The sequence below is a fragment of the Bufo gargarizans genome, chromosome 1 (assembly GCF_014858855.1).
Source record: "Bufo gargarizans isolate SCDJY-AF-19 chromosome 1, ASM1485885v1, whole genome shotgun sequence".
In the NCBI taxonomy this organism is placed as follows: domain Eukaryota; kingdom Metazoa; phylum Chordata; class Amphibia; order Anura; family Bufonidae; genus Bufo; species Bufo gargarizans.
Genome location: NC_058080.1, coordinates 360,754,233 through 360,826,321, shown reverse-complemented (window position 1 = coordinate 360,826,321; position 72,089 = coordinate 360,754,233). Strand labels below are relative to the sequence as shown.

At 45.8% G+C, this 72,089-nt stretch overlaps 2 protein-coding genes across 2 annotated transcripts in view; one reads left to right on the top strand and one right to left on the bottom strand.

Annotated features, from left to right (window-relative positions):
* The window catches only part of REEP6 (receptor accessory protein 6), a 10,296-nt gene extending 6,002 nt beyond the window's left edge, over positions 1–4,294 (bottom strand). Inside the window, exons 1-2 of the mRNA XM_044283445.1 lie at positions 4,132–4,294; positions 3,497–3,590 (exon numbers count right to left, since the gene is read on the bottom strand). Of these exons, the coding sequence (XP_044139380.1) occupies positions 3,497–3,590; positions 4,132–4,246 (209 nt within the window). The 5' untranslated portion in view covers positions 4,247–4,294. The remainder of the gene's footprint in view (positions 1–3,496; positions 3,591–4,131) is intronic.
* Positions 4,295–18,460: 14,166 nt separating this feature from the next.
* Positions 18,461–57,642, top strand: PCSK4 (proprotein convertase subtilisin/kexin type 4). The gene is made up of 16 exons (XM_044278934.1): positions 18,461–18,622; positions 23,606–23,710; positions 29,369–29,464; positions 30,523–30,651; positions 30,762–30,838; positions 35,122–35,210; positions 35,294–35,466; positions 37,318–37,530; positions 39,897–39,997; positions 40,081–40,184; positions 40,269–40,386; positions 40,488–40,667; positions 40,749–40,873; positions 54,945–55,064; positions 55,827–56,090; positions 57,629–57,642. The coding sequence occupies exons 1-16, from the start codon at positions 18,461–18,463 to the stop codon at positions 57,640–57,642; spliced, it is 2,070 nt and encodes a 689-aa protein (XP_044134869.1).
* Positions 57,643–72,089: the final 14,447 nt, after the last annotated feature.

Here is a 72,089-nt window from a genome sequence, read left to right as displayed (position 1 = left end):
GCGCTCATCACATGGCCCGTCACATGATCCATCACCATGGTAATAGATCATGTGATGGACCATGTGATGAGCGCAGTGACATCACCACAGGTCCTTTACCCAGGTCCTGAAGAAAGAAGACAGAAAGAGATGCCGGCTGCGCGAACAAGTAGATTTAGGCGAGTTAAATTATTTTTAATTTTTTTTTAACCCCTCCAGCCCTATTGTACTATGCATTTTGTATTCAGAATGCTATTATTTTCCCTTATAACCATGTTATAAAGGGAAAATAATACAATCTACAGAACACCAAACATGCCGATTTTTCTCACGCGCGTGCAAAACGCATTACAATGTTTTGCACTTGCACGGAAAAATTGCGCATATTCCCGCAACACACCCACATCTTATCCGGGCAAATAACATGACGCCCGTGTGAAAGAGCCCTTACACAGAGAATGCCATCAACCACTGATATCACCTCTCCCGTGTACAACTACCAGTGACTGACAGCTATGTTATGTATACACACTTAGGCTTCTTGCACACAAACTTTTTTTTTTTCCATTTACATTCTGTTTTTTGCATTACGTATATGGAACTATTCATTTCAATGGTACTCCGTATGCATTCCGTTTCCGTATTTCCGTTCAAAGATAGAACATGTCCTATTATTGTCCACATAATGGACAAGGATAGTACTGTTCTATCAGGGGCCAGCTGTTCCGTTCCGCAAAAAACGGAATGCACACGGACGTCATCCGTATTTTTTGTAGATTCGTTTTTTGAGACCACAAAATACTGAAAAAGCCATACGGTCGTGTGCAAGAGGCCTTACACAGAGAATGCTATCAATCACTGATAACACCTCCCCCAGTGACTGACAGCTATGCATGTATACACACTGACAGAGAATGTTATCACTGATAACAAGGCCTCCGTGTACAACTATCAGTGACTGACAGCTATGTATGTATACACACTTACACAGAGAATGCTATCAATCACTGATAACAGCTCCCTCAGTGACTGACAGCTATGCATGTATACACACTGACAGAGAATGTTATCACTGATAACAAGGCCTCCGTGTACAACTATCAGTGACTGACAGCTATCTATGTATACACACTGACAGAGAATGTTATCACTGATAACAAGGCCTCCGTGTACAACTATCAGTGACTGACAGCTATGTATGTATACACACTGACAGAGAATGTTATCACTGATAACAAGGCCTCCGTGTACAACTATCAGTGACTGACAGCTATCTATGTATACACACTGACAGAGAATGTTATCACTGATAACAAGGCCTCCGTGTACAACTATCAGTGACTGACAGCTATGTATGTATACACACTTACACAGAGAATGCTATCAATCACTGATAACACCTCCCTCAGTGACTGACAGCTATGCATGTATACACACTGACAGAGAATGTTATCACTGATAACAAGGCCTCCGTGTACAACTATCAGTGACTGACAGCTATGTATGTATACACACTTACACAGAGAATGCTATCAATCACTGATAACACCTCCCTCAGTGACTGACAGCTATGCATGTATACACACTGACAGAGAATGTTATCACTGATAACAAGGCCTCCGTGTACAACTATCAGTGACTGACAGCTATGTATGTATACACACTTACACAGAGAATGCTATCACTGATAACAGCTCCCTCAGTGACTGACAGCTATGCATGTATACACACTGACAGAGAATGTTATCACTGATAACAAGGCCTCCGTGTACAACTATCAGTGACTGACAGCTATCTATGTATACACACTGACAGAGAATGTTATCACTGATATCACCTCCCCTGTGTACAACTATCAGTGACTGACAGCTATGTATGTATACACACTGAAAGAGAATGTTATCAATCACTGATAACACCTCCCTCAGTGACTGACAGCTATGTATGTATGCACACTGACAGAGAATGTTATCACTGATAACAAGGCCTCCGTGTACAGATATCAGTGACTGACAGCTATCTATGTATACACACTTACACAGAGAATGTTCAGGCCCCCCAGAGCGTTTCGCTTGGGGGACACATGGGGCAATGACACCATGAATTTTTGTATTTTGGGATGGTTTATTTCTGGAGTTAAAGGGGTTGGCCACTTTCTGGTTGCTGTTGAAAGGAGTGTTTGTAAGATGGCTATATGGCCCTAACTAATATGTTTTCATGATTTTCTGAGTCATTTTCTAAATTTCATATGGTATGGTTCCTTGCTGACCAAGTCTTTTGAGCTATCCACATAGAGATCCTGTACAAAAAATGGCCGCTGATGGAGGGTCATGTGACCAGGCAAAAATAACTTCAGACACATAACTCAGCCTTCTCCATTCAAATACACTGCACCTGCATTATTGGGAGTTTAGCGCAGTGTGTTAGAATAGCGGAGATGTCACATGACTCCATCAGCGGCCAATCCCTGCGCTTCCCATCTATTTCAATGGGACAGAGTGTGCCGCTCAGCCCCACAGAAGTGAATGGAGCACTGGCCACCCTCCATTTATTCCTATGAAATACAGCTGAACAGCACACTCGGCTATTTTCAGAAGTCCAATTGAAATGAATAGGAAGCGCACCACACAAGCGCGGCCACCGCTCCTTTCACTTCTATGGGGCTGACTGAAATAGCTGAGCCAGCTGTCGGTTATTTTCTGCACTCCCATAGGGGTGGAGGGTGTGTGCCCTCCAGCACTTTATGGGCACAGGTGCCAGAGGTGGGAGCCACAACTATCATCCTAGCGATATGCCCCCAATGTCAGAGATGGGAATACCCCTTTAAAGAAACAGTGGTGGGTCAGCCACTTGGCCATTTCAGTAACTCTGCCTACCCTGGCCAGCGCTTACTGCGATTTTCCCCATGCAAGGGCAAGATGGAACAACAACTTTACAGGGTTTGTCTGGGCTTTTTCTATTGATGACCTATCCTCAGGATAGGCCAATCTGATATTGATGACCCATCAGCCGTAGGAGGAGACGGTCTCTCTTCTCTCCTCCTGCTCTGCTGCTATGTCCATGGAACACCAGCAGCGGCGAGCAGGAAGAGAGAAGGCACGTGCCGTCTCCTCATACAGTGATTGGCGGGGGTCCGACACCTGAGGATAGGTCACGAATAGAAAAAGCCTGGACAACCCCTTTAAGTGTACAGCCATCTCCCTAACACTCCTTTGATACAGACAGATCAATAGTGAGAGGGTGATAAGACTCCTCTGAGAACATTCCCCCACACATTAGAATACTGGACGACACTTGACGCCACCAGATAGAAGGATCGGCAAGCTGGAATTCACCGCTTTGAGCCACTGTTCCTGCAGGGGATCTGACAGCGGATCATCCTCTCTCCATACAGAAGTCATGCTCAGATCCACCAAGTTTACGGGGTTAAATGAGCGTCTCAGGAGAGTTGCCGGCCAAAGACTCCGAAGCATCGGTGACCACCGATTCTCCCAGATGAAAAGTCGCTAATACTTACGATCTGTACGCAGGGTACACAAAGCCAATTAAATTGCAGACCAAAGAAGCCCCATAGCCAAACACCAGGTACAAGCCCAGAGAGCAGATGGAGCCTGCGGAGACAGAAGCGCGCAGGGTTAGAGGCAATTCACACTACTGGACAGAAAGGCAGCTTTTTATACAGCAGGCTCAGCGGGCAAAATGTGATATTTATCTCCATGTAATATCCACAGGCGTTCAGAAGAATTAGCGCATTAATGAGGCAGTAATCCTCCTGTACCGGGGCCACATGATTAGTGTCACCAGACAGGACGCCGCCCCTCCCCCACCTCAGCAATGCTTATCAGTGTAATACTGCAGGGCAGTATTTTATATATATATATATATTTTTTTTTTTAGTGTGTGTGTGTGTGTGTGTGTGTGTGTGTGTGTGTGTGTGTGTGTGTGTATATATAAATAAAACGTGTGAGATATATATATATATATATACACACACACATAGATCACACCTACAATACATATATCATACACTATTAAGGTATGTGTGTGATCTAGATAGATTATTTATTTTCTAATTACGCAAATGAATATGCCATGCTCAGGTGCATTTACACCACAGGCTGTCCATGACCGAAGTCCCCGTATAGCGCCTACCGCTGGCCAGGTAATACTTCTTGACGCCGGTCTTCTCCTCCGCTTTCCCCAGCAGTCTGGATACTATATTATCCCCATTCAAGTAGTTGGTGAAGCGTTCCCGCAGAGACGGCATGGCGACTCTACCGACCCCGGCTAACTGCTCGACTAGGTGATGTCTGGCTTCAGGCTACGGGCGTCATGTGACCATTAGCCAATCCATCGAGGGGGCGTGTCCACGGCGTGCAGGTGCAGGGTGGCTCCTGGCACTATTCTAGTCGGCGGGGCAGCCGGAGTTCCCAACCAGCTCTTAAAGGGCCACTAACCCTAGGAAGGGAGCTGAGACGACAGGGGTGCCGATTTCCTGTATGCCTTGCTTGTGTCCCATGATAATCCAGCACCCTCAGACCGCCCTTGTCTATGCACAGACCAGTCCTTCTGAGCCTTGCACTAGGATATTTGGATGGACACCACATACTACTACTCCCTGACTGCCATACTCTCCTGCCCACACTGAAATGCAGAAAAGGAAAGAGAACAAAATCACCAAGTGGCGCCTAGCTGCGACCAAAATATGTAACCCTTAGTATAAAATATATATAAGGGAATACAAAATACTGGGAATGACAGACCCCTTCCTCAGGGGCAGTGAAGGTATTACACATATACAGAGTATTTTATGAAGCTTCTGTATATGTTTAATACCTTCCCTGCTCCTGAGGAAGGGGTCTGTCATTCCCCGAAACGCGTTGAGCTTACCTGACTGATTTATTAAAGGAATATACCAGAAGTACAGAGTGTTGGACTGCTGTATCTTCCAGCAATTCTACAAGAGGGCCAGGCGAGGGAGGTGGTTGTTTTGGGCGTCTTGAGCTTTATCCCATCACACCCCTCCCTGGTGAAGTGAGTGTGGTGTATATCACCTTTTTATACGTATTTTTGAATACCTTTTAGCGTTTCCCCATATGATACTATCTACCAGATGTCAGATGGTCTAATCATATGGATATTGAATACTAATGGTTCTCCTTTTAATTGGTAAGGGGTACTCACTTACTTCCGGTCCTTATTAATAAGTGTACAAAGCCACAGATCCCCCACAACACAGCGTCCTCCACAGATCCCCCACAATACAGCGTCCTCCACAGATTCCCCACAACACAGCGTCCTCCACAGATCCCCCACAACACAGCGTCCTCCACAGATCCCCCATAACTATGTCATACCCAGCCGCGTCAGCGGCTCATATGGGAAATTCCAAGCAAATAGACCTCTAGCCCAATTCCTTTAAAATATTGCATCGCATATCGTTATCGCAATTTTTAGGGCCCTAATCGCAATCTCACAAAATTCCCATATCGTGCAGCCCTACTGTATTGTCACTATATAGCACTTCTGCTTATAGTTTATCACCTACGGCTGCCCTGCTCTTTCTTAGCTTCCTACCTGTCATTTTCATCTGTACCCAGGATATTTTTCTATCCGTCATACACTTCTCTCTACCTTGGCCTCTACCCCTGGCGCCCTGCGTGTGTATCCTACATCTCCTTTCACAGGAGTACAGTATTAACCCTGTCCTTTTCTTTTCTAACCTCCACTCTGAAATGGTCAGGTTTCCAAGGCAACCATCCAATCAGTGGCGTAACTAGAAATCACTGGGTCCCACAGAAAATTTTTGAACGGCCCCTGTGCAACCTCCACTCCTATGGCTAGTCAAGATTGCGCTCTCAGACGAGGCCCACAAGCCGCTCTGTCCGTTTCCTACAGTGTCACGGTATATAATGTCCTTGTATAATACTGTTTAGGTGGCCCTAACAACAATCTCTTTTAGGGGCCCCTTCTGAGTTTGAGCCCCATGGCAGCTGCTTCCCCTATAGCTACGCCCCTTCATCCAATATCTAGCAAGTCTGGTGTACAGTTCCTCTTCTACAAAACCAATGCTCACTGGGCGGTTGGAGTGGAGAATGCAGTTGCATCTCTCCACTCCCAGTGTCAAATGGGACAGATAATATGCCTGGACAACCCCTTTAACCCTTAGGATACAGGAGTTTTTTTCATTTTTGTGTTTTAATTTTTCTTCCCTATCTTCCTCGAGATATAATTTTTTTTATTTTTCCGTTCACGTATCCATATGAGGGCTTATTTTTGGGGGGTCAAGTTGTACTTTCTAATGCCACCATTTAATATGGCATACAATGTAGTGGGAAAAAGGAAAAAAAAATCTAATAGGGTGGAATTGTTATTTTTTTTAATTCCTCCACAGTTTTATGGGTTTTGTTCCTACAGATTTCTGTTTGTGGCAAAACTGACCTGTGCTCTTCATTCTCTGGGTCAGTACAATCACAACGATACCACATTATGTATATGGTTTCTATGTCTAAATAGTGTAAAAATAAATTAAAACTTAAAATTATTATTTTTTTTATATCACCATATTCTTATATCACCATATTCTGACCCCCATCATTTTCTACTGAGCTGTGTGGGGGCTCATTTTTTTATGGGACAATCTGTAGTTTTTACTGATACCATTTTGGAGTGTGTGTAAATTTTTTATCAAATTTTATTATATTTGTTTGGGTAAGAAAAGCGATGAAAAAATTGTGAATCGGCCATTTTGACCTTTTTTTCCATTACGCCATTCGCGTATTGGGAAAATATCTTAATATTTTAATAGTACAGGCGTTTTTGGATGCAGTGATGCCCATGATGTTTATATTTTATGTTATTTATGTATTTTTTTCTTTATTCCACAGAAAGGGGAGTGATTTAACCGCCTCCGGACCGCCTAACGCAGGATCGCGTTCTGGAGGCGGCAGCGCTGCGCACAATCACGCATGTACGCGTCATCTCGCGAGGATCGGAAGGTAAGCGAGTGGATCTCCATCCTGCCAGCGGCGATCGTTCGCTGGCAGGCTGGAGATGCGATTTTTTTTAACCCTTAACAGGTATATTAGACGCTGTTTTGATAACAGCGTCTAATATACCTGCTACCTGGTCCTCTGGTGGTCCCTTTTGTTTGGATCGACCACCAGAGGACACAGGCAACTGTGTAAAGTAGCACCAAACACCACTACATTACACTACACCCACCCTGTCACTTATTAACCCCTTATGAACCCCTGATCACCCCATATAGACTCCCTGATCACCCCCCTGTCATTGATTACCCCCCTGTAAGGCTCCATTCAGACGTCCGTATGATTTATACGGCTCCACGGATACATGGATCGGATCCGCAAAACACATACGGACGTCTGAATGGAGCCTTACAGGGGGGTGATCAATGACAGGGGGGTGATCACCTCATATACACTCCCTGATCACCCCCTGTCATTGATCACCCCCTGTCATTGATCACCCCCCTGTAAGGCTCCATTCAGACGTCCGTATGATTTTTACGGATACATGGATCGGATCCGCAAAACACATACGGACGTCTGAATGGAGCCTTACAGGGGGATGATCAATGACAGGGGGGTGATCACCTCATATACACTCCCTGATCACCCCCTGTCATTGATCACCCCCCCTGTAAGGCTCCATTCAGATGTCCGTATGTGTTTTACGGATCCACGCATCCATGGATCGGATCCGCAAAACACATACGGACGTCTGAATGGAGCCTTACAGGGGGGTGATCAATGACAGGGGGGTGATCACCCATATAGACTCCCTGACCACCCCCCTGTCATTGATCACCTCCCTGTAAGGCTCCATTCAGACGTCCGTATGATTTTTACGGATCCACGGATACATGGATCGGATCCGCAAAAAACATACGGACGTCTGAATGGAGCCTTACAGGCGGGTGATCAATGACAGGGGGGTGATCACCTCATATACACTCCCTGATCACCCCCCTGTCATTGATCACCCCCCTGTAAGGCTCCATTCAGACGTCCGTATGATTTTTACGAATCCACGGATACATGGATCGGATCCGCAAAACACATACGGACGTCTGAATGGAGCCTTACAGGGGGGTGATCAATTACAGGGGGGTGATCACCCCATATACACTCCCTGATCACCCCCTGTCATTGATCACCCCCCTGTAAGGCTCCATTCAGAGGTCCGTATGATTTTTACGAATCCACGGATACATGGATCGGATCCGCAAAACACATACGGACGTCTGAATGGAGCCTTACAGGGGGGTGATCAATTACAGGGGGGTGATCACCCCATATACACTCCCTGATCACCCCCTGTCATTGATCACCCCCCTGTAAGGCTCCATTCAGACGTCCGTATGTGTTTTGCGGACCCAATCCATGTATCCGTGGATCCGTAAAAATCATACGGACGTCTGAATGGAGCCTTACAGGGGGGTTATCAATGACAGGGGGGTGATCAATAACAGGGGGGTGATCAGGGAGTCTATATGGGTGATCACCCCCCTGTCATTGATCACCCCCCTGTAAGGCTCCATTCAGACATTTTTTTGGCCCAAGTTAGCAGAAATTTTTTTTTTTTTTTTCTTACAAAGTCTCATATTCCACTAACTTGTGTCAAAAAATAAAATCTCACATGAACTCACCATACCCCTCACGGAATCCAAATGCGTAACATTTTTTAGACATTTATATTCCAGACTTCTTCTCACGCTTTAGGGCCCCTAAAATGCCAGGGCAGTATAAATACCCCACATGTGACCCCATTTCGGAAAGAAGACACCCCAAGGTATTCCGTGAGGGGCATATTGAGTCCATGAAAGATTGACATTTTTGTCCCAAGTTAGCGGAAAGGGAGACTTTGTGAGAAAATACAAAAAAATATCAATTTCCGCTAACTTGTGCCAAAAAAAATAATAATTCTAGGAACTCGCCATGCCCCTCATTGAATACCTTGGGGTGTCTTCTTTCCAAAATGGGGTCACATGTGGGGTATTTATACTGCCCTGGCATTTTAGGGGCCCGAAAGCGTGAGAAGAAGTCTGGGATCCAAATGTCTAAAAATGCCCTCCTAAAAGGAATTTGGGCCGCTTTGCCCACCTAGGCTGCAAAAAAGTGTCACACATGTGGTATCGCTGTACTCAGGAGAAGTTGGGCAATGTGTTTTGGGGTGTCATTTTACATATACCCATGCTGGGTGAGAGAAATATCTTGGTCAAATGCCAACTTTGTATAAAAATTGGGAAAACACATTCCCCAACTTCTCCTGAGTACGGCGATACCAGATGTGTGACACTTTTGTGCCGCCTAGGTGGGCAAAGGGGCACACATTCCAAAGAGCACCTTTTGGATTTCACCATTTTTTACAGATTTTGATTTCAAACTACTTCTCACGCATCTGGGCCCCTAAAATGCCAGGGCAGTATAACTACCCCACAAGAGACCCCATTTTGGAAAGAATACACCCCAAGGTATTTTGTGATGGGCATAGTGAGTTCATGGAAGTTTTTATTTTTTGTCACAAGTTAGTGGAATATGAGACCTTGTAAAAAAACAAAAATGAAAAAAAAGAAATCATCATTTTTCGCTAACTTGTGACAAAAAATAAAAAGTTCTATGAACTCACTATGCTCATCAGTGAATACCTTAGGGTGTCTACTTTCCGAAATGGGGTCATTTGTGGGGTGTTTGTACTGTCTGGGCATTGTAGAACCTCAGGAAACATGACAGGTGCTCAGAAAGTCAGAGCTGCTTCAAAAAGCGGAAATTCAAATTTTTGTACCATAGTTTGTAAACGCTATAACTTTTACCCAAACCATTTTTTTTTACCCAAACATTTTTTTATATCAAAGACATATAGAACAATAAATTTAGCGAAAAATTTATATATGGATGTCGTTTTTTTTGCAAAACTTTACAACTGGAAGTGAAAAATGTCATTTTTTTGCAAAAAAATTGTTACATTTCGATTAATAACAAAAACAAGTAAAAATGTCAGCAGCAATGAAATACCACAAAATGAAAGCTCTATTAGTGAGAAGAAAAGGAGGTAGAATTCATTTGGGTGGTAAGTTGCATGACCGAGCAATAAACGGTGAAAGTAGTGTAGTGCAGAAGTGTAAAAAGTGGCCTGGTCATTAAGGGTGTTTCAGCTAGGGGGGTTGAAGTGGTTAAACTTTTATATTATTTAATTTTTTTTTACATTTGTTTTTAAAGGGAACCTGTCACCCAAAAATCGTCTATCAAGCTGTTTACAGTACCTTATAGTGCTGTGTCCTCGTTTCTTGATGCACTTTTTGTTCGTTTTGCCGCCTGTCTGCTCATTCAGAAATCGTAGTTATATTCAGCTGCTGCCCCGTGCTTCAAGTCAGGCTTGAAGTCACGGGGGCAGCGGCCTCGGCGTCTTCCATGGCCCTCTCCCCGCCCCCTGCCTCTGTGACTGACACCCGAACATCCGAATCCGGGACCGCGCTCAACGGCCGCATGCGCAGTAAAGGGCGGCAGGAGCGCGGTCCCGGCTGCCACGCGTACTACGCGCCGTCTTACTTTCGCCGCACTGCGCATGCGCCCGACATCCTGTATCAAACGCGCCCGCGCCCGGCATCTGGGCGCGGGCGCGTTTGATACAGGATGTCGGGCGCATGCGCAGTGCGGCGAAAGTAAGACGGCGCGTAGTACGCGTGGCAGCCGGGACCGCGCTCCTGCCGCCCTTTACTGCGCATGCGGCCGTTGAGCGCGGTCCCGGATTCGGATGTTCGGGTGTCAGTCACAGAGGCAGGGGGCGGGGAGAGGGCCATGGAAGACGCCGAGGCCGCTGCCCCCGTGACTTCAAGCCTGACTTGAAGCACGGGGCAGCAGCTGAATATAACTACGATTTCTGAATGAGCAGACATGCGGCAAAACGAACAAAAAGTGCATCAAGAAACGAGGACACAGCACTATAAGGTACTGTAAACAGCTTGATAGACGATTTTTGGGTGACAGGTTCCCTTTAACTTTTTTATGGTTTTGTAGCTCGTGTTTGAGGCTACAAAATTCTGTTTTTTTTATTTATTCCATACGATTATATATCCATATTGGTATTGCTCATTTCTTATGTTGGCCTGCCACCTGCTGGCCAAAATAAGAATTGCAGCTTCAATACCCTGAGTCTCTTCAGAGAGACCCAGCGTATTGAAATCAATTACCGACATCCTCATTGGCTGCCAACAGATGCCGGTAAGAAGTCCGGAAGTGCAAGCTATTCTAAAATCCACCCAATGGCATTAAATGCCGTAAAATAAAATAAAATATCCTGTACTCCCCTGGGCTTACTCATGCTGGTTGTATAGAAGGCAGCTGCAGCTGCAGTGACCTGCAGGTATACAGTGTGTGCCCACTGCAGCCATCACTTCATCAGGCCCAGTCCAAGTCCTGATGAACTGGACATTCCACTAGTGTGGACACCAATTAAAGCCTTTCTGATTACTGATGTGAAAGCCTTATTTCTACTGTTGTCTAAAGCAGCGCAGATTCCAAAACAGGATTTTCTTCATTTGATGTCCTCACAGGTTATATGATGGGCCCCACTGACTTAGGCCTCATGCACAAGGCCGTTGTGCGACCGTTCCATGCATTGGGGACTGCAATTTGTGGTCCCCAATGCACGGGCAACATCTGTGCGGAGGCTGGGATGGATCGAAACCCCATTCAACTTGAATGGGTCCGTGATCCGTCCGCACCGCAAAAAAATAGAACATGTTCTATATTTTTGCGGTGCAGAGGCACAGACAGAAACACCACGGAAGCACTCCGTAGTGGTTCTGTGGGGGTCCGTGCTTCCGTGGGGTTCCGAGCCTTCCTTCTGCACCGCAGCTCCGTATTGCGGACCCATTCAAGTCAATGGGTCCACATCCGTAATGCGGGCTGCAATACAGCCACAGTTGTGTGCATGAGGCCTTCTAATGAGGTGCATTGGGTTCCTCCACAGTAGCCACCATTTTGCCTGAAAAACAGCTCTGCATGCCTCCTCAGTAAAAGTATCCACCTCCAACTATACCTATCTCTGCATACCAGTTGCTTCCCTCATTTCTTCTACTGGTTGGTTCATCTGACCAAGCAGTTATCTGGTGGAGAACTTGACAGGGTGATAATGGAGCAGTGTCTCAAGGCAAAAATGTGAGTGGTCTTTTGGAAGTGTGTGACTTATATGAGGGCACAATTAAAAAGGTCATAAGTATCTGATAAGTGGGGGTCCAACACCCAGGGCCCCCGCCGATCAGCTGTTTGAGAATGCTCCTGTGAGCACCACTGCCTTCTCTCAGCTCACCAAGCACAGTGCCACATTGTATAGCAGCTGTGCTTGGTATTGCAGATCAAGCCCATTCACTTGAATAGGGCTGAGCTGCACCTAGGCCATGTCACTGATGAACGCAACAGCACTGGCCGAGGGAAAGCTGCAAAAAGGCTGCAGAACTTACAGGAGCACCGGTGCTGATCGGCAGACCCCCACTGATCAGATACTGATGATCTTTTAAGATAGGTCATCAGTTAAAAAGACTTGTAAAACCCCTTTAAATATATTCAGATCCCCTATTTTAATACAAGACCCCAGACCAGGCCTCAATATTAATATCAAACTCCAGCTTCCTCCAACATTTTGACATATTAACCCTTATCCACCCACTGGCTTACTATTATATTGTGACAGGCAGCTAGTTGCAGCAAATTTACCTGATACAATAGTATCTCATGGCACAGGCACTGGAGTTATGCCCATACCATCTGCAGTAAAAGCCGGGCGTACAGGCGGGGTCCCACTGCAAATGCTAGCGCCAGTCCTGGCCATTTAGCTACTTTGTGCACCTAGACGGAACTGTGCATCAGAGGTTCATGAAAAGTGTATAAAGTGGGTGCTAGCTGTGTAATATGGCTGACCGGGATCACAGCATCTGAGAGATTAGTGAGAGGGACTGTCTCTGACCTCCAACCCCCCTCCCTCCCTCATGATGCAATTGTTGGGTGGCAATTGTTCTGAACCCAAAATGTTACCAATAAAAACTAAAGCTTGCCCCTTAAAATACCAAGCTTTCACACAGCAGTTTTTTTCCAAAGGTTTTTATTTTTTCTTTAAATACATTTCTGAGATCAATAGTGTACTTTCAGTGGAGGCAGACAACACTTAGCTGAAGGGAGCTGTCTGTCAATCCCATCTTCTGCTGGTCCAGATACTCCTTCTTCTACTCCTCATCAGTCATTCCGTCAGCAATCAATCACCAAAGTGATTGCCAAGAGACAGCAGTATGCGTGCACACATCCAACGGTGCAGAAGCTGAATGTGCTCCTGTCCAAGTTGCTGGTGCTGCAGCCCCTCCCTTTCCAAGTGGTGGAAGTCCCTCCCTTTCCAAGTGGTGGACTCTGCACCTTTCAAAGAACTGGTGGCTTGTGCCAAGCCAAGGTGGAGAGTCCCAAGCCTTCATTTCTTTGCCAAAAAGGTAGTACCAGCCCCCCACACACACACATGTAGAACAGAAGTTGGGCCAGTCCTTGAGCCTGTCGGTGTCTGCCAAAGTGCATGGCAGCGCCGACGTGTGGAGCTATAACTACGGTCAGGGACAATACATGTCCTTTACAGCCCACTTGGTGAATGTGGTTCCTGCACAGTCACACCAGCAACTTGGCCAGGTCACACCGCTTCCGCCTCCACGTTATCACGCCGTTGGTCCTGCGACAATGTCCGCCTCTGCCTCCTCATCCTCCACCGAGTCCTCATCCTCCACTGCAGGGACAAGTCTCACAGTGCCCCTCCAGCATACCACATGTGCAGGGCTCGGCGGCGTCACGCTGTTCTGCACCTGGTTTACCTTGGCGAACAGAGTAACACAGGGGAGGAACTGCTCCGTGTGATGCATCAAGAAATCGAATCCTGCCGTTCTCCGCAACAACTGAAAATCTGAACCATGCTGACCGACAACGGGAAGAACATGGTGTCGTCGGCGCTGCGTCAAGGAAGGCTGAGCCCTGCATGGCACACGTGTTCAATCTGGTTGTCAAGTGGTTCCTGAAGTCTTCCACCCATCTGCAAGACATCCTAAAAATGGCCAGGAAACTTTGCATGCACTTCAGCCAATCGTACACCGCAAAACACACCCTCCTTGAGTCACACAGGGGAGGAACTGGTCCGTGTGATGCATCAAGAAATCGAATCCTGCCATCGAATCCCGTCGGATATGCAACGTTTCCACCAGTTGGAATTCCACCCTCCATATGTTGCACCGACTATACTAACAGAGAAAGGCCATCAACGATTTCTTGATGATGCAATCAGATAGGAGCACTCCACTGTGTAACTTCGATGTCAGCCGGTGGCAGCTCATGCGTGACACCTGCCATTTGCTCAGGCCCTTTGAGGAGGCCACGTTATTTGTCAGTCGCCAGGACTACGGGATGAACAACGTCATTCCACTGCTTCATGTACTGCAACAGATGCTGGTAACAATGGCTGGTCAGGGGACAGGAGACGTGGCTCCTCGATCTCACGGCCAAATGAGCCTTGTGGGGGCTGAACTGGAGGAGGAGGACATTGGAGCACCGGCAATGTGTAGCCAAATGGGTGGTTTTTCTACTCAGCTGACAGGACAGGAGGAGCAGGAGCAGCCAGAGGGGCTACAAGGGGCGATGAGGAAGACGAGACAGAGGACCCGGACACACCGTGGCAGTATGCAGTGGAGATGGAGGCAGGGAGTCCCTCCGAGTCACTTTCACAAATGGCACGATGCATGCTCACTTGCTTGCGTAGTGACAGCCGAATTGTAACCATTCGGTAGAGGGATAACTGCTGGCTCTCCACCTTGTTGGACTTTGCTACCGGTCCAGAATGGGGGCCTTTTTTACACCCACCGAGAGGGAGGACAAACTGAACTACTACAGAGACATCCTATGTAGTCAGTTGGCCGCTGCCTATCTGCGCCATCGTCCATCCTCTCGCAGGTCTGACCAGGGGGGCCCGCTGCGCTCACGTTCCACTGCCATGGCTGCTGGGGAGGGGTGGGGTGACAGGAGCAGTACCAGCTCCATCAGCAGCAGCCTGAGTCTAAAGTTGCTGATGAGTAGCTTTCTTCACCCGCATAATGAAGAAACAACTCACCAGCAGCAGCAGCAGCTAGGCGTAGAGCAGAACCTGAACAAGCAGGTGGTGGCATACTTGGACTGCCACCCCACATTGAAGATCCTCTGGACTACTGGGTAGCCAAACTGGATTTGTGGCCACAACTAGCAGAGTTTGCCCTGCAAAAGCTGCCCAGCCAGTAGTGTGGCATCAGAGCAGGTGTTTAGTGCGGTGGGGACCATAGTTACCCCGAAGAGAACTTGCCTGTTAATCCAAAATGTGGAGAGACTCTTCTTTGTCAAGATGAATCAGGAGTGGATCAGCCAGGATTTCCAAACACCAATTCCTGATGCATTAGACTAGATAATCTATGGTGCCACACCAACACTTTGATACAAGAGACCATTTTCTTCTGCCTACCTGCCTCAGCTACTACTTTGATGCTGCAACCGCCGGATGCCAAGTGCTCCTTATTTCCCCCACCTTCGTCAGCGGGTACTGGTATTGCCACCCACCGCCCCACTCTGTTACCGGGTCACTTTGTGGTCTTCTGATGCAGCTGCTGCTGCCATCTCCAAGCTATGTCACCTTGCCAGGCGTACGGAGTACCTTCCGTTTTTTTTGCAGATTTCTTTAAAAGGATGGTTCCGTATATGGTCCGTATACGGAACGCGAAAAACAAAAACAAAAAACGTTTGTGCGCAAGAGGCCTAAGGCCTCCTGCACATGAACATGTGCTGCCCGTTGCCGTATTGCGGACCGCATTTGCGAATCTGCGATACATGGGAACCGTTCGGTGTGCATTCCGCATCACGGATGCTGACCTATTCGCTTCAATGGGTCCGCAAATCCGGAGATGCCGAATGGTTAGGAACGGAAGCACGGAACGGAACTCTACGGAAGCACTACGAACTTCCGTCCTATCTTTAAAGTTAATGGGTCCGCGATCCGCTGAGGCTGCCCCATGGTCGATGTTCGTGCATTGTGGCCCGCAGCATGTTCCTCCAGCATGTTGCATTGCGATACCATTGACTTTACATCTGTCATTATAAAAACAGTTGCGTGACAAATGTTACTGTGTAGCTGTAACCCAACTGATTTTGAAAATGCGTTCTAGGGATCGACTGATTATCGGAAGTACCGATATTATCGGTCGATATTCAGGATTTTGTACATTATCGGTATCTAACCTTGCAGATATACCGATAATGTGTATAAAGCGAATACTAGTGAGCGCTTCCATTATGGAAGCGTGCACTAGTATGCATCTGGTGCCGGGAGCGGGGAAGAAGTGCAGCAAGCGCTTCCGATACTCACCCTCCCTGGTCTTCTTTGATGGGGCCCGCGCTTCACTGTCCTGACCCTGTACAGCGTCAGGACGTAGGGGAGCGAGACGCCGGACCCAGAGATGAAGAGGAGCGGCAGATCTAAGGTCTGATAGGGGTTAATAAAGTCAGTGAGGAGGGGGGATGGTGTGGAAATTGGCATTTGGCACTAGTATATTATAAATGTAAATTATAAATGGACTACCAACTAAAGGCTTTATTAATTTATCATTTACATTTATAATATACTAGTGCCAAATGCAAATTTCCACCACCTCAGTGACTACCTCAGTGACTACCAACTAATATAATATATATTATGAGATATAAAATATCGGTATAAATTATCGGCTATCAGCCTGAAAGTTCACAGATTATCGGTATCGGCTCTAAAAAATCAATATTGGTCGATCCCTAATGCGTTCATATGACTTTTTTCGCGCTGTTTTGCGTTTTCTGTTTTTGTGTTTTCCATGTGTAATCTGTGCCCAAAAATGCCTCTAAAAAGCCTCCCATTAATTTTAATGGGAGTCCGAACTTCCCATGCTGAAAAAAAATAGCGTGGAAAAAAGAAGTAGCATGCTCTATCTTGGAGTGGAATCTGCGCTGATTCTCCCATTGAAATGAACGGGAAGCTGAAAAAATAGAAAAACAGCGTAGAAAAACAACATGGATTTCACACCGATTGTTTTAGCACATTTTCAAAATTCGTCATGTGAACAACCCCTTAGGGTCAGGGAACACGGATGACCTCCCTTTGCCCACTCCATTTACTGACTCCAGAGGGAGGACATCCTTTTGTGCACTACATTTACTGACTCCAGAAGGGGACCTCATTTTTCCCACTACATTTACTGACTCCAGAAGGGGGACCTCATTTTGCCCACTACATTTACTGACTCCACAAAGAAGGGCCTCGTTTTGCCCACTCCATTTACAGAGTCCAGAGGGAAGACCTCCTTTTACTTTGTGCATTTACTGACTCCAGAAGGAGAACCTCCTTTTGCCCACTCCATTTACTGACCAGAAGGAGGACCTCCCTTTGCCCACTCCATTTACTGACTCCAGAGGGAGGACCTCCTTTCACTTAGTGGATTTACTGACTCCAGAGGGAGGACCTCCTTTTGCCCACTCCATTTACTGACCAGAAGGAGGACTTTCTTCTGCCACCTCCATTTACTGACTCCAGAGGGAGGACCTCCTTCTGCCCCTCCATTTACTGACTCCAGAAGGAGGACTTCCTTCTGCCCCCTCCATTTACTGACTCCAGAGGGAGGACCTCCTTCTGCCCCTCCATTTACTGACTCCAGAAGGAGGACTTCCTTCTGCCCTCTCCATTTACTAACTCCAGAGGGAGGACCTCCTTCTGCCCTCTCCATTTACTGACTCCAGAGGGAGGACCTCCTTCTGCCCCCTCCATTTACTGACTCCACAAGGAGGACCTTCTTCTGCCTCCTCCATTTACTGACTTCAGAGGGAGGACCTTCTTCTGCCCCCTCCATTTACTGACTCCAGAGGGAGGACCTCCTTCTGCCCCCTCCATTTACTGACTCCACAAGGAGGACCTTCTTCTGCCCCCTCCATTTACTGACTCCAGAGGGAGGACCTCCTTCTGCCCTCTCCATTTACTGACTCCAGAGGGAGGACCTCCTTCTGCCCCCTCCAGTTACTGACTCCAGAGGGAGGACCTCCTTCTGCCTCCTCCATTTACTGACTCCACAAGGAGGACCTTCTTCTGCCCCCTCCATTTACTGACTCCAGAGGGAGGACCTCCTTCTGCCCCCTCCAGTTACTGACCAGAGGGAGGACTTCCTTCTGCCCCCTCCAGTTACTGACCAGAGGGAGGACCTCCTTCTGCCCCCTCCATTCTAGCAGACTGTGGATTATAACCCATATCTCAGGCTAGGAGGAGGAGCCGGCCATTGCAGTATTAGAACCTGTACTAGCGAGGAGTCTGGGAATACCCAGAAGCCCTTGAGTACCGCTTGACCTCGCAGCAGACGGCTCCTCGCTGTCGTTAGATAACCGTGTTCCGGTAAAACATGCTCAGTACCGGAGGGGGCGCCGCACTGGCCCTCTGCTTCTGGCTGCCCTGTGTGCTGGCACTGCGGGTGTACACGAACAGCTGGGCCGTGGAGGTGCCGGCGGGTCCCGAGGAGGCGGAGAGGATAGCCAGGAAGTTTGGCTTCGTCAATATGGGGCAGGTGATCCGAGCAGGAAAGCGGCCGTTTCCAGGCGGAGGAGTGTGTAGCTTGTGCTGGCTCACAGCAGGAGACGAGGCAGCTGCCTGTGGCCGCCCATGAAGTAGCTTTCATGGAAAAATGGCCGCTGGGATGTAATTGATTTCTATGGGCAAGATTTTCAATTCCCCAATCCTCCACTTGTGAACCTGGTGCCCCAAGTAGTGGGAATGTGTGAATGGCCCAGTCTGATGGCATCGAGATGACTTGGGATGGTTTGACGTTGGCACACAATAGTATATGATTGCTAGGGGTCCGACCAGTGGGACCCCAACAGTCATGAGAACAGGGGTCCTCAGTCCATTCATAGAGGGGCACAGAAACCCCATTCTCGGGATCAGTGGTTGGACCCCAGCGATCATACATTTATCACCCACCCTGCTCATGGGTCCATGGCTGCTGCAATGTGGTCTACTAGGTTTATATCTCCGATACAATAATTTGACAGAGGAACAGACTACCGGAGTTACCGTATGCAGCATAGCCAGGCAACGCTGCACACCGCCGGATCTTCATTGACTCTAATGGGATCGGGCTCCTTTCTGGCACAATTGCCTGCTTCCCGCTGTATGTCTGGCAGAAGGCAGTCCGGTCACATTCTAGTCAAAGGGGACCTGGCAGTATTTGACTACGCCAGATACGGTAAACTTAGCGGAGATGTGAACGTAGCCTTAGCGTCATGACACTTCTAGCTGGTGACCGTCCACTATATCCCTGATAACCAAATGGCACCAATGTCCGAGCACCCCAGAAACTAAAGCCTAGACGAGCTTCGGATTAATACTCCGTACAATATTACACTGTATAAGCTCCGATGAGCCGAAGTCGGTTATTCGCGCGTGACTTCTTTGAATAACTTCAGTAGCTGATTTTTAAAATGTGTTAATCTAAACTCTGCTTAATTTCTGACTGGTACTTCAGAACCGAAGCTGAGTTCGGTTTCAATTTTGAAAGTGATTATATTTTTTTTTTCACTTTCTAATAAGGCCTCTTTCACACGAGCATGACGGATTAGGTCCGGATGCCTTTGGTGAAAATCGCACCATTTTTCAAGCAAGTTCAGTCAGTTTTGTCTGCAATTGCGTTCAGTTTTTTTCCGCGCGGGTGCAATGCGTTTTGATGCGTTTTTCACGCGCGTGATAAAAAACTGAAGGTTTACAAACAACATCTCTTAGCAACCATCAGTGAAAAACGCATTGCACTTGCTTGCGGATGCAATGCGTTTTTCACGCAGCCCCATTCACTTCTATGGGGCCAGGGCTGTGTGAAAAACGCAGAATATAGAACATGCTGCGATTTTGACGCAATGCAGAATTGATGCTTGAAAAAAACGCTCATGTGCACAGACCCATTAAAATGAATGGGTCCGGATTCAGTGCGGGTGCTATGCGTTCACGTTACGCATTGCACCCGCGCGGAAAACTCGCTTGTGTGAAAATCAACTACTGAAGTTATTCAACAAAGTCACGCACGACTCCGTGAATAACTAACCGTCTCATTGGAGCCAATACATTCTAATACTGTACGGCGATGGATCTCCGTACAGTATTATTCCGAAGTTATGAATGAAGCGACTTCGGATGTAACATACAAAGCTAGCTTCACTCATCACTACTCAGAGCTTCATGAACGGCACCACATACGTCTATGGATACCCCATTACAGCTTTGTAACAAAGGAGTCACGTGTCCACAGTTTTGTTTGGGTCAATAAACCTGCAGTCTGTCCAGGACACCGTCTCCAGAATCTGGCCTTACGTGTTTTTTTTTTTTTTTTTTTAGGGATTTCAATTTTGATGGCCTATCCCCAGGATAGGTCATAAGTATGTGATTGGTGAGGGTCCAATTTCTGTCACCCCCCACAAATGATCTGTTTGAAGAGACTGTAGTGCTCCTGTAAGGCCCCTTTCAGACGAGCAAGTTTACCGCGCCCATTCATTTCTATGGGGCTGTGTACATGAGCGTTGTTTTTCATGCATCACTTGTGTTTTGCTTGAAAATCACAGCATGTTCTATATTCTGCGTTTTTCACGCAGCCCTGGCCCATAGAAGTGAATGGGGCTTCAGTAAAATACGCATTGCATCCGCAAGCAAGTACAGATGCGGTGCGTATTTCACTAATGGTTGCTAAAAGATGTTGTTTGTAAACCTTCAGTTTTTTTATCATGTGCGTGAAAAACGCATCAATGCGCATAGCACCCGCGTAGAAAAAAGCTGAACGCAATCGCAGACAAAACTGACTGAACTTGCTTGCGAAATGGTGCGAGTTTCACTGAACGCATCCGGAGCCAATCCGTATCGTTCATGTGCAAGAGGCCTAAGTTCCACAGCCTCTTCCTAGGCTAGTGACGTCACATTCGTCAGTCACATGGCCTATTTACGGCTCAGTCCCATTTATGGTAAGTGGACTGCAATACCAAGCACAACCACTATACAATTGATGGCACTGTACTTGGTATGTGTCACAACTAGAGATGGGTGAATTTTAACGGATCCGTTTTGCAGCCCATAGACTTCTATTATGACAGAATATTTAACGGAATACCTCTAAAGGCATTCCGTCATAGAACTGCGTTATGGTCCGTGGTAACGGAATCCATAACGCAATTCTGCTTTTACCACCAAACGAAGTGTGAACGAATTTCATAAGCGGAAATTCACTCACCTCTAGTCACAACCTATTCACATAGCTGATGTCCGACCCCACTGATCAGATATTGATGGTGTATCCTCAGGATAGGTCATCAATATCAAACCCCCTTTAATGGTGTGTATGTTGTGTCCATCCTAAGGGTTTGTCACGAGAGGAGTCCCATAGCTGCGCATTAGGGATGAGCGAATCGACTTTGGATGGTTCGGGAAATGGTTTTTACAGTATAAATCTATTATTATTATTTGAAGTCCCACGAGATTTTGCGAAGTAATAACTTCGGCTCATTGGAGCCAATACATTCTAATACTGTACGGAGCTCCTGCTCCATGTTTCATCCGAAGTCGATTCGCTCATCCCTATTGCCCATGTAAAAAATTCAAAACTGCGTATACCTATATTTTATTTATTATTATATACCGAAGGCTTCTGTAGAGTAACGCAGTCTGTTGTGTTCGGAGTGCAAAAGGACATTCTTTAGGCCCTGAATCGCCTTTCGGTCCATTTAATGGATGTGTCAGTAAACATACCTGCACTTTTAGGCCTCATGCACACGGCCGAGAGCGGACCTTGGAAACCCGGCCGGGATTCCTCCTGACAGCACGAGCGCACGGCGTCATTGGTTGCTATGACGCCGTGCACTTCATGCAGCCGCTGCTGTACAGTAATACACTAGTATAGTGTATTACTGTACATGACTACTGCATGAAGCGCACGGTGTCATAGCAACCATTGACGCCGTGCGCTCGTGCTGTCAGGAGGAATCCCGGCCGGGTTTCCACAGTCCGCTCTCGGCCGTGGAACACGGCTGTGTGCATGAGGCCTAACTCTGAGAAAAGTCTCGTACGTGGGGCGCACTGTGAACGGCACAGGCAGCACAGCAATGCCAATAACAAAGCTCCGTACTCGCTGGTAAGGTAATGCTGATTTGTCGTATAGGCTGGGCTGCCGGACCAGTCACCACACCACTCTGAGACTGCTGTGAAGGTGATGCATATGCGATGGTGCCACTGTCTTCACCAGTACTGCCAGTAGAGTGGTGGAATGAGCAGCCTCATGAAATAGGTGCTGTGGGCAGTGCGGGCACTAGTGGATCTATGAGACCCTGGGTGGCACAGGCTAGGGTTAATAAGCCCCTGGGTGGGGTGACCAGGTCTGAGTTGAAAGCAGAGCAGAAACTGGTCAGTTATAGCCAAATAATTTAAAGGGGTTGTCTGGGATTGGGGACATTGCTGTAATAGTACTAGAGTGGCATACATACATACATACATACATACATACATGTCCTACCTTTGCCACATATTTATGAAGCCCCATTTTCATATAGGAAATTTTTAGCCGGAAGGGACTGTTTTCTTATACTCGGTGACGTACCGGGTCCCTTGCAGGCGAGTGAAGCCTCTTCTGTCTGCTCAGGGAGACCGGGAGTAAAACGGCTAGGGTAGCGCTAAAGGCCGCCTATCTGAGCCGGTGACGTCACCGAACACACTCCGCCCGGCAGTGCGTTATTATAAACAAAGGAAAGCATCGGAGCATGAACTGCTCCGATGCTCATGTCAGGGGGGCTGCCGGGGTGAAAGTGGAGGTTTGTCCGAGTTCAGCTCTGAACCCGAACAACCCCTTTTAAAAAAACAAACAAAACTTAATACTGATGAGCTTTTCCTAGGCCTGTGACGATACGTTCATTGTGGCCTTGGAGCAACTAGAAGTGAATGGTGCTGACCGGAGCACCAGTGCCTTCTCAAACAGCTGATCGGCGGGGGTGCTGTGTGTCGGACCCTCATTGATTAGATACTGATGACCTATCCTAATAAGGCCTCTTTCACATGAACGTGTGTGCTCCGTGGCCATATTGCGGATCTGCAATACACGGGCGCCGCTCCGCGGGCATTCCGTATGACAGATGCGGACCCGTTGACTTGAATGGGTCCGGAAATCCGGAGATGCGGAATGGTGTGGAACGGAACCCTACGGAAGCACTACTAAGGGCTTCCGTGGGGTTTTGTCCCGTACTTCCGGTCCACAAAAAAATAGAACATGTGCTATCTTTTTGCGGATCGCGGACCCATTAAAGTGAATGCTGCGGCTGCCCCACGGTGGCTGTTCGTGCATTGCAGGCTGCAGCGTGGCCCCGGGGTGCACACGTTCGTGTGCAAGAGGCCTAAGAGTTCTGTAAACCCCATTCACGTACTTTTTTGCAGATGTATGGTGCAAAGAGCACCATGGGTGGCCTAATATGGATTGTGGTTGTTCAGTAGACATTAGATACGTTCTCTTGTTGCTGTCTTTTTCATACAGGTTATACGTGGCAGTCATTTCTATCATTTGCAACATCGAGGAGTGCAAAGAAAATCGCTAAGTCCTCACTGGGGTAGACAAGTCTGGCTTAAAAAGGAACCTCAGGTAATTTACTTCAGTGTTTGACACCGTGAACTGTCCACCTTCAGACGTTCTTGCTAGAGAGAGTGTGCTTCGTAACCATTCCTCTTTTCTCGTTCTAGTGATTGATGGGGTCTGATACTCCCACAGATCAAAACCTTATATGTTGCTATGATGTATCAATTTTTTTTTTTTTTTCAAAGTTCAGTGGCACTTTAAAGGGATTCTGTCACCTCGTTTTAGCCTATAGAGATGCGGACATGCACGGCTAGAACGCCGCCAGCATGTCCGCAATGTTCCTGTCCTATAGCTCTGTGTGCTTTTATTGTGTTTAAAAAATGATTTAATAGATATGTAAATGAGCCTGTTAAGGTGCCCAAGGGGCTGTACTAACCTTCTTGGGGCCCAGCCACGGCCCCCGTGAAGGAGCCCAGCACTGCCTGCGTCCTCCGGATCTCCTCCTAGCTCACAGTTAGATTGCTGTAATCTCACAATGCGCGAGCTCGCGCATGCACAGTGCCGGTATAGTGTTCCTTCCCTGTGCTGGCATCATCCTCAGGGAAAGAACTGCGCATGCGTGAGCTCGCGCATCGTGAGATTGCGGCAATCTAACTGTGAGCAAGGAGGAGAATCGGAGGGTGCAGGCGGTGCTGGGCTCCAAGAAGGTTAGTACAACCCCTTGGGCACCTTACCACGCTCATTTACATATCTATTAAATCATTTTTTAAACACAATAAAAGCACACAGCCATATAGGACAGATATATTGCGGACATGCTAGCGGCGATCTAGCCGTGCATGTCCGCATCTCTATAGGCTAAATAGAGGTGACAGAATCCCTTTAAATAATATCCTTGTCCTAAAGGGAACCTGTCGCCCTGTAATCTGCAGGCAGCATGGTACAGAGCAGGAAGAGCTGAGCAGATTCCTATATAGTTCTGTAGGAAAAGATTCCGTATAACTATAACTCTCTGCTCTTTATATTTAGGAGTCCTGTGGGTGGTGACTGATGGCTAACTCTACATGTCAATCAGTGAGCAGGACCGCCCACATGACAAAATAATAAGAGAAGAGAATTAATATGTTCCTACTACGCAACATTGTAGTATCTTTAGTGCAGGATGCAAACAGATACCAAAAATGAAACTACTGTGCCACAAACAATGGACAGGAGAGAAGCTGTGACAAATTTGTGTGTAATGCATGAGTTTTGCCATGGATTTAATGTGGATTTTTCTCTGGAAATGCAGTGAAATCCATATCTGCACCTTGTAGCTGTACTCTTAAAGGGGTAGTCCTCTTATTCTGTATTGATGAGCTATCCTCAGTCCAACTCCCCGTTCCCCTGCCGATCAGCTGTATGGAGAGAATGCAGCACATGTATGAGCGCTGTGTTCTCCCTGTTCACCTCTCACCATGGACATTGTAGTGCTGAGCAGTGTAATTACAGATCCTCCGTCCCATTCTCCTCAGTAGGACGGCTCTGTCCTATTCACCTCAGCGCTGTGTTCTCCCTGTTCACCTCTCACCATGGACATTGTAGTGCTGAGCAGTGTAATTACAGATCCTCCGTCCCATTCTCCTCAGTAGGACGGCTCTGTCCTGTTCACCTGAGCGCTGTGTTCTCCCTGTTCACCTCTCACCATGGACATTGTAGTGCTGAGCAGTGTAATTACAGATCCTCCGTCCCATTCTCCTCAGTAGGACGGCTCTGTCCTGTTCACCTGAGCGCTGCGTTCTCACTGTTCACCTCTCACCATGGACATTGTAGTGCTGAGCAGTGTAATTACTGATCCTCCGTCCCATTCTCCTCAGTGGGACGGCTCTGTCCTGTTCACCTGAGCGCTGTGTTCTCCCTGTTCACCTCTCACCATGGTGTAGTGCTGAGCAGTGTAATTACTGATCCTCCGTCCCATTCTCCTCAGTAGGACGGCTCTGTCCTGTTCACCTGAGCGCTGCGTTCTCACTGTTCACCTCTCACCATGGACATTGTAGTGCTGAGCAGTGTAATTACTGATCCTCCGTCCCATTCTCCTCAGTAGGACGGCTCTGTCCTATTCACCTCAGCGCTGTGTTCTCCCTGTTCACCTCTCACCATGGACATTGTAGTGCTGAGCAGTGTAATTACAGATCCTCCGTCCCATTCTCCTCAGTAGGACGGCTCTGTCCTATTCACCTCAGCGCTGTGTTCTCCCTGTTCACCTCTCACCATGGACATTGTAGTGCTGAGCAGTGTAATTACTGATCCTCCGTCCCATTCTCCTCAGTGGGACGGCTCTGTCCTGTTCACCTGAGCGCTGCGTTCTCACTGTTCACCTCTCACCATGGACATTGTAGTGCTGAGCAGTGTAATTACAGATCCTCCGTCCCATTCTCCTCAGTAGGACTGCTCTGTCCTGTTCACCTGAGCGCTGTGTTCTCCCTGTTTACCTGCTCACCATGGACATTGTAGTGCTGAGCAGTGTAATTACAGATCCTCCGTCCTATTCTCCTCAGTGGGACGGCTCTGTCCTGTTCACCTGAGCGCTGTGTTCTCCCTGTTCACCTCTCACCATGGACATTGTAGTGCTGAGCAGTGTAATTACTGATCCTCCGTCCCATTCTCCTCAGTGGGACGGCTCTGTCCTGTTCACCTGAGCGCTGCGTTCTCACTGTTAACCTCTCACCGTGGACATTGTAGTGCTGAGCAGTGTAATTACTGATCCTCCGTCCCATTCTCCTCAGTAGGACGGCTCTGTCCTATTCACCTCAGCGCTGTGTTCTCTCTGTTCACCTCTCACCATGGACATTGTAGTGCTGAGCAGTGTAATTACAGATCCTCCGTCCCATTCTCCTCAGTAGGACGGCTCTGTCCTATTCACCTCAGCGCTGTGTTCTCCCTGTTCACCTCTCACCATGGACATTGTAGTGCTGAGCAGTGTAATTACAGATCCTCCGTCCCATTCTCCTCAGTAGGACGGCTCTGTCCTATTCACCTCAGCGCTGTGTTCTCCCTGTTCACCTCTCACCATGGACATTGTAGTGCTGAGCAGTGTAATTACTGATCCTCCGTCCCATTCTCCTCAGTAGGACGGCTCTGTCCTATTCACCTCAGCGCTGTGTTCTCCCTGTTCACCTCTCACCATGGACATTGTAGTGCTGAGCAGTGTAATTACAGATCCTCCGTCCCATTCTCCTCAGTAGGACGGCTCTGTCCTATTCACCTCAGCGCTGTGTTCTCCCTGTTCACCTCTCACCATGGACATTGTAGTGCTGAGCAGTGTAATTACTGATCCTCCGTCCCATTCTCCTCAGTGGGACGGCTCTGTCCTGTTCACCTGAGCGCTGCGTTCTCACTGTTCACCTCTCACCATGGACATTGTAGTGCTGAGCAGTGTAATTACAGATCCTCCGTCCCATTCTCCTCAGTAGGACTGCTCTGTCCTGTTCACCTGAGCGCTGTGTTCTCCCTGTTCACCTCTCACCATGGACATTGTAGTGCTGAGCAGTGTAATTACTGATCCTCCGTCCCATTCTCCTCAGTGGGACGGCTCTGTCCTGTTCACCTGAGCGCTGCGTTCTCACTGTTAACCTCTCACCGTGGACATTGTAGTGCTGAGCAGTGTAATTACTGATCCTCCGTCCCATTCTCCTCAGTAGGACGGCTCTGTCCTATTCACCTCAGCGCTGTGTTCTCTCTGTTCACCTCTCACCATGGACATTGTAGTGCTGAGCAGTGTAATTACAGATCCTCCGTCCCATTCTCCTCAGTAGGACGGCTCTGTCCTATTCACCTCAGCGCTGTGTTCTCCCTGTTCACCTCTCACCATGGACATTGTAGTGCTGAGCAGTGTAATTACAGATCCTCCGTCCCATTCTCCTCAGTAGGACGGCTCTGTCCTATTCACCTCAGCGCTGTGTTCTCCCTGTTCACCTCTCACCATGGACATTGTAGTGCTGAGCAGTGTAATTACTGATCCTCCGTCCCATTCTCCTCAGTGGGACGGCTCTGTCCTGTTCACCTGAGCGCTGCGTTCTCACTGTTCACCTCTCACCATGGACATTGTAGTGCTGAGCAGTGTAATTACAGATCCTCCGTCCCATTCTCCTCAGTAGGACTGCTCTGTCCTGTTCACCTGAGCGCTGTGTTCTCCCTGTTTACCTGCTCACCATGGACATTGTAGTGCTGAGCAGTGTAATTACAGATCCTCCGTCCCATTCTCCTCAGTAGGACGGCTCTGTCCTGTTCACCTGAGCGCTGTGTTCTCCCTGTTCACCTCTCACCATGGACATTGTAGTGCTGAGCAGTGTAATTACAGATCCTCCGTCCTATTCTCCTCAGTGGGACGGCTCTGTCCTGTTCACCTGAGCGCTGTGTTCTCCCTGTTCACCTCTCACCATGGACATTGTAGTGCTGAGCAGTGTAATTACTGATCCTCCGTCCCATTCTCCTCAGTAGGACTGCTCTGTCCTGTTCACCTGAGCGCTGTGTTCTCCCTGTTTACCTGCTCACCATGGACATTGTAGTGCTGAGCAGTGTAATTACTGATCCTCCGTCCCATTCTCCTCAGTAGGACGGCTCTGTCCTGTTCACCTGAGCGCTGTGTTCTCCCTGTTCACCTCTCACCAGGGGCATAGCTAAAGGCTCATGGGCCCTGGTACAAGAGTTCAGCTTGGGCCCCCCTTCCCTCGGTACTTTGTGGCAAGGGACAGGGAAACACATAGCCTTCATACCACCTGAGGCAAAAATTGAAACTGCAGGTCCCCCCCCCCCCCCCCCCCCCAAATTCTTGACCTAACCCCTTCCCTTCAGCCAGAGGTGTAACTTGACCATTATGTACTTTCTATGATTCCAGTGTCCTCTTATATGGCACAAGGGTCTTTGGGCCCCTCAGGCTCCTGGGCCCGGTAGCGACTGCTACCTCTGCACCCCCTATAGCTACGCCCCTGCCTCTCACCATGGACATTGTAGTGCTGAGCAGCGTAATTACAGATCCTCCGTCCTATTCTCCTCAGTAGGACGGCTCTGTCCTATTCACCTCAGCGCTGTGTTCTCCCTGTTCACCTCTCACCATGGACATTGTAGTGCTGAGCAGTGTAATTACAGATCCTCCGTCCCATTCTCCTCAGTAGGACGGCTCTGTCCTATTCACCTCAGCGCTGTGTTCTCCCTGTTCACCTCTCACCATGGACATTGTAGTGCTGAGCAGTGTAATTACTGATCCTCCGTCCCATTCTCCTCAGTGGGACGGCTCTGTCCTGTTCACCTGAGCGCTGTGTGCTCCCTGTTCACCTCTCACCATGGACATTGTAGTGCTGAGCAGTGTAATTACAGATCCTCCGTCCCATTCTCCTCAGTGGGACGGCTCTGTCCTATTCACCTCAGCGCTGTGTTCTCTTCATACAGCTGGTCGTCGAGTTCTGGCCCTCACTGATCTGATATTGAAGACCAATCTATCAGCAGGGATCAACCCTATTAAACGAAGCCTACTGCCTAGTTGAGTTGATCCTGCTGATTCAATCACTTATTTATGGATCATTTGAATCGGCATGGTCAACACCACCAGGCGTTATTGGGTTGATCTAGCTGACAGATGCTCTTTAACACAAATAAGTTCTTACATTTTAGCTTGTTTGGTGCTTAAGTTCCAGTCATGACCCGGTTATTCAGCTGCAATTTAGCATGTTTTCCTGTAATCGCCAGGTACGTTGGTTTGAGCAGCAGACTGTAAAGAAGAGGACTAAAAGACAGATCAGCATGGTGCCCACAGACCCCTTTTTCCGTAAGCAGTGGTATATGGTGAGTACATCCCTTCTAGGTGCAGTCATGTTCTTACTTTCCATGCCTTTCTACTGTATTCCACTACCCTGTACCTTACCTCTGACTTGTCCTTTTAGCTTCCTTTTGGGCTTCTTCCTTCACCCTTCTCACTTGATAATTGTACTCCTGGCAAGAATAATGCAGGATAAATACAGGGGTAGATCTATCCACAGCATTTAGGGGTGTTTATGTAGCTATTTTTGGGGGGATATTTTTCTGCAGCCATATGTTTGCTGTTAGTTTATAGCAGGAATCGGCAACCTTCGGCACTCCAGCTACTGTGAAACTACAACTCCCAGCATGCAAACTTGCTCAGCTGTTTTAGTACCTCCCACAGAAGTGAAAGGAGGATTCTGGGAGTTGTAGTTTCAGATCAGCTGCTGGAGGTTGCTGATCCCTGGTTAATAGGAACATTGAATAAAGCTAGACTCGTAAGGGCATATTTAGAAGTCCTAACACATAGACCATGTAAACTTGCCTAAAACTCCACACACACTTCATTTAAACCTACTGTAAATGTGATGGAAATGATTTCGGTAATGTACTGTTATTCTTTAGTTTCTTTTTTCTAGGTTAAATAGGCGCCTGAAGTTTAGGTGCCTTTTACTCTTTAAAATCTGTACTCTTGTGCACTGAACTATTGCTTACTGCAGTTTCTGGCGGAAATGGTAGTAAATCTCTCAGGCTGTGGGAGGCCACGCCTCTCCTGCTAAGCCCATCCCACGGTTCTCGCCACAAAAATGGCGACAGAATCAGTCATAAGTTATGGTGCAAATATGACATAATAGTGACATTGCATTTTTACCCCTAAAGCTGGCCATACACATTATACGTTTGTTGGTCACGTGCTTGGCCGTCACACTGTGTGTGAGGAGCTTCAGACTCTTCCTCCAATAATTGATGTCAAATCTGCCCCACATATCAAAGCAATATGCAAAGTGCTGAGAACCTGTGGTCCAGTAGATGCAGGTAGTTCTACATTAATAGAAGCTGTACATATTTAGAAATGCTATCCTCTTCTTTGGACTTCTCTCCAGAACAATGATGTTAGCCCAGACCTGAATGTACTGTCTGCATGGGGTCATGGCTTCACTGGACACGGAGTGGTGGTGACTGTCCTGGATGACGGCATTGAAAAAGATCATCCTGACCTGGAAGAGAATTATGTGAGACATGTTTTCATACGTTTCTGATACTAAACATTCCTTTTAGGAATATCCTGGTTCACCGAGACTTTAAAACTGCACTTGTAACCTGTTTTTGTTACTGTCTTCAGGATCCTTTGGCAAGCTATGATTTTAATAATGATGACCCTGATCCACAGCCCCGATATAATCCATCTGATGAAAATCGGTAAGCAGCTGTATAGCAGACATTTATGGGGTATGTTACAGCTAGGCCTGCACAATATATCTCCAAAGCAATCGCAATAAATCGCCATATCGCAATCGCCAATTGGCCGACCCAAAAATGTTGCAATTGTATTACCATATTTTTCGCTTTATAGGGCTACTTTCACTCTTGCGTTCAGAGCGGTTTCGTCTGAGACGGATCCGCTCATATAATGCAGACGGTGGCTCGGTTCAGTACGGATCCGTCTGCATTATAATGTTAAAAAATTTCTAAGTGTGAAAGTAGCCTCAAACGGATCCGTCCAGACTTTTAATGTAAAGTCAATGGGGGACGGATCCGTTTGAAGATTGAGCCATAGTGTGTCACCTTCAAACGGATCCGTCCCCATTGACTTACATTGTAAGCCTGGACGGATCCGCACGCCTCCACACGGCCAGGCGGACACCCGAACGCTGCAAGCAGCGTTCAGGTGTCCGCCTCCTGAGCGGAGGCTGAACGCTGCCAGACTGATTCATTCTGAGCGGATCCGCGTCCACTCAGAATGCATTAGGGCAGTACTGATGCGTTCGGGGCCGCTTGTGAGCCCCTTCAAACGGAGCTCACAAGCGGACACCCGAACGCTAGTGTGAAAGTAGCCTAAGACAAACTTTTTTTGGGGGGAATGGCAGTGTGTCTTATAAAGCGATGGTTGACTTTTTACGTGGTTGACACGGATGTATCGCCGGCCGCTATGCTGCACAGCGTGGCCGGCGATACATGAGTTACAGTGCGGAGACGGAGGAGGGGCTGGAGGCAAGTCGTTATTTTAATGGGCAAATGTTCTTCTATTTATTCTATTTTATTTATCTGTTCTGTGCAGTGCTATTAAGAAAATGGCAAGTTTTGTATTTTGTAATTTAGCAGTAATGAAAATGTTATTTAATTTAGTAAAAGATGTTTTATTTTGAAAAACACTGTGCATTTCAGTTCTTATTTCAGCATTATCAGTCATTTGTGTGTGCGCTTTTGCCTTGAAAATCCAAGCAAATAGACCTCTAGCACAATTCCCTTTAAAATATTGCATCCCGTATCGTTATCGCAATTTTTAGGGCCCTAATCGCAATCGCACAAAATTCCCATATCGTGCAGCCCTAGTTACAGCATGTATTCTCTAATTTTCTTTAAGACCAATATGTTGTCATCTGAGGAGAGTCTGATGGTAGACGAAATAATGAACAACATACATCATCATAACTCATGTCCAAAAAAGAGGCCTTGTCACTCATAGTGACTATTTGAGTTCACGTTTACATTATTAGTTTTTCCCTTTCAAATATATTGCCTTTATTTAATACATTATATGAAATATTAAGTTACTTGCCAGTTTAGACTTTCTGATAGAAGCGTTCTGGCATTTTTTTCGTTATGCATGACTTGATAAGATTCATGTACTGATTCAAGCATTACTTACACCAGTACCACGTTTTGATGATTTTCCTGGTGGAGAAACATCTTGAGACCATCTTCTTCTGTACCTCACCATTATGGAAGCTCCCCCCTTGCATCATGACACTGCTTCATGCCGCCCAGTGTGAAGAGTGCTGACTATCAAAAGATATACAGTAGGCAGATTAAAGTGGGTCACTTTGGGAGATTATTCTTACAACAGAGAGACTAGGAGCTGGTCCCTGTGATATCACCTGACCCAACAGAAGAAACCGAATGCAGAAATTTTCAGCCAGAAAAAAATACGAAACAAAGTTAATACCGACATCGCTAAATATATTGTTATAATGGGTATCTCGTAGAAGAATACAATTTGTAACTGGAGTGTCTCTTTAACCTCCATTTGTATAAATGGTATGGATACATCTGGCTTCCACTTGGGAACTAGGTTGAATCTTTATGACCACTAAGGCTCACTTCACACTTGTGCTAGAAGCTCCATCTTGCGATCAGAACTTAGGACACTCTGATGCGCCTCATTGTAAGTGGATTGGGTACATCAAGCGGTCCTGCATAGCATTGTGTCTTCTGTTTTGAACGAAAGCCACAGTGCAGGTTTGAACATAGCCTGTGAGAACAAATCTGTACCACATGTTCTGCATATACAATATATGGAAACTAAATATTTTTGCATGTCGTAATATGAAGCACATAAAAATTATTTTAAAGGGGTTTTCCAAAAATTAAATATTGATGACCTGTCCTCAGGATAGGTCATAAATATCTGACTAGTGAAGGTCTGATTCCTGGCACACCCGCCTGTCGGCTGTTTGAAGGGGTTGTAGGGTTTGTGACCTTTTCATACTACACCAAGAGCAGCAATGTTCATTTTCTAATGCCAGTGCTTGCTATTGCTGTTTAATCTCATTCACTTGAATAGGACGGAGCTGTACAAGGGCCATATGACCAATACACAGGACATCACAAGCCTAGGAATAGGCCACAGCGCACAAGTGAAACAGCCTATAGTCGGGGGTGTCAGGAGTCAGACCCCCACTGATTAGATATTGATGACCTATCCTGCGGATAGGCCAAAAGTAAGGGAAATCCCCTTTTAAGACTATATGGTCCCCATTTATTAAAGGACCAATAAACCTTGAAAAACATGAAAGAAAAGCATAACATGCAGACTGAAGTTTGTCTATAGTAATCTGTTGTCACCGGTGTAGGTACACAGTGTTGTCACCCAGCTTTTCCAGGAGCCAAAGTTGGTCTAGCTATATGAAAGCAGACAGTCTGGAAAAGCTGGGTAAGAACCTCTACAGAGATGTAATGGAGACCACACTTGGTACTTTCTGTATGCACTATGGGGGTCATTTATGAAACTAGTATAAAGCAGAACTGGCTTAGTTGCCCATAGCAACCAATCAGATTCCACTGTTCATTTTGGAAAGCTCCTTTGGAAAATGGAAGGTGGAATCTGACTGGTTGCTATGGGCAACTAAGCCAGTTCTACTTTACACCAGTTTGATAAATGACCCCTATATCCATAAATATAATATCAGAACAACCATGATGATATACTATATATGTAGTTTGATCTCCAGCATACCTCCACATGCTACCCAGCTTTTCAAAGCTGCTGAAAGGGAAATCTGCGGGAAGTTATCAGTGCAGGCTAGGCAGATTAGCTATTTATCTGTCTAGAAAGGTTGAGTGACTTTAATATTAATAATAATCTGTATATAGCACCAACATATTCTGCAGCGCTTTACAATTCAAAGGGTACATCACAGAATTATAAACTAATCCACGATCAGTCTGCCTGAAAAGATGTGTTTTTAAGGCATGTACAAAGCTATGGAAGTTGGGAATTAGGGTCCATTCACACGTCCTGTTTTTTTTCATCCTGAAAAACGGTCCGTTTTTTGCGGATCCGTTGTTCCTGAAAATGTTTCCGTATGTCATCCGTATGTCATCCATTTTTGCGGATCCGCAAAAAACGGAAACATGTATACATTTCAATAATCAAATAAAGTTGTTTGGATTTCTTTGAAAAAAAAATGAAAAAAAATAAATAAAAATTTGTTATGTGTTTCCAGGAACGGAATCCGCAAAAAACGGATGACATACGGAATGACATCCGAATGTCATCCGTTTTTTGCGGATCCATTGACTTTGTATTGTACCAGGATCCGATTTTTCAGGACAAGAATAGGACATGTTTTATATTTAAACGGACATGCGGAACGGAACAACGGAAACGGACAGCACACATTGTGCTGTCCGATTTTTTTTTTTCCAGGACCCATTGAAAATGAATGGGTCCAGATCTGGTCCTGATCTGTTCCTGAAAAAACGGAACAGATCAGGAAAGAAAAAACGGACGTGTGAATGGACCCTTAATCTGATTTCCCGGAGTAGTGCATTCCAGAGAGTAGGTGCAGCTCGAGAGAAGCCTTGAAGACAGGAGTGAGAGATACGAATTGTGGAAGTTGTTAATCTTAGATCATTGGCAGAATGAAGAGCACGCGTAGGTAGACAGAACTGAGGGACCATGCCCCCTCCTGGTAAACTACACCCACTTATCTCAGTGTTTTTTAAAACTGACAAGTGCCAAGAAAAGTCACAAAAATGGTGAGTTCCATCATCTGTGACCTTTTTATTTTACACTAGTTGTCTTGTGTAAACTGATGAATAAATCTGCCCCAAAGAGTTTTCTCTTCTGGACAACCCATTTTCCAAGTGAGGAACTATAGGTGATCATCACTGGGGAGAGCCGCAAGGAAGTTGTATTTCATGTTTGCATTATCAATTCTTTGTGACGGGTTTGTTTGTGTTTTTTACTCTGATTCCAGCCATGGAACGCGCTGTGCTGGCGAAGTGGCTGCGGTTGCGAATAATGACATCTGTGGTGTTGGCATAGCACACAATGCACGGATAGGAGGTAATGTATTTGAGACTTGCCCCTGAAAGGACAGTCTTTACTTTGCGTGGCCAGCAATGTTCCTAATGCATCCTTTTCCATAGGGGTACGGATGCTTGATGGATTGATTACTGATGTTATAGAAGCTCGGTCATTAAGTCTGAATTCACAGTACATACATATCTACAGTGCCAGCTGGGGACCAGAAGATGACGGGAAAAATGTGGATGGACCAGGCATACTGGCCATGGAGGCTTTTTATAAGGGAATTGTGAATGTAATGAATCCTTTCGCTAACAGTTTACTTGTACTTGCTTACTGCCATTTTTTTTTATTTTTTTTTATTTTTTTTTATTATGTCTTATTTCAAGCAAACCATCATAAAGATTGTATGAGCTCTCGTTTCTGTATTATTAATGTGCACTGAATTTTCACATTGGACAATTGCTTTAAATGTAATTGTAGCATAACAGTGAATGTGGAAATTAAATTTTTTGCATGTCACTTGAATTGTTACCATCACTTGCCTAAAGGATTATTCACATCTGCAAATCGAATTTGTTCCAAGTCAGCCATCTGGGACAGCTAGAGGCCGACCCTGCTGCTTAAAAGACCCTCTGCCCCTTGACATCTCATGTGGCCCTGTGTGTGTCACGCTTGTGCTGTTTCCCCGAGTATCACCACACAGAGGATCTGCTGCTGCTACCTATGCAGTACAGAAACTAGTCGCGCATGCGCTGCTGATGTCTGGGTACACCTGGAAGTGGAGGTAGTGGTGGCTTTGAGCAGAGGAGTGCTTCCAGGTGTACCCAGATGTCGGCTACGCATGTGCAGTCGATATCTGTGATGCTCAGGTAGCAGCAGCAGATCCTCCATGTTTGCATTGATGCTCTGGGCAACGGCGCATGGCCGAGACGTCTGGCCCTGTCAATCAAGGTGAAGGGGGGGGGGAAGATTGTTGAGCAGTGGGACCAGCCTCTTGCTGCTCTAGAAGGCTGGTTTTGAACAATTTGAATTAATTTGCGAATCTCTAATGCTGGTGGTTTAAGGGTCCATTCACACGTCCGTTGTTTCTTTCCTGATCTGTTCCGTTTTTTGCGGAACAGATCTGGACCAGATCTGTACCCATTCATTTTCAATGGGTCCTGAAAAAAAAATCGGACATTGTGCTGTCCGATTTATATATTTTTTTTTTTCAGGACCCATTGAAAAGGAATGGGTACAGATCTGGTCCAGATCTGTTCCGCAAAAAACGGAACAGATCAGGAAAGAAACAAGGGACGTGTGAATGGACCCTAATGCTGTATTACACAGCCCGATGTGGCAGACGATTGCCAGGAGGGAAGCGTTTCCTCCTGGCCATCACCTGTTCGCTAGCGGAGGAGACTGCTGCTATTGCATGCAGCAATCTCCTCTACAGCATGGGGAGGAGCGATCGCTCTGCCATCGCTCGTCCACATGCTGCACAGTGGTTTGCCGGAGGCAGATCGTAATTAGACAGCACAATCTGCCTCCTGTTAATTTTTTAACATGTCAAAAGATTTGGATATGCCCAATGATGGAGCTCGTAGTATTACACTGCCAGATGATTGCTAACGTTCATTAGCGATTATCTGCTGAAAAATCGGGCATTGTAATACAGGCTTTAGCGTCTCCAAACTGAGTGACAGTTTCCCTTTTTAAATGAAGTTTTTGAGTTTTCGTTAAAATTTTTCCAAATGATTGGGAACCTCATAAAAATAAATTTTAAAAACTGGGGTTTCAGCCAACATTGCTCTAATGTGTGTGGGGGCCTATAAAGAAGAAAAAAAAAACATAAATTATTTATTTAAAAAAAAGTGGATGTTTTCTGTACTTTTCTAATTGGACCAAAGACAGCAATGGGTATTTCTAGGTAAGAAATGGCATTAGAAAATATTGATATAGATAGATGTACACCCAGGGCAATGCCGAGTATATATGCTACTAATAAGATAACAAAACTCTGTAACCTTTTTGCAAGATCACTCAACCGTAATGTCTGAAATTCTTTAAAAGGTAATACATGTGTATTTCATTTTAGATTTAGTTTCTTAACAGCCTATATAAATATCTACAGCTTCTGCCTTGGTGCTTTCTTTCACTCTAGGGACGTGGTGGTCTTGGCTCAATTTTTGTTTGGGCCTCAGGAAATGGTGGCTTGCATTATGATGATTGTAACTGTGATGGTTACACCAACAGTATTTTTACTTTATCCGTTGGCAGCACCACAGAGAATGGAGAAGTCCCATGGTATAGTGAGGCTTGTGCATCAATGCTCACTACCACCTTCAGCAGTGGCATCAGGAAGAACAGACAAATTGTAAGAAGCTATCTTTCTATAACCTTGTACAACCTTAAAGTTTAGAGGGGATCTGTCATCAGTTCTATGCTGCTGATGGCTCTCTTCCTATAGAAGTGGGGAGTCTCATGAACATTCCATGGCTCATACACTGTATTGAGTGAACCCCAGCACTCGACTCACCCTGGGACTGCTCAGTAGAGATCGAATTGAAATTATGGTGTCATTTCAAGTACAGTAATTGAGCCAACATTTTGCTCAGGGTCCCAATCACCAGTTTATGCTGCCTTCAGATAGGACACCAGAAATCTGGTGACGGATTCCCTTTAAAATTAGAGGGAGGTCTTAGCAGTTTGGTAGCATCATACTTTGTTGTGACTGGGGATTTGTTACTTGCAGGCCTGAAACATAGACTGGTAACCTGTACAGGTGTCGGATCTTGTGGCATGTATGTGAATTTTTGTCACATGGACCATCACATTTCTGCCAAAAACCCGGTGGCACAGACGTTCCAGGCATTCAGTAGCCTCTCAGTCTCCTTTTGAGACCCTAATTAAGATAATGGTAAATGGAATGAAGGGATGTGGGCTTAATTTCAAACGTTGTTGGATTACGTTTCTCCACTTCTAATAACTTTTCTCCAGTATTTGGTCTGCTCCCCCTATCATACAACTCTTTTTGCAGTGTCCTACAGGTTCTTTGTAGGTTTCTGTATGCAGCATTGTGAGATGCTCAATACAGATTGCACACAATAAGAGGAGAGAAGCCGCCTCTTGTTGCATCCTCCTACAGGCTTTTTATCAAGAAAAGTAAAAAATACTGCAGTTCCGTAAAAGCATGTCATTGTGTTGCTGTTGTTTTTTTTTTTAAGAAAAAAGACACTTGGGAATAAACCCTAAAATTAGAAGTATACAAGGTTTTCAGACAGATATCAGGAAGTACCTATCTCCTTGCCTGGCCTCTGAGATTTTATAAGGAATACGTCATCAGAAAATGACCTATAGTTTAAATCACATTTTTAAGACTTTTGATGATTTAATTATTTATTTTTTTCCATGTCACTAGCTATATTTAAAAAAAGAAATCCTGCAGTTTTTACACTGGCCACAAGGCCTCAAATATGTTGAAGCGTTCCTGAGTTTTGTTTTGTAAGTTTGCATAATGTCCGTGCTTCTTTGTACATACATAACTGTAAAGGAACAGTTATGTTTATGCTTGCCTTTTTTCAGTCATATAATTTCCTGCTTCAGCAGCACAGCTAGATGCTTTTCTCTCATAAGCAGTGGTGTCAGTGTCTCTATTCTGTTAAATCTGCCAGTACTGTAAGCAATGACCACACTTCTCATTATGTTTGTTTTCTTTTAGGAAGCTCAGAAGGCTGCTAAAATGTGGTTCCATGGGGTTCTGTTCCATACTTCTGTTCTTCAAAAAGATAGAACTTGCTCTATCTTTTTGCGGAACGGACGAATGGGTCTGGATTGATCCCGGCGGCCAGACGGAGGTTGTTCCGTGCATTGGGGACCGCAAATTGCAGTCCCCAATGCACGGAAAGGCCCACCTACCGCCGTGTGAATGAGCCCTTACAGAAACTCCCGGAGCTTCTCTGCTCTTCGGAAGCAGTTCTTTTATCAGGCTCAGGAACTCTGCCATCTCTGACACCTCCCCATTTCTTGTGAACCGTCTTTTGAGTCTGTTACCAGGGACGGATCTTGCCTGACAACAGGCGGCAGACCCCTAGTGGCCATGACTTTACAGCTTTTTACAGATGGAAGCAGGGATATTTTTTAATGAAGTGATTTAGAAATTTCGAGTTAGATAATTCTCTATTAAATGAAATGAATTGTGTGACAGTACAGTGACTGTTTAAGGTTTCCTGTCTTATAAGAACAGCTACATACACAATGGACTTCTATGGGAGAGTTTTCTAGACATGCTCTGTGACCTGTGCAGAGTTGAGGAGGGAGCTGATAAGTTGTAACTTCACCTGTTGTGAATGATGGATCATGTGTTATCTATACATAGTTGATATCTGTCATTGTAATCCTGCTTGTGGTGATAATGACTACTGATAAGTCACCTTACATAACAGGAAAACATGACCTATTATTAGACCTAGTGGCCAGTGTGAAAATTGCAGAATATAGAAATTTTTTACTCACCAAAAATATAAAAAAAAATGTTTTATGAAAAACATGATTTAAACAGTAGTTGATTTTCTGATGACACATCCCCTTTAACACCTATCATTTCTGAAACGAAAAAGCCTCTGTCTGCATCATAATGGGAGTGTTTGGGGGCATAGGTTAATTAACTTTACAGTATGCTGGAGGTTAATGGTACACTTTAACAAGACCTTTTTAGGACTTTGCATGGTCAATCTTTTGCAGGTCACTACTGATATACGCTACCGTTGTACAGAGCAGCACACTGGAACGTCTGCATCTGCTCCTCTAGCTGCTGGAATTATTGCACTTGCACTGGAAGCAAAGTAAGAAGTGAATGGAATCCAAGGTTTTTACTTAAAGGTATAAAAGAAATCCATTGACTCATTTGTGAACTTTGTGAATATAGTCCGGCTCTCACATGGAGAGATGTACAGCACATTGTGGTGCGTGCGTCAAGTCCTGCTACCCTAAAAGCTGATGACTGGGTGATAAATGGAGTAGGCAGAAAAGGTGAGCCCAGGAAGCATTCCTCTTAACTGATCATCAGTCAGTTGTGACAGTTTAACTTTATTTTTTATTTTTTTTTAAATTGAGTGAGTCACCATTATGGCTATGGACTTCTGGATGCTGGAAAACTGGTGGACCTGGCTCTAAAGTGGCAAACGACACGTCCTCAGAGAATGTGCTTAGTCAGGCTTGTGAGTAATCCTCAGTAAGTGTTGTGTGTTTTCTTATATGGATCCGTTTTTGGTCACTCAAATCCACTTTCTTGCACTGCAGAATAGTTTTTTTTGTGATATTTCTTTCTTGTAGGAGAATATCTTCTCATCTTGTAGTGAGTCTCAGTGTCAGTGGCTGCTCTGGAACACCAAACTTTATCTTGTCTCTTGAGCACGTTCAAGCCCAAGTCTCCCTCAGCTTTACTCGCAGGGGTGATCTTGAAATCTACCTCACCAGCCCTATGGGTACACGTTCTGTGCTGGTGGCATTGAGGTAAAGTTGTAATATGAGTAGAGATTCGAGATTTGTATTATAAAAAGCTGAAGAAATGTAAAATTTGCCTCCATTTTCTAGACCATATGATACCAGTTCTGCGGGGTATAAAAACTGGTCCTTCATGAGTACACATACATGGGATGAAAATCCACAAGGCACATGGACTCTTGAATTGGTGAACAAAGGAGACTACCGGAACATCGGTGGGTGTCGCTTTTATTTACTTTTTAATATACAGACGTTTGGTTCTAAACCTGAAACATTCTTTTATATAACATATATTATTTTTTTAAGCTGATAAAACCACAAAGTAAAGTGGATCTTGAAGCACTAGTCACAAGATGAATCTAATCTAATGGGAGAAAAATATTTTGGTTGATTGTAGATATAGAACCTTATAGCTAAAGTGAACTAGGACCTCTATTGTAAACTTGTCTTTCTCGTACTTTTTTTTTTTTTTTTTTTTTTCCATTGGGGGGACACAGACCATGGGTATACTGTAGCTTAGAGGTATTAGTAGGAGGGACACTATGCAAATACAAAAGGGCTCCTCCTCCTCGGGTTATACCCCCCCAACTCCACCAGGAGGAACTCAGTCTTTGCTTAGTGTCTGGTGAAGGAGGTTGACACTTTTTCATTCGTCTCCCTTTTGTTATTTTTCTTCCAGCTGGGGACGCAGGTCGGCATTGCGCCTTCCTGGTCCCCCATGGAGTGCCCGCCGCTGTCTGTTGGATGTTGCCAGGCTGCCTCCATTATCGCCCCAAGAACGCAAGTGGATCCGGGCTCGACCTGTCGGCTCCAGCATCCCACCAGCTCCTGGGTCACCTGCTGCCACCCTCCACCAGAGCACTGCTCTCCTGAGCAAGGAGTCAGATGTCTGAAGAGGTGCATCCCTGCTGTTCCTGGAGTCGAGGGAGAAGATCTGCAGGAGCAGATAAGTATGAAGCTGCACCTCTGTGTCCCCCACCCCCCTCCCGCCCTAACTCTCTGCTCTGAGACCTATGGGCCTCCTGGGTGAATGGGGATCTAGGTGGCATTGTTGTTCTGTCTGGGGCGCAAGGGTCATGGAGGCACTTAACTGGGCAGGCGTCTCTGGACGCTCCTGCTCCTTCTCTGGCGACATATCATGTCTCTGAGCGGCGCCGCTTTATCTCGCAAGCAGCGCACTTCCCCCTCCGGTCTCCGCTTCTCTGGGCTTGTCATCCCCCTTGCTGGGGACGCCTTACTTTTAGTTTTTTCCACGCTGAGCGGCGCCGGGGGCCATTTTATTTTGCTTCTTTAAACAGAGAGCGGAGCGCTCGCTCTTTTCGCGATCCTATGATGCGATTGGGGGCGGGGGCTAATAGAGACCGGGGGGTGGAGCCTAATTGGCGCTCCGACTCCCTGCTGCTGCTGAGAAGTTTCTCACACTGAACGGCTGCTCCCCCACTCCTCTCTGGATTGGTTGCTTGTGCTCTTGCCTGAGCGGTAGGATTTTTTTTCTCTCTGTACTGATTCCAGTCACCTTTGTGAAGAGACCATCATGCCTAAATCTAAGTCCGGTAAGACCTCTTCTCAGACCCCAATGGGGTCCTGTATGGAGTGTCTGCTTCCACTTTCGGTCACTGGTGCCTGTGCCTCCTGCCCTGCCCCTGGACAGAATCACCTTTCTCCCCTTCTCTTGCCCAGTCCAGCCCCCCCCCCCATCACTGCGGAGCCTGCGGCCCCCGCTTGGGCATCTGCCATGTCCAGCGCGGCCGCTGATTTGGCCCTGTTCGCCAAGGCAGCCATGTCTTTTATGGAACGTATGTCCGTTTCCAATCCTGCTGCGCCAACCACTCCTTCCCCTCACAGTTGTTCCCGCAGAGGACGCCTGACTACTAAGAGGCAGCGTGAGCGACAGCATCCCTCCTCGGATGACTCCGCTTCTCCCCCTCGGCTAGAAGCTTGCTCAGACTCCTCTAACCCCCCCCCCCCCCCCGCCAAAGCTCTCCACCATGGTGGCTGATCTAGTAGCGGCTATCTTTGACACCTTTAATCTCCAAGGGGATTCTCCTCCTTCCACTAGGAGGGAGTTCCCCTTTTTCCTCCCAAACAACTGGAGGCTGCTGTCTTTCCGGTCCATGAGGAATTTTCCGCTGTCATAGCCAGGGTATGGAACCGTCCTAATCAGAAGTTTTCCGCCACAAAACGCATGGATACTCTCTATCCTTTCCCAGCGGACAGCGTGGAGAAGTGGTCTTCTCCCCCTAGGGTGGCCCTCCCGGTAGCCAGGTTGGCCAAAAACACGTCCCTCCCTGTCCTGGACGGCTCTTCTCTGCAGGATGCTGTGGACAGGCGCCTAGATTCTCTGGCCAAATCCATATTCTCACTGGCGGGCACGTCACTGTGACCTGCCTTTGCCTCGGCATGGGTGGCCAGAGCTCTCTCAATGTGGCTGGCGGACCAAGGTGCATCTGCGGACACACTGGATTTGGTTCTCCATATGTCTCAGGCCTCCAAATTCCTCTGTGAGGCTTCCATGGACATCTGTTCCCTTTTTTCCCGCATTTCGGCCCTCTCGGTCATTCAACGCAGGGAGGTCTGGTTGAAGGTATGGGACGCTGACGCTTCCTCCAAGCGTTCCCTTGCGTACCTCCCCTTTGAGGGTGCCAGACTTTTTGGGGCTCAACTGGATGAGTTCATCTCTGCCGCTACTGGGGGCAAGAGCACTCACCTTCCCCAGCCTAGGGCTAAGCGCCCCTTTCGGGCGAGGACTTCCGGTTCTCGGTACAAGTCCTTTCGTCGCTTCTCTGCGAACAAGTCGCCGCCTGCTTCCTCTGCAGGAGGGTCAAAGGACTCCCGTAAGAAGCCCTCTTTTAAACCCCAGCCTACCTGGCACCCCAGGACACAGTCGACCCGCCCTGCCGCTCCCAAGCAATCTTCTGCATGAAGGGGTGCCCCCACCCCTCGTGGTGGGGGGCCGCCTGCTTTCTTATCAGCAGGTTTGGAGGGCTCATGTTCAGGACGCAGGGGCTCTAGAGATTGTAACGTCTGGTTACAAGATAGAGTTCGCGTCCAGACCACCGGAACGTTTTTTCTCCTCTCGCGTTCCAGGGGATCTGACCAGAGCCTCGGACCTCTTACGGGCAGTTTCTTCCCTTCTGGACCGGGGGGTTATTACCCCCGTTCCTCCAGAGGAACAGGGCACAGGTTTTTATTCAAACCTGTTCGTGGTCCCAAAGAAAGAGGGGTCGGTGCGTCCGATCCTGGACCTAAAACTGCTCAACAAATCTCTACGGGTGCAGAGATTTCAAATGGAATCCCTCCGCTCCGTTATTGTTTCTCTTCTTCCAGGGGAGTTCCTCGCGTCCGTGGACATCCAGGACGCTTATCTGCATGTTCCGATCACAGAATCTCACCAACGATTCCTGTGCTTCGCCATTGGGGCTCGTCACTATCAGTTTGTCGACCTTCCTTTCGGGTTGGCAACCGCCCCTCGGGTCTTTACCAAGATCCTGGCACCGATCATGGCGCTTCTTCGTACCAGGGGCATTCCTTTGCTGCCCTATCTGGACGATATCCTGATAAAAGCCCCCTCGCTTCCGCAGGCCGAGGACAGCGTTCGGATCACTGTTCAGACTCTGGAACAGTTCGGCTAGATAATCAGATTCCCAAAGTCCTCTCTCCTCCCATCCCAGAAGCTCCCCTTCCTGGGAATGATTTTGGACACCTTGTCCGCCAGAGTGTTCCTGCCACCCTCCAAGTCCTCCCAGATCCAGGGGGCAGTGTCACATCTACTGCGCTCCCAGTTCCTCTCCATACGGGAATGCCTGCGGGTCCTGGGTCTTATGGTGGCCTCTTTCGAGGCCGTTCCATATGCCCAGTTTCACACTCGCTTGTTACAACAGGAGATCCTTTCCCTCTGGAAAAAAAACCTCTCGGGGTGTAAACTATCGCATCCGCTTGTCTCAGCGGGTTCGGGCAGCTCTCCGTTGGTGGCTATCCCCATTGAACCTGAGGGCGGGGAGATCCTTTCTCCTGGACGGTCGTCACCACCGATGCCAGCCTCCTGGGTTGGGGCGGCGTTCTCCAGTCGTGCACGGTTCAAGGGATTTGGTCGGCGTCAGAGTCTCGCCTTCCAATCAACATTCTGGAACTGAGGGCGATTTTCCACTCTCTCTCTCCCATTGGACCCCTCTCCTTGCGGGCCTCCAAGTGAGGATTCAGTCGGACAATGCCACGGCCGTGGCCTACATCAACCATCAGGACGGGGCCCGCAGCCGGATGGTGATGCAGGAGGCGACGAGAATTCTGGCGTGGGCGGAGTCGCACGTTCCGGTGTTGTCAGCAGTTTACATTCCAGGAGTGGACAACTGGACAGCGGACTTTCTAAGCCGCAACACGGTGGATCCAGGCGAGTGGTCTCTGCATCCAGAAGTGTTCTAAGAAATCTGCCACAGATGGGGCCGTCCGGATGTGGACTTGATGGCGTCCAGGCTCAACAACAAGCTCCCAGTGTTCCTGGCTCGCGCCCGAGATCCGAAGGCGTACGGAGTGGATGCGCTGGTGTCTCCATGGCAGGACTTCAGCCTCCTCTATGTCTTCCCTCCATTTCCTCTCCTACCAAAGGTTCTACGCAAGATCGAGGCGGAAGGGATCCCGACCGTTCTCATCGCCCCAGAGTGGCCTCGCCGCGCGTGTTTTTCGGACGTTGCTCGGATGCTGGCGGACGCCCCATGGCCTCTTCCCGACAGACAGGACTTACTGTCTCAGGGCCCGCTCTTCCACCAGAATTTACGGTCTCTTCGTTTAACGGCGTGGCTGTTGAAACCGCCATCCTGAAGAAGAGGGGGTTCTTGGATTCAGTGATTAGGACCATGATCAGAGCGAGGAAGTAGTCTTCCTCCTGGATTTACTATCGTACCTGGAAGGCCTTCCTGTCCTTTTGTGAGAGTTCGGGGTTTCCTCCCCTTCACTTTTCCATCCTGATGGTGCTGTCGTTCTTTTCTTCAGTCCGGGCTTGAGAAGGGACTGTCGCTTAGTTCCCTGAAAGGTCAGGTTTTGGCGTTGGCCGTCTTTTTTTTTCAGAGGTCCTCTGTATGTTCCCCCTTTGCCTCCTTGGGATCTCAATTTGGTCCTGCGCGCTCTGCAGTCGGCCCCCTTCGAGCCTTTGAGGGAGGTTTCTCTGACTGTTCTCACCTGGAAAGTAGTCTTCCTTGTGGCCATAACTTCCATCAGACGGGTGTCGGAGCTGGCCGCTCTTTCCTGTCAGGAGCCTTTTCTGGTTTTCCACCAGAATAAGGTTGTGCTCTGTCCGGTCCCCTCCTTTTTTGCCCAAGGTGGTCTCTCCCTTCCACCTTAATGAGGATCTTGTCCTGCCTTCCTTTTGCCCTTCTCCGGCTAGCCCCAAGGAACGCACTCTGCATTCCCTGGATGTCGTGCGGGCCCTGAAGGTGTATCTCGCGGCTACTGCTTCCGTCTGCCGTTCAGATTCCCTATTTGTGATTCCCGAGGGGCCTCGCAAGGGTCTGGCGGCCTCCAAGGTCACTGTGGCGCGCTGGATCTGCTCGGCTATTTCCGCGGCTTATCGCGTTCGTGGTAGAGTTTCCCCGGCTAGGATTACCGCTCACTCCACTAGGGCGGTGAGGGCTTCCTGGGCAAGACGCAATCGTGCCTCTGCGTCTCAGCTGTGTAAGGCGGCCACATGGTCGTCCTTACATACCTTTACAAAGTTTTATCAGTTGCATTTACTGGCTTCGGCTGATGCTGTCTTTGGCCGCAGGGTCTTGCAGGCTGTGGTTCCTGTTTGACCGTTGGACGTTCTTCCTGGCGGTGCTGATGTTTTTTCCCACCCCATGGACTGCTTTAGGACGTCCCATAGTCTGTGTCCCCCAATGGAAAAAAGTACGAGAAAAGGAGATTTTTTGTGAAACTCACCTGTAAAATCTTTTTCTCGTCTTTTCCATTGGGGGACACAGCTCCCACCCATTCTGCCTGTTGCAGGAGGGGTCTTCAGTTAAGTTTCTGTTTATGGTTGGACCTTATGGCTTGGTCCGATGGTTTCCATAATTTTTTCTTGCTCCTTCTTCTACTGCTTGTGCAACGCCCGAGTTCCTCCTGGTGGAGTCAGGGGGTATAGCCCGAGGAGGAGGAGCTCTTTTGTATTTGCATAGTGTCCCTCCTACTAATACCTCTAAGCTATACCCATGGTCTGTGTCCCCCAATGGAAAAGACGAGAAAAAGATTTTTACAGGTGAGTTTCCCCAAAAAATCTCCTTTTTCCATTAAAAGTATTCTTTATAAAGCCTTTAACCACTTCCAGACCAGGCCATTTACCTTCTTCCTAACCAAGCCTAACTGTGAATCTGACATGTCACTTTATGTGGTAATAACTTTGGAGTGCTTTTACTTATCCATTTTGTGACACGTTGTACCTCATGTTAATGGTAAATTTAATTTATTATGTTTTACCTTCATTTATTTAAAAAAAAAATGTCCCCAATTCACAGAAAAATTTGAAAAATTCACTATTTTCTAAATTTGAATCTCTTTTAAGATTGATAGGGATACCTCATGAAACTGTTATTAATTTAACATTCACTCTGTCTACTTTATGTTGGCATCATTTTGGTAATGTTTCTTATTTTTTTAGGACATTAGAACATTTCCAAAGTCAACTTTTTTAAGGACCAATTTGGTTTTGAAGTTGCTTTGAGGAGCTTACATAATAGAAACCATCCATAATTTACCTCATTTTAGAAATGTTTTTTTAATCCTCGCCTCCCAAAAAATTGAAATTTGGTCAGTGTTTTTTATTTTTTATGAGGTACACCATGTGGTGTATATGATATGAACCTTATTCTGCAGGTTTATAAAATTATGGCGATACCAAATTTTATATATTTTTTTTAATCTTTTTATTACTTTGCATAATATCATTTTTTATTAGAAATCTTATTTTGCATCGCCATATACCAACATCTAGAACATTTTTAATTTTCTGCCAATGTAGGGCTTGCCTTTTGCAGGACAGACTGTACTTTTTATCGGTACCATTTTGGGATAATTAAGACTTTTTGATGACTTCATATTATGTTTTTGGGGAGATGAGGTGACAAGAAAGCTGTAGTTCGCGATGAAGAGAGAGAAAGTGAAGAAGTTGCGGCACTCACCGGAGTAGATAAATTGTTGCTGCTTTAGGGCTCTTTCACACCTGCATTCTTTTTTTCCGGCATAGAGTTCCGTCGTCGGGGCTCTATGCCGGAAGAATCCTGATCAGTTTTATCCTAATGCATTCTGAATGGAGAGTAATCCGTTCAGGATGTCTTCAGTTCCGGACGTTTTTTGGCCGGAGAAAATACCGCAGCATGCTGCGCTTTTTGCTCAGGCCAAAAATCCGGAAGACTTGCCGCAAGGCCGGATCCGGAATGAATGCCCATTGAAAGGCATTGATCCGGATCCGGCCTTAAGCTAAACGTCGTTTCGGCGCATTGCCGGATCCGACGTTTAGCTTTTTCTGAATGGTTACCATGGCTGCCGGGACGCTAAAGTCCTGTTTGCCATGGTAAAGTGTAGTGGGGAGCAGCATACTTACCGTCCATGCGGCTCCCGGGGCGCTCCAGAGTGACGTCAGGGCGCCCCAAGCGCGTGGATCACGTGATCGCATGGGGCGCTCTGATGTCATTCTGGAGCGCCCCGGGAGCCGCACGGACTGTAAGTATACCGCTTCCCACTACTACTATGGCAACCATAGCGACGGATCCGTCTTCAAATGCTTTCAGTTAACTTGCGTTTTTCCGGATCTGGCGTGTAATTCCGGCAAGTGGAGTACACGCCGGATCCGGACAACGCAAGTGTGAAAGAGGCCTTATTGGAACTTCCTTAGAAAACGATACATGGAGGATCCAGGGGCAGACACACTGTTGCAAGCGGCGACGGCCGTTTCGCGCGTGGGATCGTGCTTCCTCGGGCCACAGCGTTCCAATAAAGTAGCAACAATTTATCTACTCCGGTGAGTGCCGCGACTTCTTCACTTTCTCTCTCTTCGAGACATTCTAAAATGCCCATTCAGAGTTAAATCCTGACCCCCAGGAAGTTTATAGTCTATGGGCAGTCGGGAACTGTTTAAAGGAAACCGGTCATCAACTTTATGGTATGGCTACCTGGAAAAGAGTCATGGCTGCCTGAAAAGAGTCTAGTTATTCATGATATCCTGCTCTCACCGCCCACCTGCTGATGATTTACAGTTTTCTCCTTAGTTTCTCTCCTAGGAGAGAACTGTTAGTCATCAGCAGGGTGGAGGTGAGAGCAGGAAATCATGAATAACTATGACTCTTCTCAGGTAGCTGTGACTCTTTTGTAGGGCCGGGCTATGATGATTATACTGCTGGTTCTCGGCAATTACTTACTCTTAGCTTGTGCATTAGTAAAGGTAGCATGAGGCCTCATACACACGACTGTATTTTGTATCCATGTCCTTTATGTATTTGTTGCGGATTGCATACGAACCCATTCATTTCTATGGGTCATCTCAAAAAACGTCCCACACACGGATGTTATCCATGTGTCCGTTCTGCAAAAAGATAGAACATGTCCTATTCTTGCCCACAAAATGCGAACCACAGACCCATGGAAGTCAATGGTTCCGCAAAAAAATGGACGCAACATGGACATCACCCGTGTTTTGCAGACTGCAACCCGTATGCAGCCATTTGAATATTGCCTGAAGTTGACAGGTTCCATTTAAGGCTTTGCTTAAATCACCATTAATTATTAATGTTCTGCTCCATAGTGGGACCTCTTGTTGAAGGATCAAACGGTTATTGTAAGCTAATTTGCTATATGCTGCTGAAAACCTTTCTGCAACTACTGTGAGATGGGTGCGCTGGGGGAATTGCTGTGACCGTGGGCTAGGGCTTATTGTTACCTCTTGTTGTGGAAAGGAAGGTACCTGTTATCATCACTAGAAAGGCGGGGTTCATTTTAACTACTGTGTGGAGGGCTGAGCCCTATAATATTCCCTTGCATATGCAAATGAACTGTCAGTATTGGGTCCGTGTACCCACCGCAGGGTGGCAGACCCCGTCCGCACATCACAGCGCCATGGGTCCCAGTGCTGGCTTACCTGGAAGGAGACGCAGGCACCCGTCAGCATACCGCCGCATCCGTCCTCACTGCCAGGTGCGCGCGCACCTCTACCTGTCTTATGGGAATGGGCAGCTGGGTCCTGATTGCCTTTCCCACCCGGAGGCGGTGTCTTGTATATTTAAGGCAGCTTTACTTTGGCAGGAAGCGCCCAAGCATGGTTGTGATACCTGTTTACTCCCGCTGAAGCTTCCTGCTGTGTTCTGGACTGTCTGCATTTTGACCTCTTTGTTTGCCCTCAAATCTGTTTATCGCCTGCTTGTTGGATTACCTGGACTATTGACCTCTGCTCTGTTTTGACTATGAATCTGCCTGCCGTCTGCCTCTTGGATCATCTGGATTATCGACCTCTGCACACATCTGCCCATTGCCTCCTGTAAGTCTGCCTGGATTCCTGACCTTGCACTGCCTGACAACGAGACCACCTGATTCTACACTCTGCATTTATCGGAACCGTGTTTACCTTTATTGCAAGCGACTGTTGGTTTCCGTTTATCCTTTATTTAGTAAAGCTCTTCTGTTCCGTTAACCTGCCTGTTCACACTGCTGCGGTTAGCAGTCTTCTGGGTGACTGGTGCAAACACTAGTATCCTGACTCTGAGAGTCAGCAGTCAGCAATATAGGGCTAAAATCAGTCCTCTATCCGCTGACCTAGAGGATCCACATCCTCTGGTCGTAACATGAACATTAGAATTACATGTCACCATGAGCCAGCAGTGAGTTGCTGCTCTTCACTATTAAACCAATGGTGAATACAACCTACTATCCACAGGAGCACCCTGATTCTCCTTTGCCTCCAAGTGTCATTAAAGCAAACCACAAACCAGCACCAGGGGATGCATTGTATGGACACAAGTATTGGGTCACACCTCACAATCATTGAATTTAGGGGTTTCATTCAGTTTTACTAGCACAGGTGTATAAAATCCAGCACCTAGTCATGAAGTCTACCTTTACAAACATTTGTGACAGAATGGGTCATTCTAAGTAGCTCCCTGAATTCCAGTGTAGTACTGTGATAGGATGCCACTGTTGTAACAAATTGGTTCGTGAAATTTGTAGACGTTCCATGATCAACTGTGAGTGGTAATATTGAAAAGTGGAAGTATTTATAACCACAGCAACATCCATTATTTGGCAGACCACGTAAAGTTACAGAGCTGGGTCTGAATGGAGGAGACGTCATATGGAGGTGATCTGCCTGGTCACATGACCCTCCATCAGCGGCCATTTTGTGGACAGCACAAAAGACTTTGTAAACAAGGGGGCATGTGCCGTAAAGAATAACTATTCTCTATCTGGCAGGCTGATGAAAGACTCTGGGTTTGGCAAATGCCAGAACTTTACTTGCCTGACTGCATTGTGCCAACTGTAAAGTGTGGTAGAGAAGGGATAATGCTATGAGGTGGGTTTTCAGTAAATATTCCCCTGAACAGAAAATTTAATGCTTCAGCAAACCAAGACATTTTGGACTCCAACTTTGTGGTAACAGTTTGGGGGAGGCCCTTGTCTGTTCCAGCATGACTGTGCCCCATGGCACAAAGCAAGGTCCATAAAGGCATGTTTGGGGTGGAAGAATACCTTTGGGATGAAATGCCCTCTCATCCAATATCGGTGTTTAACCTCACAGATTCTGTTCTGGGTGAATTGGGAAAAATTCTAGCAGACACACTCAAAAATGGAGTGGAAGTTGTCTTGGCTCCATATGGGGACTGGCTCCTTATTAACCCTTTCATGACCAAGGGTCATTGATGCCCCAGTGTCCAGGTCAAAATGTACAAATCTGACATGCGTCACTTTATGTGGTAATAGCTTTGGAACACTTTTACTTATCCATGCCATTCTGAGATTGTTTTCTCGTGACACATTGTACTTCATGATAGTCATAAATTTGAGTCCATATATTTCACCTTTTATTTATGAAAAAATCGCAAATTTTACCAAAAATTTGGAAAAATTCACAATTTTCCAAATTTCAATTTCTCTGCTTCTAAAACAGAAAGTCATACCTAATAAAATATTTATTACTTGACATTTCCAAAATGATGCCAACATAAAGTAGACATATGGGGAATGTTATTTTATTTTTTTAGGACGTTAGAAGGCTTAGAAGTTTAGAAGCAATTCTTACAATTTTTTAGAAAATTTCCAAAACCCACTTTTTAAGGACCAGTTCAGGTCTGAAGTCACTTTGTGGGGCTTACATAGTGGAAACCCCCCATAAATGACCCCATTGTAGAAACTACACCCCTCAAGTTACTCAAAACTGATTTTACAAACTTTGTTAACCCTTTAGGCGTTCCACAAGAATTAAAGGAAAATGGAGATGAAGTTTCTAAATTTCACATTTTTGGCAGATTTTCCATTTTCAAAAAAAAAAAATCTTTAACACATTGAGGGTTAACAGCCAAACAAAACTCAATATTTATTACCCTGATTCCGCGGTTTACATAAACACCCCACATGTAGTCGTAAACTGCTGTACGGGCACACGGCAGGGCGCAGAAGGAAAGGAATGCCATACGGTTTTTGGAAGGCAGATTGTGCTGGATTGGTTTTCTGAACGCCATGTTTTTTATTTTTCTGCCGATCGTCTTGTGCAGGGGCTCGTTTTTTGCAGAAAGTGTTGAGGTTTTTATTGGTACCATTTTTGGGTACATAGGATTTTTTGATCATTCATTATTACACTTTTTATGGGGCAAGGTGACCCAAAAATTGGCTGTTTTGGAACAGTTTTCATTTATTTATTTTTACAGCGTTCATCTGAGGAGTTAGGTCATGTGATAGTTTTATAGAGAAGATCGTTACGGACGTGGCCATACCTAATATGTATACTTTTTCTTATTTATTTAAGTTTTACACAATAATAGCATTTCTGAAACAAAAAAAATGATGTTTTAGTGTCTCTATAGTCTGAGAGCCATAGCTTTTTTTATTTTTTGGGCGATTGTCTTAAATAGGGTATCATTTTTTGCGGGACGAGGTGACTGTTTGGTACTATTTTGGGGGTCATACGCCTTTTTGATCGCTTGCTGTTGCACTTTTTGTGATGTAAGGTGACAAAAATGGCTTTTTTTTTTTTACAGTTTTTATTCATTTTTTATGGTGTTTATCGGACGGGGTCTATCATGTGATATCTTTATAGAGACGGTCGTTACGGACGTGGTGTTACCTAATATGTGTAATTTTTTTATAGGAAAAGGCTTTTTTTTTTTATTATTTATTTATTTATTTTAACATTTTTTTTCACATAATTTTTTTTTTTTTCATCAAGTCCCTCTTGGATCATTAAGATCCAGTGGGGCTGATGGCTGTATTATACTTTGAAATGCTCTTGCATTGCAAAGTGTAATACATTCAGATGCCCTGTAGGTGGCAACAGCGGACGCTTTTGCAAAGCATCCGGTTGCCAGGGCAACCATCGGGGCTGCCATCGCAGCGCAGCAGCCCCGGTGGTGGAGAGAGGGAGCCCCCTCCCTCTATTAACCCCATGGATGCCGCTGCCGCGGCATCTATGGGGTTACAGAACTTACAGCAGAGTGTCAGCATAGAGCTGACACTCTGATGATGGCGGCGGCTCAGGAATGGAGCCGCCACCAACAAACAGCAGGGGGGCAGCGCTGGAAGGGGGGGGGGGAGCGGGGAGGTGGTATGTCACGCCAGCAGGGGGCGGACTCAAGGAGGGGGCAGCACTGGTAACAGATGGAGGGGGCACAGACGGGCTGCACAGATCGGGGGGGGGGGGGGGGTTCAGGTGTCTGCACAGATGGGGGGGCTGCATGGATCGGGGGGGGGGGGGGGGGGCGGCGGGCGGCGGCCGCCGCCCGCCGCCCACGAAGGACACTGATTTCAGGCTCTGATCTGCAGAGCGCAGATCAGAGCCTGAAACCGGCATTTTAACACTGCCGCGATCCAATTGGTTAGTCTGCACAGACTAACCAATCGGATCGATTGCCGGCAAGGGGCCACTCTGATTGGTCCCTTGCCGGCATTACTGCACTGCATACAGGGCAGGGGCAGAAGCTTTAATCCAAGCGCTTTGCAGCGCTTGGATTAAAGAGCTGCCAGAACGTGTATATATACGTGGTAGCTGCACGGGGTATGTGCAGCTATCATGAATATATACAGATTGCGGTCAGGAAGGGGTTAAGGTCTATGGATTTAGATTGGGATGTCATGAAAGCTCCTGCAGGTGTAATATGTAGGTGTCCCAATATGTTTGATGCAGAAATAGGTAGTTTGTTACACTATATGGACATTCGGTGTGGGCACCACCTTTTTGTCATAAACCTTGCCCTGACTTGAATGATATTCGTATAGAAGTGAAAGAAAGGAAGGAATAGAAAAGGTAAGAATATAATAACACCAATCGCTAAATAGGTGAGGTCACATAAACAACCAAAAAATGTAATGAAAAGCCCAAAAGGACTTAGAAGTTTTCCAGTCCTTTAAGATTGGCCATCAATAACCGATTGTCGAGGGTGCTATACCCTGCTGATCAGCTTTTCTACAGAAACGCCGGGACTACAGTTCCATCCATTGAGTAGTGGATGGAGATTACATACCACTATTCAATTCAATGGGAGTAGCTCTGCAGTAACCAACTCCATCCAGTACATACAATGAACAGAGCTGTAGTTCTTCCGCAGACTGCAGAACAGTAAATCGGTGGGAATGTCAGACCCCTCCCAATTAGAGATTGATGGCCTATTCTGAGGACCAGAAACCCCTTTAACCTTCTCAGTGTCTAGTAGTCTCCTTCCAGTCTTTTGTATGAACTCAAAAAGGTCAACATGGGATATTTCTGATTTAAATTTCGGCTGACTGTCCAGTAATCAGGTCAGATTACGAGAAGAGCACAAGATGCAATTGCCCAGGGGGCATCACAGACTCCCAGCAACAATACATATAAAAAGTTTGTGTGGACCTCTAACTGTACACTACAGGTTTTCATGTAGCTTTTACTATATGCATATTACTCAAAACTCTGTCCTATTATTGCTGAACGAAAAAAGAAATCCAGAGCATTTTTGAGTGCCATGAGGAGAAAGAAATAATTGCCTGCCAGATACTTCTACCTTTTTTTTTTTTTTCTCATATTTTTTTTGCTTATATATGTTGTATATTTACTTCAGCTAAATATCTCACATAAGCTGGTGTGTCTTTAAGGATTCTTGAACAGCTTTGTGCTTTTTCTGTATGGGACTAATGAAGACTTGATGGCTAGAAAAGTACGAAGTCCAGTATTGACAGAGTGCCTAAGCCATGACCCCAATGGAGCATGTCAGGGTAAGTTCCATACATGTTGTTGTCCACTATACACCATGGCAAAAAAAAATAAATTTGCACACACTGGGGGTCATTTGTTATGACCTCCTTTGCCAAAAACTGGCGTATAAAAGTTACAAGCCCGAGGTTTGTGACTATTTTTTAATACCCTGAACCTTTTAAAGGGGTTATCAGAGTATAAAACACCCCACACTGAATATACTTACCTGGCTCCCCGTTCAATGCAACGCTCATGTTCCTTGCACTGCCGCTGCAGCTTCACCCACGATGCTAGGGAGGCTCGTCCCTGCCTGCCATTGGGTGCTCCCCCCCCCCCCCCCGACACATCTGCGCATGGGGAGAAGCTGCGAGGAGCCAGGTTCGTATATTCAGTGTGGGGGGCCCGGCGTATGGGGGAGCTTTTATACTCTCGGATAACCCCTTTAATCTGAAAAGGGGAAGAGATCTTTGATAAATGACCCCCACCATTGTGTAAATTAGTAATTTTAAGTAAAAAATTACCGTACATTCTTGGGGTTATGCAGTGCTATAATCTAAAATATTTAGCAGAAGGTAAAAGGGGTTTTCTCAAGAGTGAGCATGTAGATCTCAAGGCAGGTAGTCCCCTCACTCGGGACCTCCTATTTGCTAGATGGGAGTTGTGTTAATAAAGTGTTTCGGGTGGACCCAGTCTTTTTATATATTGTATTTAGTATTACAGTGATAAAGATGTGTCACTGTTAGTCTATCCTGAATGTTCATAACATTTTCTTTTTACCCTAGAGTGTGAACCACCGTTTTATATGTTGAGAAACCTCTGCATATCCTATTGTCCGCCAAAATACTTTAAGGCTGTACAGAAGGCGAAGACAATAGAAAAAGAGCCCCAGGACCATAATACTGCTAGGATTTGTGCCCCATGCCACCCTTCCTGCTATACTTGCAGGGGTGATTCTGCTAATAATTGCACTTCTTGTCCTTTGTTTTCTACCCATGATAACCAACAATGGTCCTGCTCACAACTTAGCTTTCCAAGAGCTTATTCTGGTAATGCTGTCATGGCCCCTGGAATTGCTTTAGTGGCAGTGATTGCTATATCCGTCACTATGATTACATACTGCTTTATTCCCTCAACAGTCAAAAACTTCTGGTCATTTCAATGCCTAAAATAAAGCTGCATCTTATGTATAAAAATATTTGTGGCAATTATGGACTGTGTGTTTTACTATAAAGGTATGTATTTGCTACGATACATATATCCTTTTCACTTATACTGATCAGTAGCACTACATTTCGGCATGGTGAATTTGATGCAAATTTCAAGCCAAAAATCTGCAATATAGTGCAGTTGGGATTTATAAACTCCATTCACAAGAGCAGGAAAAAAAAGCACAAAGTACTGTTGCCAAAGACCTATAGATAGATTGTCTTCCTACAAAATGAACATAGTGTGTTAGGGAATTTAGATTGTGAGTCCTATTTGGGGACATACTGTGGAATTTTAAACCTGCAGCATGCCCTATAGGTTGTTGATCTCACCCCTTAGCACCGCCATGTCTCAAAGTGCCCAAACTATTAAAATATAAAATGTACACATTTATCCCATACAGTGAAAGAGTAATGGAAAATATCAAAATGGCCAATTCATTGTTTTTCCGTTTCTTCACCTACCAAATTTTTTTTTTTTATAAAACGTGTTCAAACTACAGATCACCACACAAAAAATGAGCCATTCGACATTAGCTATAAAAAGTATGGTGATTGAAATACATATTTTTTTTATATATCGAAGCCTCTCCAGGTGAAACGTACGTCGAGGTGCAGCTTTTGGTCACACGCTCTGGGTCCAGCATATCATGGGTAATACATGTTTTGTTGTTTTGCTCAGTTAGTTGTTACATTTCTTTTTATATCTCTATTACCACCTGCACTTGGCACACTTGCCTCTGTCTGTATTGTACAGTTCAATGGCTATGTGCATACCTTATGCCGCCATCCCAGGTTTTTGGGTGGGCTAGTTTGCCTTGTATTATTTGTACATTTTTTCATTTATCTTTCTGTGCATGCAACATACATACCAGTACATGTTACTTTGAGTGAACCTACAGTTCTCATAATTTTCATGCTGATGTATACCTTGGGCTGTGACATATTTTTCCTTGCCATTTGGGTGTTTGGGAGAGAGGTTGTATCTGACCTCCTTACATGAGGAGGTTGTATCTGACCCCCCCCCCCTGTACACTTGTGCCTTATGTTTCATATATTGTTTATGTGATCATGTCTCAATAAAATACATATATTTTATATGTATGTCTCCCACTTTTCTTTGGGGTTATTGGTTCTGTTTTTGGGTTGGCTCAGTATATTATACTAGACCCCAGTGTAATCTATACATTATATGTGAGTTTTTTTCTTATAGGTTGGTCTAAAAGGTTCATCACTTCCAGGTTTTTTTTCCTTTTCACTTCCAATCTACCTCTACTAAATACCTTGGGTTTCATTTACCTGCTGATCCATATCAAGCCTTTTCCCTCAACTACCAGCCATTACATTTTTCACCAGTTACATTTTTCATTGCTTTGCAGGAATAATGTGCTAAAAATGGACTTGCCCAAGTTTCTGTATGCCCTCAAAACATCACCCTTATCTCTCCCTAAGGTCTCATCTCGCGCCGTTCAGCAAAAAACAAATATATACCCATTTCAATTATTTATTTTTACCAGTGAAACCAATATAACATCTCAACATTCACAAATATACATTTCTGACATTCAAAAACAAAACCAAAAACAAATCGGTGACCAATATAGCCACCTTTCTTTGCAAGGACACTCAAAAGCCTGCCATCCATGGATTCTGTCAGTGTTTTGATCTGTTCACCATCAACATTGCGTGCAGCAGCAACCACAGCCTCCCAGACACTGTTCAGAGAGGTGTACTGTTTTCCCTCCTTGTAAATCTCACATTTGATGATGGACCACAGGTTCTCAATGGGGTTCAGATCAAGTGAACAAGGAGGCCATGTCATTAGATTTTCTTCTTTTATACCCTTTCTTGCCAGCCACGCTGTGGAGTACTTGGACGCGTGTTATGGAGCATTGTCCTGCATGAAAATCATGTTTTTCTTGAAGGATGCAGACTTCTTCCTGTACCACTGCTTGAAGAAGGTGTCTTCCAGAAACTGGCAGTAGGACTGGGAGTTGAGCTTGACTCCATCCTCAACCCAAAAAGGCCCCACAAGCTCATCTTTGATGATACCAGCCCAAACCAGTACTCCACCTCCACCTTGCTGGCGTCTGAGTCGGACTGGAGCTCTCTGCCCTTTACCAATCCAGCCATCTGGCCCATCAAGACTCACTCTCATTTCATCAGTCCATAAAACCTTAGAAAAATCAGTCTTGAGATATTTCTTGGCCCAGTCTTGACGTTTCAGCTTGTGTGTCTTGTTCAGTGGTGGTCGTCTTTCAGCCTTTCTTACCTTGGCCATGTCTCTGAGTATTGCACACCTTGTGCTTTTGGGCACTCCAGTGATGTTGCAGCTCTGAAATATGGCCAAACTGGTGGCAAGTGGCATCTTGGCAGCTGCACGCTTGACTTTTCTCAGTTCATGGGCAGTTATTTTGCGCCTTGGTTTTTCCACACGCTTCTTGCGACCCTGTTGACTATTTTGAATGAAACGCTTGATTGTTCGATGATCACGCTTCAGAAGCTTTGCAATTTTAAGAGTGCTGCATCCCTCTGCAAGATATCTTACTATTTTTGACTTTTCTGAGCCTGTGTTTTTTGCCAAAGGAAAGGAAGTTGCCTAATAATTTTGCACACCTGATATAGGGTGTTGATGTCATTAGACCACACCCCTTCTCATTACAGAGATGCACATCACCTAATTTGCTTAATTGGTAGTAGGCTTTCGAGCCTATACAGCTTGGAGTAAGACAACATGCATAAAGAGGATGATGTGGTCAAAATACTCATTTGCCTAATAATTCTGCACTCCCTGTATAAATTGGTGGACTCAGAGGCCTTTAGAAAATTTGTGGCCATTGGCACACCACAATGGAAGGTCCCCAGAAGGAAATATTTCTCCCAGAAGGGCATCCCTGAACTATATGGCCACGTTCAGCGGTAAGTGAATATATCTCTGGCACACAGTGTCGGTGCCAAGATACATCTGACCACAGACACGTGGTCTAGCAAACATGGGCAGGGAAGGTACATAACTTTTACTGCCCACTGGGTGAACCTTCTGACGGCCATCAAGCATATAACCCGTGGCACCTGTGTGGATTTGGTGTTACCGCCACAGATTGCATACATGTCTGCCTCCTCTTCTCCTCCTCCATCCTCCTTTTCCACTGCTACCGCCTCTTCCACTGCACCCCCCAAGCTCCCCAGAACCTATTCGACGGGCCAGCTGAGACGCTGCCATGCTGTGCTGCGGCTGTTGTGCCTGGACGCCAAGAGCCCCACCTGTCCTGCACTGCTTTCAGCTCTGCGGTCACAGGCCAATCAGTGGCTAACCCCGCTCAATTTGACAGTTGGTAAAGTGGTGTGCCACAACGGTGCCAATTTGCTGAGCGCGCTGAAACAGGGCAAAATGACACACGTGCCGTGCATGGCACACGTCCTGAACTTAGTCGTGCAGCATTGCACCCGCACTAAATCCCGACCCATTCATTTCTATGGGGCTGTTTATATGAGCGGTGATTTTCGCGCATCACTTGTGCGTTGCGTGAAAATTGCAGCATGCTCTATATTCTGCGTTTTTCACATAACGCAGGCCCCATAGAAATGAATGGGGTTGCGTGAAAATCGCAAGCAAGTGCGGATGCAGTACGATTTTCACGCACGGTTGCTAGGAGACCCGATCATTATTATTTTCCCTTATAACATAACCATGGTAAAAGATCATGTGATGACCGGAGTGACATCACCACAGGTCTTGTTACTGCACACAGCTAAGATGAAGACAGAAGGAGATGCCGGCTGCGCGATCAAGTGGATTAAGGTGAGTTAAATATATATATATATATATATTTTTTTTAACCCCTCCAGCGCTATTTTACTATGCAGTCTGTATTCAGAATGCTATTATTTTCCCTTATAACCATGTTATAAGGGAAAATAATACAATCTACAGAACATCGATCCCAAGCCCGAACTTCCCAAACATGCACGATTTTTCTCACGCGAGTGTAAAGCGCATTACAATGTTTTGCACTCGCATGGAAAAATCGTGCATGTTCCCGCAACACCCGTGTAAAAACCAGCCTATGGTGGCTGGGGGGAGGAGAAGGAGCAAGAGGAGCAGGCTTTAAACTTTCCGGGTATTGTCCGTGGCTGGGGGGAGGAGACCGAGGACTACATTCTCCTGGGCGATGAGCAGGGGAGTAGCTAGAAATGGCTGGGCCCCATAGCAAAAAAAATTATGGGCCCCCCTCCCGGATCTCCCACCCCCACATACCTCTCAGACCTCCCACCCCTTCCAGAGCTCCCACACAAACACCCCTCCAGGACCTCCCACCCCAACATCCCCACACCGCTCCTAGACCTCCCACCCCCACACCCATCCTAAATCTCCCACCGCCAGTCCCCAGATATAATGGTCCAGACATCAAGTGTCCTGCTCCCCCTCCTCCTGCCTATATAATGGTCCAGACCTCCAGGTTCCTGCTTCCCCATACTCCCCATATATAATGGTCCAGACCTCCAGGGTCCTGCTTCCACCTCCTCCCTAAATATAATGTGTCCAGACCTCCAGGGTCCTGCTCCCCCCTAAAGAGAATGGTCCAGACCTCCAGGGTCCTGCTCCCCCCTAAAGAGAATGGTCCAGACCTCCAGAGTCCTGCTCCCCCTCAATAAATTGGTCCAGACCTCCAGGGTCCTGCTCCCCCTCCTCCCCAGATATAATGGTCCAGACCTCGGGGATCCCACTCCCCCCTCCTCCCCAGAGATAATGGTCCAGGACTCCAGAGTAAGTTTTACCAGTCCCAGCCAGAGTCAGCCAGCCCTCACCTCACAGCCACTTGAACATCTGCGCACCCACACGCCAGCAGTGCTTCCAGGTCCAGCAGCACACAGCTTCGCTGTACACTCCACCCCCTCCACTTCTAGCCAGTAGGACTGCCGCCCAGACTGGGAGTGGGACCACTCCCTCTCCTCACTGCAGGTACGCCTCTCTGCCTCCAGCCGCCCCCTATCGCACCGCACTGTAGATAGCGCTTTCTCTGTCTGTCCTGTAGGGGCCTGCGAGGCTACGCCACATGAATAAAAAAATAAAATAAAATCCTCAGCCGGTGGGCCCGGCCCCCAGTGGCGTAGGGCCCCATAGCCATTGATAAGGCTGCTATAGTGATCCCTACGCCCATGGTGATGAGCAAGAGCCAGGGCGCTCCACCACTTCCAATTTAGTGCAAATGGGGGCCTTCATGCTCCAGTGTTTGAAGATGGACCCCCGTATAAAAAGCATAAAGGTCAAAGACCTGTACTGGGTGGCAACGTACTTAGACTTGTATTATTATTCGGAGGTAGGGCTAACATCTTTAAATTATATAGATTCTAGTGTATCATACTGTGCCCTGTATTTCCCAGTAGAAAATGATCCTTGGGAAACAGTCCTCATTCATGAGCACCAGGACCAGGTAGTGCGGCCTCCCCTCTCCTCCGCTGTGTACTGGTGCTTAGTCTGACACTAGGGCTGGGTTCACATCCTATTTTTACCATCCATTTAATGCATACCAAAAATGTATGTGTTAACAGATGCCTCAGACTGATGCAATACAGTGGCGTCTGTTCACCATACAGTTCCATGGTAGAAAAAAAAAAAATTGTTAACGTATGCAATTTTTTTTAATGCACTCTGCATAGGTTTTGTTTTTACAGCGTTCCATATCCAGTAAAACTGACCTATTACTTTCATTCTCCAGGTCAGTACGATTACGGTGACACCACATCTGTATAATATTTTTTATAGTGGGGTTTGTATGGGTTTTTGATCACTTTTTATTAATTTTTTTAGTGAGTGGTGAAGTGACCATAAAACTCAAATTGGCCATTTGGATGTATTTTTGTTACGCCATTTGCCGTATGGTATAAATCGTTTTAGATCTTAATAGTACAGGCGTTTTCGCATGGGGCAATGCCCATGATGTTTATTTTTTTTATTGTTTATGTATTTTTATTTTGGGGAAAAGAGGGAAACACACCCAGAAACGCACGCTTCCAGGTTCTTGTGCTGCAGATTTAGAGCTAAAAGTATGCAATATTGTTATCGTCGATAACATACAGTACAGACCAAAAGTTTGGACACACCTTCTCATTCAAAGAGTTTTCTTTGTTTTCATGACTATGAAAATTGTAGATTCACACTGAAGGCATCCAAACTATGAATTAACCCATGTGGAATTATATACATAACAAAAAAGTGTGAAACAACTGAAAATATGTCATATTCTAGGTTCTTCAAAGTTGCCACCTTTTGCTTTGATTACTGCTTTGCACACTCTTGGCATTCTCTTGATGAGCTTCAAGAGGTAGTCACCTGAAATGGTCTTCCAACAGTCTTGAAGGAGTTCCCAGAGATGCTTAGCACTTGTTGGCCCTTTTGCCTTCACTCTGCGGTCCAGCTCACCCCAAACCATCTCGATTGGGTTCAGGTCCGATGACTGTGGAGGCCAGGTCATCTGGCGCTGCACCCCATCACTCTCCTTCATGGTCAAATAGCCCTTACACAGCCTGGAGGTGTGTTTGGGGTCATTGTCCTGTTGAAAAATAAATGATGGTCCAACTAAACGCAAACCGGATGGAATAGCAAGCCGCTGCAAGATGCTGTGGTAGCCATGCTGGTTCAGTATGCCTTCAATTTTGAATAAATCCCCAACAGTGTCACCAGCAAAGCACCATCCCACCTCCTCCTCCATGCTTCACGGTGGGAACCAGGCATGTAGAGTCCATCCGTTCACCTTTTCTGCGTCGCACAAAGACACGGTGGTTGGAACCAAAGATCTCAAATTTGGATTCATCAGACCAAAGCACAGATTTCCACTGGTCTAATGTCCATTCCTTGTGTTCTTTAGCCCAAACAAGTCTCTTCTGCTTGTTGCCTGTCCTTAGCAGTGGTTTCCTAGCAGATATTCTACGATGAAGGCCTGATTCACACAGTCTCCTCTTAACAGTTGTTCTAGAGATGTGTCTGCTGCTAGAACTCTGTGTGGAATTGACCTGGTCTCTAATCTGAGCTGCTGTTAACCTGCGATTTCTGAGGCTGGTGACTCGGATTAACTTATCCTCCGCAGCAGAGGTGACTCTTGGTCTTCCTTTCCTGGGGTGGTCCGCATGTGAGCCAGTATCTTTGTAGCACTTGATGGTTTTTGTGACTGCACTTGGGGACACTTTCAAAGTTTTCCCAATTTTTGGAACTGACTGACCTTCATTTCTTAAAGTAATGATGGCCACTCATTTTTCTTTACTTAGCTGCTTTTTTCTTGCCATAATACAAATTCTAACAGCTGATAGTCCTACTGAATAGACTGTATCCACCGGACTTCTCCACAACGCAACTGATGGTCCCAACCCCATTTATAAGGCAAGAAATCCCACAAACCTGACAGGGCACACCGGTGAAGTGAAAACCATTTCAGGTGACTGCCTCTTGAAGCTCATCAAGAGAATTCCAAGAGTGTGCAAAGCAGTAATCAAAGCAAAAGGTGGCTACTTTGAAGAACCTAGAATATGACATTTTCAGTTTCACACTTTTTTTGTTATGTATATAATTCCACGTGTTAATTCATAGTTTTGATGCCTTCAGTGTGAATCTACAATTTTCATAGTTATGAAAATAAAGAAAACTCTTTGAATGAGAAGGTGTGTCTAAACTTTTGGTCTGTACTGTACATTAGTCCCGGGTGTTTAAAAACAGCAGGCACCCAGCAGCTGTAGCAGGCATCATCTTTAAAGTCCCGCCCAGCGCTCTACATGTACGGCGTTGATTGGGAAGGGGTTAAATATACAATTCTGCCTGGAAAAAAATAAGTCCTTATCCTGAGTTAACAGAAAAATATAATGCTTAGGGTTAAAGCAACAATATATCCTCAGACTTCTTACACATTCCCCCAGGAGGCCATTTAAACACAGAGCATTAGTATTGGCCATTAAAGCCTTTGCCTCCTGTAATTCTTTTAAAAGTAATAAACCGTTGAACTATATTTTGCTGATAAGAGCAAAACTTCAGGTTTGGATACTCTTTAAAGAGAGACTCTTAACTTCAACTCCAAATGAAGGTGACAACTGCAACACTACAGTTCAAATGAACGTCGATAGTATGATTTTTATTAAATATAACAAGTACATAGAGATATAATGTTCTTCTTTTGACAAGTTATGTAAAAATAAAAAATAGAAAACTTCAAGTTAAGTATATACAAAGAATAAAAAACGTACATCACCAACTGAGTTAACATCATCGGACAGCGACAGATCAGCTGGGAAGTTTGTTTTGGTGAAAAAGCAGCCAGAGTCATGATCGGCAAAACATTTCTATGCAAAGGCCATAGAAGCCATAGATGAACTTCAATGGCTTGCTGAAAAGGTCCAGCTTTTTATAATGTTTTAGCCAAAGAGCTTCACCCCCTAATGGAATGTAGCTAGACTATGCAGTCTACAAGGGTCACTGTGTATATGTTTAGTTATTATTCTGGACCTTGGAGTGGCCAATTCCCGATCCACAATAAAAATCTGAATTCCAAGATAACCTTGACAGACAATGCTTTCTTGCACACATATTTCCAAACAAGTCCTTGCTCATTTACAGGTCAAACAGTTGGGACAAAACCTGGTACACATATTTCAGACATGGTATTTATTTGTTCAGTCTAATAGATAACATGGACAAAGTCTTCCACAAACATTTCAGACAAGTTTATTTTGTTCATTCAGACAAAAATGGACAAGGTCTCACACAAACTTGTCAAACAGTTCTTCAATTTATACATATGCCATAATAATTTTATCAGCCACAATGAAGTCCAAGTTGTTAGAGACTCCATCTTCACACTTAAAGGGGTTGTTCGGGTTCAGAGCTGAACCCGGACATATCCCCATCTTCACCCCTCTTGGCCCCCCTGGCTTGGCATCACCAGCTCTGATGGGCGGGCTTTAGCGCTGCCTTAACCATTTTACAGATTTGGACAGCGCTAAAGCCTGTCCTTTAGTGCCGGTGCCTTCACCTCTAATTGCTAGGTGGAAGCCTACGCCTAGCAGTCCCTCTGGAGAACATCAGAACTCACCAGATCTCCAGAAAATACTTTTGCCCTGGGCTGTAAAGAAGCGCATTAGAGCATGAAATGATCCTTATATGTGCTCTTTAAGTGTCTAAACGGTGCAGGTCTGCTGCTAAGACCCCACAGATCACAACAATATCGGTCGTTTGTCTTTGGCTAAGCAGCATTCACTGCCATTTCCTGCCTGGTCGGCAGCAAGCAGGGACCTAGGCACAGTTGGGGAACTGATAAGTATGAATTTGGTTATTTTATCTTTTTACATTTGCAGTCCATGGGATAGCTTCTTTCTTGAGCTGAAATACCCCTTTAAAGACCCAGCCAATTTTCGCAGTAACGATTTTGTTTCTCCATCCACACCTTACAATAGCTGTAACTGTTTTACTTCTTCTTCAACATAGCCGTACAAGAGCTTATTTTTTTGCAAGACACGTATTTTATTAGCTTCTAATGTTCCATATAAGGTATGACAACTAAAAAAATGTTGTGGGGCAATTGAAAAAAACTTAATAGTATTTTGTTTTTACTGTGTTCACAGTGAGGTAAAAGTGACATGTTAACTTTATTCTGCTGCTCAATACACCTACGGCAATACCTAGTTTATATAGTTTTTGTCAGAGTCAGATTGGAAACTTAAAGTGGTCCTACCTGATAAGCTTCCCCGACGGTCACATAACAATCCAGAAAAGCTGGCTCATCTAATATGGTGCACATTGTGGCAAAAATGATCTAGATCTGCTTAGTGACCACCATGGGTGCACTCCGACAACACAGGGAGAAACCTCCGTCCGGACCAGGGGTGTACAAATGAGCACTCTCCTTACTGTCAGCATGGATTCATCAACACAGTTGCAAACTAAACTTCAAAGAACCAATTGCTGCATGCAAAACGAGTGGGTCTACAAAGTCAAGACCAATGAATAAAATCCAGGAGTGGTGCTATAGTGTCCTGTGCCCAAGCAGAGGTTGTGGCTCATATGAAGACGCTCTGTTCTTATTACATATGCATATAACAAATCTAATACGTGTACGGATCTGGACCAGCACTTGTGTTGCCACATAGTTTACCGGTTTATGGGTCATCAGTGACACACAGGCCCAGAGTGCTGAACTACTGAATAGTTTGTGTGGGTGTCCAGCTTTATGATGTCATAACTTCACTGGTCCTTTTTATGTTGTCCCTGCCAAAAGTTGAAAAGGGGGGCATTGTTTACTCGGAGGGGGCGTGACATATGACTTTAGAAAATAGAATGCTTTTTTGGCACAAATCTATGTGCTCTAATAGGCATAGATTTCACTATCTGATAATTCAAAATGTGCCATGTTTTTGTCCATTTGCCTTTTAAATGTGCAAATCAGTCCAACTGTCCTTTTTAAGTAGCGTATATATATATATATTTTTAAATAAACAGGCCTATGGGGGGAATTTATGATGAGGGTTAAACAGTATTTGAAGTCAGAAGCAAGTCTCACGTTACTTGTGGCTAGAAGAAGGCCTCAGCGGAACCCTTACATTTTACTGCATTACGGAGCGCATATTATAAACAAAGTTTTGAAACTATTGGGTTCAGATAGAGCAGTCTGAACCCGATTTTCTCAACACTAATAATGGGGTGCAGTGGAGATCCATATGCTTTCTGACAGACAAGTGGAGACCCGACCGGACCAAAACCACTGCATGCTGCATGTATGCCGGAACAGCCATGCCGGAGTTTCACACTGGAGGCGTGAAAGTAGCCTTAGGCCTCTTTCACACGGGCGTCAGTGTTTTTGCCCGGATAAGAGGCGGGTGCGTTGCGTGAAAATGCATGATTTTTCCACGCAAGTGCAAAACATTGTAATGCATTTTGCACTCGCGTGAGAAAAATCGCGCATGTTTGGTACCCAAACCCGAACTTCTTCACAGAAGTTCGGGCTTGGGATTGATGTTCTGAAGATTGTATTATTTTCCCTTATAACATGGTTATAAGGGAAAATAATAGCATTCTGAATACAGAATGCAGAGTATAATAGTGCTGGAAGGGTTAAAAAAAATAAAAAAAAGTTAACTCACCTTATTCTCTTGATCGCGTAGTTCCCGATCCCTTCTTTACTAGCTGTGGGCTAAATGACCTGTGGTGACATCAGATCACATGCTCCAATCACATGGTCCATCACCATGGTGATGGAGCATGTGATCTGACATCACCACAGGTCCTTTAGCCAACAGCTAATAAAGAACAGACCGGGAACTACGCGATCAAGAGGATAAGGCGAGTTAACTTTTTTTTATTTATTTTTAACCCCTCCAGTACTATTATACTCTGCATTCTGTATTCAGAATGCTATTATTTTTCCTTATAACCATGTTTAAGGGAAAATAATACAGTGAATAGACTGTCACCTAAAACCCATGCGTGAAAATCGGACCGCATCCGCACTTGCTTGCAGATGCTTGCGATTTTCACGCAACCCCATTCATTTCTATGGGGCCTGCGTTACGTGAAAAACACAGAATATAGAACATGCTGTGATTTTCACGTAACGCATAAGTGATGCGTGAAAATCACCGCTCATGTGAACAGCCCCATAGAAATGAATGGGTCAGGATTCAGTGCGGGTGTAATGCGTTCAACTCACGCATCGCACCCGCACGGAATACTCGCCTGTGTGAAAGGGGCCTAACACTTTCATCCTAAAGTTTTTGTACTTCCTGCTGGACTGACTCCAAAATGTCACAGCGCCTTATATTGCAACTTTTTAAACCGAAAATTTGATTACAGAGTGTGATAAATTCCCCTTATGTATTTAAGATCATCAATGGTAGGTTCATGTTTGAATTAAAACGGATCCGGCAGGCTGTTCCAGGAGACAATAGCCTGCCAGAGTTCACAGATAGTGGTGTTAATTGCCGGAGCCCATTGACTATAATGGGATCCGGCCTCTTTCAGGCGAAATGCTGGCATCCGGGCGGACAAAAAAACATTGCAAGCAATGTTTTTTGTCCAGCTGAAAATTGGCACTTATATTCAATGGGGTCCAGTGGTGAACAACAGTATCCGACTAGAATGAATCTGGAAGCTTTAGCAGGCTGGTCTTTGCCCAACAGCCTGCCAGATCAAGTAACTCCAAGTGTGAACCTACGCTAAGGAGAACAGGTCAGATTCCTTATGCTACTCTCTCAAACATAGAACCTTCGCAATCTTTCCATTATACCTCATCATGATGGAGCACCCAGTATCAAAAGTGTATGCAGATCTTCCCTATTGATTTCAATGGTTACTCTGCATGTACATTCATACTTTTATCATTGGATCTCTAGTTGGTTAATAGGATAATTTCAATTGTACTGTTTTCCAAAAAGCTAAAGTGTAATAAATCCCCATTATTTACATTTTTTTAAACATTTATTGTGTTATTTAAAAATTACACCCCCAAAAATCTAAATGTACCTCACTACCAGTAAGTTTAAAAATAACAGCTGCTGATGGCTTTTCTCTATTTGTATTCATTTCTGTAGCAACCATGTATCTTGCGATATACTTTTTGACTTTACTTCAGCACTAAAACGCTACAATCCTAGATATTGTGGTTTCCTATTTACATTATGTGATTTGCTGGTCTGGTGCTATCATATTTGAACAGGTTGCTATTCTGCCTTTTGTAAACACCACTGCTATGGTGGAAAGCATCTGCAGTACACTCCCACCTGCCTCCTATACTGTAAATGATGAGGCTTCTGCAACTGAATATTGGAGGATAAGATAGCAATTAATCAGTTATGTTTATCCATTTTTTCACTGTCACTTTTTATTTTTTTTAACCTAGTACCTCTTAAGATTATTTCCCATGCAAATGACTAGTAAAGGTATTGGCATCATCTTCTTCCTAGCTGTGATGTTGTCCTACCGCTGCGAACCACTTCACAGCGAGGGAGAAGACGTGCTGTTCTTGTGAGATTTGACCAGAGGAGAAGTTGCATCAGGCAGAAGAGAAGAGGAACTGAAGATCCAGTGCTTAGGTCTTCAGTTTCTCTTCTGTTTGACACGTCATATCCTCTGGTCAAAATGGCATTGGTTGGGAATTATTTGATTCCATCAGCTGTGCTCGTGAGATTTGGTAAATCTCAAAAGAACAGCAAATCTTCTTTGTGGCTTTGATGCGGTCTGCAGCGATTGGACAGTATCACAGCCTGGGAGAAGAGTACACCCACTGAGGGGAGCACTGCCCACTCAGCTCCTGAGCCATGTTTAAAGCCTCAACATCCCAATGTCCCCAAGGGGTTAAGGGCCTGAGCTATAGTAAAGATAGACTTGCATATAGACCCTAGTGGAAGCTGGTGATGTTGAGGCCAGCACCCTGAGAAATACTGAAAGATGATAGATTGCTCAGAGACCTGCAGATACTCTTTGGTGGATCTCATCACAGGAGAGGGAGCTGAAGCCACACAAAGACACTGGAAAAGCAGCTCAAGGTCTTAACTTGGTCTTCAACTTCCCAGGATCTCAAGCATCTATAGGAAATGCTGGAAAAACAAGTCCTATCCATGGAGATCCCACTTTGCAACTTACAGGTTTAAAAGGGTTATCCACCTTCAATGGCTTCTCGGCCAGACCTCCCTCATGTCGCCACATCTGTGGAGGAAAACATACTTACCTTTGGTCCCTGCTGGTAAAATTCCTGTTTAATGGGGGCCAAATGGCTGCTGCAGCAGTGTTGTGATCCCATCATGTGACACATGAAGGTTATGTCACCACCGTGGTCAGTCATGGTATGCACCAGCTACACGACTCCCATCATACAGGAAGTTTATCAGTGGGGGCCAGAGCGCAGCAGTGGGGCATGGGGACTGAAGGAGATGGAATCCAGCGGCAGGGAGCAAGTACTCTCCATAGGTCTGGCAATATTGGGGGTCTGGCTGAGAGGCCCCCCAAAGGTGGACAACCCCTTTAAAGGATCTGCTGTTAACGTCTTGGTAGCAGACACCACAGGGCAATTCTAGAGGTCTTGTGAAGTCATTTTTTGGAGGGGACAGAGCTACACAATATTAAGCAGGGGATTTTAAAGTTATTGATGATCAGTGATGTACAATGTGGATGATTCATAATGTAACAGCTTTATTTTAAACCACTAAGACTGCTAAGATGCTTGTTTGAATAAGGCTGTTTAGCTGAAATGTGTAACATCTACCTGTATTCTGCTTATGGCAATAATGTGAAGATTTATTAGCATCAAAAAGTGAGTGCTGATCCACTTCTTTAACTTGGCTGTATGGGCCTGCAACCCAGGATATGAGCACCAACTTCTTCCAGAGCGCTGACTGGTTATTTCTATGGACCATTAAGACTTATATCAAGCATTACAAGATTAATGGATTTTATTGAATAAAACATAGAAAATATATACAATTAAAAAAACAGGAGTTCTTATGATGCGACAAATCCTCCACCATTAAATTGATGTGAAATGACCAGCCGTACATCCTCCTGACAGGTAAAGGAAAAAGCAATTAGGAGAAAAGGCAGTATACTAAGGACTTGTACACAAAGACTATTTGGACACATGTACAAGCAGAGTGGAGAACTTGATGGTCAATGGCCCAGATGTACTAATTCTATAACTGAACAAGCTTAGACAGGCTATCTAATCAGATTTATCACAGGGGCTCAGGCTGGGTGATAAACTGGGTGCAGAGAAAGACGCTTTTCTATGACTCTATAGAAACTATTGGTTGGCTTAATTTGAGAAAGATTTTTAAGCCCCGATTTTGGAGGCAAATTATGCATCTTAGGCCCTCCGCTTTTACTACAAAGCCTTGCCCCCTTGTTGAACATGTCAGAAAAAAGTACAAACTGTAGATGCACCAAATTAGACAGATTTCTGGTGCATTAGTAAATCTGGGTCAATGTATGTAGAGAAAGTAAAATAGAGGGTTGAGTTTCCTCTAGGTTGCTCACCATATGAGTCATCTTCTCCAGAACTGGAAGCAAGGTAAGAAGTTCTTCATCGGTCTGATTTCCTGACCAACGTCGTACTGGAATTCTATTTGTAAGCTGACAAAAAGAGACATAGTAGGGCCTTTGTATATCAATAGTTTAACAAAGGAATGACTTACTTACATGGAAGGGGAGAGTATAAGCCACTGTGTCCAGTGCAACAGTTTTGGCCAGATCCCTTTGAAGTACATTCAAGTCCTTCACATAATGACCTGATACACAAAGACAATGTTCCTGGTAGAGGCGATGCCTGTAGAGGAGTCAGATAAATGTTTTTAAAAGTGCAATTTAAAGGGAGTCAGTCACCTAGATGTTACATCTGTAATCAATGCCAATGTACTGTAGAGCACCTATATGTACATCATTAAAACCATACCTTTTATTGCCTTATCACTGTTTTTGATCCTCAGAAAAGCATTGGATGTATATACAAATAAGGCACCAAGTGCCCACGTGGATGTTTTCTTTCTTAAAAAATCCCAAGCCCGCCTCTGCCATTCATCCCATTTACTTCCTTGTGTGCTCTCATGTACTTTCCCTCTCCTGGCGGTCTCTGATCTCCTGCATCCAAATATCAAGCAGGCGCAGGCTACCACTGCATACACACTGCAATTAGTGTTGCCACCCGGCCTGTATCTCACTAGCAAGGCTGGTATTTTAGTGGCTTTGTCGGTGCGAGTAATTTTTTTTCTACCGCCAATAATTTCCGGTATTTTCCTGTACAGACAGTTAGTTACTAATGAGAGCTTCCATTGTGGAGCGCTCATTAGTGCAGCCTTTACCTCCCCCCACTTATG

Excerpts from the sequence above, each read along its gene's own strand:
- PCSK4 (XM_044278934.1), top strand. The coding sequence starts at position 18,461 with ATGCTCAGTACCGGAGGGGGCGCCGCACTGGCCCTCTGCTTCTGGCTG. Across the intron at positions 23,711-29,368 it reads GGCTTAAAAAGGAACCTCAG|GTACGTTGGTTTGAGCAGCA; the intron begins GTAATTTACTTC and ends TGTAATCGCCAG. Across the intron at positions 39,998-40,080 it reads GCACTTGCACTGGAAGCAAA|TCCGGCTCTCACATGGAGAG; the intron begins GTAAGAAGTGAA and ends TTGTGAATATAG.